This window comes from Leucopleurus acutus (genome assembly GCF_964270905.1).
Source record: "Leucopleurus acutus genome assembly, chromosome: 20".
Taxonomy (NCBI): domain Eukaryota; kingdom Metazoa; phylum Chordata; class Mammalia; order Artiodactyla; family Delphinidae; genus Leucopleurus; species Leucopleurus acutus.
The window spans coordinates 53,733,348-53,798,602 of NC_139162.1; the positions used below are offsets into that span (position 1 = coordinate 53,733,348).

A 65,255-nucleotide genomic window follows, 5' to 3' on the forward strand; every position below is an offset into this window, starting at 1 on the left:
TGGTTGAGAGTCTGCCTGCCAATGCAGGGGATACGGGTTCGTGCCCCGGTCCGGGAAGATCCCACATGCCGCGGAGCGGCTGGACCCTTGAGGCATGGCCGCTGAGCCTGCGCGTCTGGAGCCTGTGCTCCGCAATGGGAGAGGCCACAGCAGTGAGAGGTCCGCATACCGCAAAAAAAAAAAAGATATATTTACACCGGTTTTGCTGAGCAGGTTTTTTTTTTGTAAGCAACTTGATTTTTATCTGCATTTTGAGTGCAAAGTTTCTTGCAATGTTATTCTTTTCAAATATACTTTTATTGATGTAAAAATTCACAAAATATAAAATTAACCATTTCAAAGTATACAATTCTGTGACCACTTACTCTATTGACAATGTTATGCAACCACCACCTCTATCTAGTTTCAAAACATTTTCATTATTCTAAAAGAAAACTACATATCCATTAATCATTCAGTCTCAATTTTTCCTTCCCCCCAGGTCCTGGTAACCACCAATTTGCTTTATGTCTCTATAGATTTACCTATTCTGCACACTTCATATAAATAGAAATACAATATGTGATCTCTTGTGTCTGGCTTCTTTCACTCAGTGTACTGTTTTTGAGGCTTATTCATGTTATAATGTATATCGATACTTCACTTGTATAGGTGATTAATATTCCATTATACATATATGTGTATGTATAGGTACATGTATATACACATACCACATTTTGTTTTTCCAGTAACCCACTGCCGGGCATCTGAGTTGTTTCCACCTTCTGGCTATTGTGAATAGTGCTGCTATGAATAACGTTATGCAAGTATTTAAGTACCTGTTTTCAATTTCATTGGGTATATACCCAAGAGTGGAATTCCTGGGTCATATAGTAATTCTATATTTAACTTTTTAGAGAGACCACCAACTTTTTTTTCCATAGCAATGGAACCATTTTATATGCCAGCAATGTGCAAGAGTTCCAATTTCTGCAATTATTCTTAATATTAGAATAATACCAGGCATTTTAGGAAATGCTAAGAGGAAAGGAAATGTTTGTAGTGCCCAAGGACATGTTATAATAATGATTCCAAAGTTCCTGTTTGACACAGCAGTGGAAATACAATGCACTTGAACTCACCACACATAACCCTGTCTTCTTCCCTCCTTCAGTCTCATGTGCTGCTTGTTTTTTAGTATTTTATGTACATCTTTTATCATCTTTGGATATTTCAAAAATAAGGCTCTAGAAAAATGTAGGCTTTAAGAAGTGATGTATCATCACAGTTGGCAGAAATACTAAAAAAGACAGTAAAAATAAGGACAACAAACTTATGTGATGTAATTCTTTAGACTTATTAATGAGTCAAATTACATATTAAATTTTGATTTATAAGGAAATAGAACATTTCTATTTATATTAGATTATATTACTCAACATTCTATGCCTATGCTGGAAATTTATTAAACTCTAAAAATTACATTCTTCATGTAATTCCAAAAATAAAAATAAAATTAAATACATAAAGCCCATTTTATGTAGTATATAGTCTACAACATAAATCTTACAAACCTTGGTTGAAATCCAACTGATCCTTATGTTCTGTTTTTTTTCTATATTCAAACAGCATTGTATTTGCAGTGAAAATACCTAATATTTGCAGTAGAATATTCTCTGGAATCCTTTCTAAAACAATTATATTAAACCCTTAGAAAATTATTTCATTCTATAGTTTCCAGATTTTACTTAATTACTCAAATCTAGAATGCCACCAAATGTAGAAAAGCCCTAACAATGAAATGATGACATTCCATCAACTATAACATGCATCACAGTTTAAGATACAGTCAGATGTGAAGAAATAAAACCATGAAATGCAAAAATAAAATATAATTTATCACTGATGCTTTTGCCACATTCATAAAGTCTCTGTGTGGAGCAAATTGTTTCTGTTTTCAAGAGCTCATGGTGCTTAATGATAGCCAATCCTCCATAGGAAGCATTTTCAGTGACTATAATCACAGTTTTTCTGTAATGTATGAGTTTACTGAAGTAGAAGTTTACTGGAGTAGTATAGAAATATCATTCCTTAAGGATTTTATAACTTCATTGAATCTAGAAATTATCCCCCTGAGAATGGAGTCTTTCTGCTATATGAGTTAGTGGGCAATTAAGGAGCTCTGAATTGTAAATAAAGCATTTTGACAATCACTGCAATTCACACCCTTTTGTGGCGAAAGGCAGACTTTAACTATATCCACTGGACTCTCTCCTGAATTAAGTAACTGGTGTTTAATATGTCACTTTCAAAAGCTTTCCACATTCCTTGTTTCAAAAAGATTTATCTCTTATATGAATCTGTGGATGATTAGCGAGCTTTGACATCTATATGAAGGATGTACTACATTAACAAGGCTTTCCTCCTATCTGGGTTTGTTGATGTAAGGAAGACATGCATTATCGGAAGATATGCATTAAGACTACCACATTCACTGCACCTATAGGATCTCTCTCCTGTACAAGATGTTCAAAGAGTTTTGAGTTTCTAGGGAATACTGTCATTACCACAACATTCCTGAAATTTCTATTTTTATGTACAATGAGATGTAATTTTTCTTAGCTTGGCTGCATTCACTGCAACTGTAGGGTCCCTCTCCTGAATGAATACCATAATGTCTAACAAATATGACTTGAAAAAGAATAATTTCCCACTTTCCCTGCATCCATAGGTTTTTACCTCCTAAATGCATAGGCTGTCACTTTCAAATAAAGTCTTTTGACAATTGCTGCCTTTATAATGTTTCATTTTTGGTGAGATTCCCTATGGTATAATGAGATGTCTTCAGGTGGAAGATGTACAACTTTCATTCCATATATAAGGTTTTTTTCCTACAGGAGTTCCAAAAGGGTCTATATAATCAGAGTGTTCATAGGCATTTCTATTTTGTATGAGTTCTCTGAGTAGATAAGATTAATCAAGAGATTTCTCACATTCCCACAGTCATTGCATAGAGGATTTTCCTCAATGCTGAGTTTGCTGATGATTAGCCAGGGCTGATTTCCGAAAGAAGGCTTTCTGACATTCATTGCACCTATAGGGTCTCTCTCCTGTGTGAGTTCTCCGGTGACCAATGAGAGTTGACAAAGTAGCAAACGTTTTCTTACAATTGCAACATTCATATGGTCTCTCTCCTGTATGAATTCTCTGATGTACAGTAAGATAGGATTTAGCTGCGAAAGCTTTGTCACATACACTACATTTGAACGGTTTCTCACCTGTATGGGTTCTCTGATGTATAATGAGAGTTGACTTACAGGACAGAACCTTCCCACATTCACTGCATCCATACGACTTTACCCCAGAATGACAATTTTGTAGATGGTTAGTGAGACCTGACTTCTGGATGAAAGCTTGTTGACATTCATTACATCCATAAGGCCTCTCTCCTGTGTGAATTTGCTGATGAATCATGAGATGTGCCTTAGTGGAGAAGGCTTTCTCACAATTTAAGCATTCATACGGTCTCTCTCCTGTATGAATTCTCTCATGTACAATGAGATGTGCCTTTGATGTGAAGGCTTTATCACATGCACTGCATTTGAAGGGTTTCTCACCTGTATGACTTCTCTGATGTATAATGAGAGTTGACTTAGAGGACAAAACCTTCCCACATTCACTGCATTCATGGGATTTCCCTACTGCATGATGAGTTTTCTTATGATTACTGAGATCTGACTTCTGGATGAAGGCTTGTGGACATTCACTGCATCCATATGGTCTCTCTCCTGTGTGAATTCGCTGATGAATCAGGAGCTGAGCCTTTTTTGAGAAGGCTTTCTCACAATCTGAACATTCATATGGTTTCTCTCCTGTGTGAGTTCTCTGATGTACAGTGAGATGTGTCCTAACCATGAAGGCTTTATCACATACTCTGCATCTGAAAGGTCTCTCTCCTGAATGAGTCCTCTGATGTAAAATGAGTTTTGACCTCCAAGGAAAAGCTTTCCCACATTTGTTGCATCCATAGGATTTCCCTTCTCTGTGATGGGTTTTCTGATGATAGATTAGTGCTGACTTTGGAATGAAGGATTTCTGACATTGACTACATCCAAATGGTCTCTCTCCTGTGTGAATTCGCTGATGAATCAGGAGCTGAGCCTTTTTTGAGAAGGCTTTCTCACAATCTGAGCATTCATATGGTTTCTCTCCTGTGTGAGTTCTCTGATGTACAGTGAGATATGTCTTAACCATGAAGGCTTTATCACATACTCTGCATCTGAAAGGTCTCTCTCCTGAATGAGTCCTCTGATGTAAAGTGAGTTGTTTTGACTTCCAAGGGAAAGTTTTCCCACATTTGCTGCATCCATAGGATTTCCCTTCTCTGTGATGGGTCTTCTGATGATAGGTGAGCACTGACTTTGTAATGAAGACTTTCTGACGTTGATTGCATCCATATGTTTTCTCTTCTGTGTGAGTTTCCGGATGAGTGATTAGCTTTAACTTACTGGGAAAGGCTCTTTTACAATCACAGCATTCATGGGGTTTCTTTCCTGCATGAGTTCTCCAAGGCATGGTCATGAGTGGTTTACAAGTATTCACTGCACTTTTGTTGCATCCATATAGTTTCTTGCCTAAAGAAGTTGAGTCATAATTAGCAAGCTCTGACGTCTAGATTAAAGCCAGAGTACCCATAGAAGAATGAGCAAGACAGCAAAAGAAGGTTTTTTTTTATCATTTACTATAAAAAATATTAGTGAGACAATCAGTAGAATCTGAATAAACTCTGTAGATTGGATAATAGTTCTGTAACAATATTAATATTCTGATTTTGATAACTGTATTGTTTATGTTTTTAAAATGACCTTGTTTCTAGGAAATACACACTTAGGTATTTAGGGGTAAAGAGTTCAGGAAAACAATATGTACCTCTGTGTGTGTGTGTGTGTGTATGTGTGTAATGACAGATAGATAGACTATGATAAAGCAAATGTGGTTAAATTACCACTTAAGAATATCTGCAAAAACAATGTGCATAAAATTTGTGTATAATCTTGGGATTTCACATTAAGTCTAAACCATTTAGAAATAAATATTTTCAAAAAAAAATAAAGGAAGACATTTACTTAAAACTATATAGAAGGGTTACTCATAAAGGCCTGAATGCAGAATGAATAAATTATTTTATATTCACACAATGGCATCCGCCACAGTACTCTGGTATTCTTGATCTAAATGCTCATTATACAGTGTGCTGATTGTAAAAATTAACTATGTTATACTTCAAATATTTTTATACAAAGAAGTAAACAAAAATATAGTCAGTAGTCAGGAAATGCTCACGTATAGGAGGACCCTGGAAGGAATTTGGATATTATACTAATAGTAACAGGATGCCATTCAAGGTAATAGTAGGAGACAGATGTACTAGTTTTCACTTTAAAAATGTCATCCTGGACTTCCTTGGTGGTGCAGTGGTTAAGAATCTACCTGCCAATGCAGGGGACACGGGTTCGATCACTGATCCAGGAAGATCCCACATGTGGTGAGCAACTAAGCCTGTGAGCCACAACTACTGAAGCCTGCACACCTAGAGCCTGTGTTCCACAACAAGAGAAGCCACAACAATGAGAAGCCCATAGGCCTCGCTCACCGTAACTAGAGAAAGCCTGTGCACAGCAACAAAGAACCAATGCAGCCAAAATAAATAAATAAATAAAATTAAAATTCACCTTTTAAAAAAAATGTCATCCTTGGGCTTCCATGGTGGCGCAGTGGTTGAGAGTCCACCTGCTGATGCAGGGGACACGGGTTCGTGCCCTGGTCCGGGAAGATCCCACATGCTGCGGAGTGGCTGGACCCCTGAGCCATGGCCGCTGAGCCTGCGCGTCCGGAGCCTGTGCTCCTTAACGGGAGAGGCCACAACAGTGAGAGGCCCGTGTACCGCAAAAAAAAAAAAAAAAAAAAAAAGTCATCCTTTGCGTATCTGTATCACAAGGTTTTAAATCTTGTGACATAAATACTTTTTTAGGTTTGTGGACTGTGGTTGTGAAAATTGGTAATGATCTGCTATGTCATATAGCATTTTTCTTAGATTATACGTTAGATATTTCTCTCTACCCTTCCACTTGAAGACTGTTCTTTCTGTATGATGGTTTATCTTCCCATACCCCTTTTTTTCTTTCCAAGTAACTGTCAAAACCTTATGTCTTTAAAAATCCAGATGTTTCTGAAGTTTATGTTCACGACCTTTGGGGGAGAGTAGCCCAAAACACTGACTTTCCTTACTTACTATTTATAAATAAATAAAAATAGTAAAATTTAAAAAATCATCTGGTTATTACGTGGAGAATAGAGAGAAATAAGATTAAAGAAGTGAGAGTATCTTCAAGTAAACTATAAAAATTTTGGCAAAAAATACTGGATATTGAGGCTTGAGTGAGAACAATAGTTACAGGAAAGAGTGGAGGCCCTCAGGATATAATAAGGAGACAGGAAGGTCAGACTTGGTAATGGATTAAATTTGTGGTGTGAGTGAAAAGAGGAACAAAAAGTGACATGAATTTGAGATAGATATTAGGTATCCAAGTGCAGAAAGGAAGTATCCAGGTGACTATATGAGGATAAGGGAAGATTTGGCCTGTAGACAGAAATTTTGGGGTCATCAGCATATAAATAGTATTGTTAAGGCCATGAAATTTAATGAAATTACACTGCTAACAAATAATAGAAATAGACAAAGATGAGGCTTTATGCTTTCCAACTCTGAAGACTTTAGAAGATGCCCAGAGCATGGAGAAAGTCCATCCATCAGACACAACCAATGACTACAAAGGAAAGATGCCAACTAAAGTCTTGAAAAAATATCTGGGGGAAGCAGGTTAAAATAAAGGACCCTCAGCTTCTCACCTCAAGTGTAGTTATCCTATCCTACTGATTCTTTCTTCTCTAATTAATTCTGAAAGCAATAGCCAATGAACCTTCCCAAAGATTCAATATCATACTTAGAGACCACCACTGTGGTCAACATTCCCACCTTCTAGCTTGCTCTGATACATTCTCACATGGCCCACAGAAAGCCACCTGCACAGTGGACCAAATCTCCTTACCCCAGGATAAAAGGTGTTGCTGTATTAACTGGAAGAATTGTTACATTTGACCAGGTAAAAGAAGTGAAAACAAGAGATGTGGAGAAAACAGGAACTGACATTGCCAAAGAGGAAGCAGAAGAAAAGGAGGAAGTCTGGATGCTGCAAAGAAAATAATGTTCTACTGAACACTGAAACAAACCAAAAGAGAGAAAAAGAGGCACATCTTCCTTGAAACAGCAAGCAAGAGAGCCTTGCCAATGATTTAGGTATTTGTAATGACCTTCAGAGTTTTAGCCTTGTTAAACACATATGGAAGGGTCAACACTTCATGGCTAAGCACTTTACTTTCAAGGTCTCCCATATTGCTGCTCTCTCAGTTGCTCACTCACTTGAAAAGTACTGACACTGCATTTCATCTTCTACTCTCCATGGCTCTTTTCCAGGTTTGAAATTAAGGATTATATCTGCTTTGGTAGCCTGATAGCCTGTTCATGGGAAATGACAAAGACTTGGACACTTACAATTGGACTTGGTGGGGGACGTCTAGGAAGAGTACAGAATGTTTCAGGAATGGACACACTTTGACCTTGGCATATTAAAAATCTAATGAAGGTGAAAACACGTTAATTTCCACCTGGGAACAGAAGAGGGTCTGAGAATCTATTGTCTATAAACTCAAATTCAGTATCTTGAGGCCCTTTGAAAGCTAGGCCAACTGAAAAAGGAAGGGCTATTATTGGCTGTGTGCTCCAAATGATAGGGCAATCATCTTTAACTAGTGTCACAGGTTACTAGAATTCTCCAACAACACATCCTGGTACAGGTTCTTCTGAGCAGAACCTAGTGGCTATCACTCCTCCCAGGTAAAGTCCACAGAAATATACTCAAATGATATTAATTCCTGTAGTTATTACACATTCTTCTTCCAATGTGTGGTGACAATTACTGATGAGAAAAAGACCTACAGGTATATGTTCTGGCTGTTTTCACCGTAAGTTACAAAGGCTATATCTCTGTGTCATAGTTCTCACCAGTCATTATGGAAAGAAGTAAAATGCCATTTTATCTATCTTGCAATTGAACACTTAATTATCAACTAATCCAGTAAATCAGAAGTTTTTGAAAGGCATATTCACTATATCCTGCAGGTAAAATATCCCTAAAACAGTAATCTCTGTAAAATATTTTTAACATATATTTAAAAGGTGGAGAAGAACTAAGTGCTCATATAAACACAGCAAAAATCTGTCCTCAAGGAGCTTTTATCCTGAACACTTTTCAACAGATAGAACAATAGAATCAGGTATGAAATGACTAGACATGCAGGAATTATCAGCTCAGAATATTATGAATATTTATTTATTTATTTAGCGGTACACGGGCCTCCCACTGTTGTGGCCTCTCCTGCTGCGGAGCACAGGCTCCGGACGCACAGGTTCAGCGGCCATGGCTCACGGGCCCAGCCATTCCGCGGCACGTGGGATCCTCCCAGACTGGGGCACAAACCCGTGTCCCCTGCATCAGCAGGCAGACTCTCAACCACTGCGCCACCAGGGAAGCCCATGAATGTTTAATATAAAGCTTTAATATATTGAGAAATAAGATATCTAAAATATGGGGAAGGAATAAGATATTATTAAAATGACCATTTAGATATATATAAACCAGCAGAAAAATTTAAAAATAAAATACAGTTGATCCTCATTATTCGTGGATTTATTGTGAATTCACCTACCTGCTAAAATTTCTTTCTGACTCAAAATCAATAATCACGGCACTTTCATGAACATTTGCAGACATGCATAGAATAGTTTGAGCAATGAATAATTTGAGTTGTCCAATGTGTATGTTCCCATTTAAGTCTGAACAAAATGATGTTCTGCCTTCTTATTTCAGCTCTGCTATTGTAAACAAGTGTCCTTTTCGATGTCTACTTAGTGTCACGTTTTTCACATTTTTAAACTTTTTTTTTTGGTAATTTTGTTGTTTAAAATGGCCCCCAAGCACAGTGCTCAAGTACTGTCTAGTGTTTTTAAGTGCAAGAAGGCAGTGATGCACCAGTCAGAATGGCCATCATCAAAAAATCTAGAAACAATAAATGCTGGAGAGGGTGTGGAGAAAAGGGAACCCTCTTACACTGTTGGTGGGAATGTAAATTGATACAGCCACTGTGGAGAACAGTATGGAGGTTCCTTAAAAAGCTACAAATAGAACTACCATATGACCCAGCAATCCCACTACTGGGCATATACCCTGAGAAAACCATAATTCAAAAAGAGTCATGTACCAAAATGTTCATTGCAGCTCTATTTACAATAGCCCAGAGATGGAAACAACCTAAGTGTCCATCATCGGATGAATGGATAAAGAAGATGTGGCACATATATACAATGGAATATTACTCAGCCATAAAAAGAGACGAAATTGAGCTATTTGTAATGAGGTGGATAGACCTAGAGTCTGTCATACAGAGTGAAGTAAGTCAGAAAGAGAGAGACAAATACCGTATGCTAACACATATATATGGAATTTAAAAAAAAATGTCATGAAAAACCTAGGGGTGAAACAGGAATAAAGACACAGACTTACTAGAGAATGGACTTGAGGCTATGGGGAGGGGGAAGGGTAAACGGTGACAAAGCGATAAAGAGGCATGGACATATATACACTACCAAACGTAAGGTAGATAGCTAGTGGGAAGCAGCCGCATAGCACAGGGAGATCAGCTCGGTGCTTTGTGACCGCCTGGAGGGGTGGGATAGGGAGGGTGGGAGGGAGGGAGACGCAAGCGGGAAGAGATATGGGAATATATGTATATATATATAACTGATTCATTTTGTTGTGAAGCTGAAACTAACATACCATTGTAAAGCAATTATACTCCAATAAAGATGTTAAAAAAAAAAAAAGATAAGGAAAGACTAAGGAATTGTCACAGATTGGAAGATACTAAGGAAATGTGACAACTAAATGCAATGTATGATCCTTGATTGGATCTTGGAATAGAAAAAAAAAAAAGGACATTTGTGGAAAAATGGATGCAATCCAAATTTTGTGTTTCAGTTAATAGTAACTGAATTAAGGTTACTAAGCATTAATCTTAGTTTTGGTAATTGTTCTATGGTTATGTAAGCTGTTAACAAATAGAAGCTGGTAAAGGGTATACGGGATCTCACTGAGCTATTTCTGCAACTCATCTTTAAGTCTAAACTGATCTCAAAATATAGAAGTTTTTAAAATGTGATGAGCACATCTTGGAATTCCTAGGATAGGAGGACTGGAACACTATAAAATCAGCACACACTCATTTGTCATTGGGAAAAGAGTTTCCAAAAGTTCAGAGAAAAGACAGACATGATCTCACATCCAGAGATCCTGAAGGGAAAGTGATTCAAGAGAAAAAGTGTATTCTAATAAAAACATTAAAACATAAAAAAAAAAAAAAAAAAAAGAAGGCAGTGATGTACCCTATTGAGCAAATATATGTGTTAGATAAGCTTTGTTCAGGCAAGAGTTATAGTGAGTTTAATGTTAATAAATGAATGATACATATTAAATAAGGTGTCTTTAAGCAGAAACACACATAAAACAAGGTTATCCATTGATTGACTGACACAAATGTAACCAGCGGCTTGCAGAAACCTAGTCCATAATCCCCCTAGGAGCAATGTTCAATATTTGCTAATTCAGTGTTCACAGTGATTTTATAGAATGTAAGTACAGTGAATAACAAGAATCAACTGGATACGGTAACTAAAATTAGAGACCAATTGACAAACTAATAGCCATATAGATACGGCTGAAGAATTAGTATACTCGAATAAAGAATGCAAAGAGATAAAGTATATGAAAGAGAGGGTGAGAAATAATGGAGGTGAGTTCTAAAATTTAAATGGATGTACAAAAGACTTGAATAGCCAGGGCAACCTTGAAGAAGAAAAAAACTGGAGGGCATAACACTACCAGATTTCAGGGACTTATTTCAATAAAAACCTACTGTAATTAGACAGTATTGTATTATTAGTACAAGGATAGTAAATACAAGAATGGAACAAAATACAAAGATCCTGGAAAAAGATTCAGTATACACTACCATCTAGTTTATGACACAATGCCAACGTAATTCAGTGGGAATAAAGAACAGTCTTCAATAAACTGTAGTAGTTCAACTGGATAACAATATGGAGAGAAAAAGAAGGAACTTTCATCCCATGCCTCACACACAGGGAAAAATAAATTCAAAATGGATCACAGATCTAAATATAAATAGTAAAATATTTAAATTTCTAGGGGAAAATTTACATGACTATCATGAGATATGCAAAGATTTCATAAACAAGATGCAAAAAACACTAGGCAGGGAAATATTGACAATATTGGGTTATTAGCGGGCAAGACAGATCTTTACCAATTCTTGCAACCATGGTCCACTTTAAAAACATCATTCTGTGTGTGCTTGTCAGTTATACTGGTAAGATCTTATGTAACATAAATGTAGCCTACCACTGGCTGTAGGCAAAGTTTATCACTTTAATTGCTTGTATTAGAAAAAAGGGAAAGGTGTAAAATCAATAATCTAATTCTCACTTTACAAGGCTGGGGGAAAAAAAACAGCTTGAACCTTAAGTAGAATAAAAAAACGTAAACTGCTATATAAGGTTACTAAATTTGGTACATCCATAGCAAGACTGATTAAGAAAAAAGAGAGAAGACAAATTAAAACAAAGTGATGAAAAACTAATCAACACTACAATTCCTAAAGGCATTACAAGGACAACTTGGTTTCTATTTTTTAATGACAAAGCATATTTACACACATCATAGTGAAATTGCTGAAAACCAAAGACAAAAAGTAAATCTTGAAAACAGCTAGAGAAAAAAAAGACACATTAGATACAAGGAAAGAGTAATATGAATGATTGTTGACTTCTAACCAGAAACAATTCTGGGAGGCCAGAAGATACTAGATTCACACTTTTTAAATGATAGAGAAGCATTGTCAATTTAGAATTCTATCTCCAGGGAAAATATTATCTAAAAATGATTGTGAAATAAAGACATTTTAAAATAAAATCTGAGAGAATTCACTACCAAAAGACCTGCAGAATCCCAGTGAATTATAATTTCTATAATCCACTTGATGCAACCTTCTTGAGCATATGTAATATTTATAATAGCTGTTTTAACATCATTTTCTGCTAATTCTATCACCAGTGTCATTTCTGGGTCTCATTTGTTTCTTATTTATACTTTATTCCTCTTTTTAAATTTTTTTTATTTTTTCATTTTTTATTGGTTTTAAATTTTTTGGTTTTTTTCTTTAAATTTTTTTCCTTTTTCTGGGTCTCCTTCTATCAACTTTCCTTCAGGTTTGTGGGTGCTATTTTCCTGCTTCTTGGCATACCAGGGTAGGTTCTAATTAGATTTCAGACTTTCTGAATTTTACATTACTGGTTGATGGACTGCTTCCTATTCCTTTTGAATACTATTGGGCTTTGTCCTGAGAAGCAGTAAATTACTTAGAAACAGTTTATTTTTTTAGTGGTTTGCATTATGCTTTGGTAAGAGAGTTCAGAGGAGCCTTTACTCTAGATCCAATTTGAGCCACCCACTGAGACAATGCTCTTCTGAAGTTCCACTGTGAGTCTCCAAATGTTAAGGAGGTGTTTCCATTCCAGTTGGTGGAAACACAAATTATTCCCAACTTTGTGCAATCTCCAAGGATGGTTCGGCCTGTTCATTTCCAGTGGTTCTTTCTCCAGCCTAGAGAGTTTCTTCACATATATGTGCCAATTACAACTTAAAAACTTGTGGAGGAACTCTAGAATTCTGACCTAGAAATTGCCCTCCTACTGCCCCTCCCCTGAGCTACTCAAACAAATAACCTAAAAACAATACTCACCATAGCCATGCTTCTAATCTCATTATTGGCAATTAGCCTGGCCTATGAACGAACACAAAAAGGACTAGAACGAGGGCTTCCCTGATGGTGCAGTGGTTGAGAGTCCGCCTGCCGATGCAGGGGACATGGGCTTGTGCCCCAGTCTGGGAAGATCCCACATGCCATGGAGCGGCTGGGCCCGTGAGCCATAGCTGCTGAGCCTGCGCGTCCGGAGCCTGTGGTCCACAACGGGAGAGTCCACAACAGTAAGAGGCCCGTGTACCACAAAAAAAAAAAAAAAAAAAAAAAAGACTAGAATGAACTGAATATGGTATTTAGTTTAAAACAAATGATTTTGACTCATTAGACTATGACTAAATTCATAATTACCAAGTGCCTTTCACATATATAATTATTATAGCTTTCACAGTATCTCTTGTAGGACTGCTAGAACTCTGGAACTCTCTCAATCTCTGGGCACAGCTCTCTCCTCTCCTGTCATCTGCCCCATGGATTAATTTCGGCCACACTGAATTCCACTAACTCTAAACTCTGTCTCAATTCAAGGAGACTGAGATCTTTTGGGGCTCCTCCTCCCTATGCTGTAGAATGGAAACTCTCTCCAGGCAGTAGGCTGGGGGGCAATCATAAGGCTTACTTCATTTGTTTTCTTTCTCTCAGAGATAGCTGTTCTGAGCTCGCTATTATCCAATATCTGAAGAAGTCCATTCACGTATTTTGTCTTTTCTTGTTATTTAAGGTGGGACGATATATACATCATACTGTTGAAGAAAAAGGTGGTGTTGGAGTTGGCTGTGAAAAATACTGGTCAGGATTTAGGTTCACTATGATATATGTGGATATATTAATTTGTGCAATTTCAGAATAGATACAAACGTATGTTTGGTAGTATTTCTAGCAGCATAAATCTCATATTCCTTTAGGACATTTAAGAGTTCTTTTCCAGTGCTGAGAATTTGATTTATACATTTCAAGAGCATTCCATGGTGTTCACATGAACAGTGTAAGATTCTCTGATTAAAGAAAAAATGTTAATGTACTTAGATCATAATTACTTTAGATAATTATTTCTCTGGAAACATGTTTTTCCAAATTTACTTAAGGGCTAGGCAGGAATTTATCAAAGTGTAAATTCTCTGAAATCTAATGTTTTTGTGGTAGGCAAAATAATGGCAAATCCCAAAGGTGTTCATGTCCTAATTCCTAGAAACTGTAAATATGTTACATTGCATGGTAAAGGGGAATTAAGGTAGAAGATGGAATTAAGTTATTTTAGGACCATATAAATTGTTTCTAGAGTTTTAAAAGTTCACAGAGAGAAACCTCAGAATGGATTGTACCCAGAGCCTATCAACACTAGATTTAGAAGATGAAATTTGGCACTCCTGAGCTGATCAGTTTTAGGTTAGGTTTTGGATTCTGGGTTGGCCCTGTAATGGGCTGAGACATCTGGAGATGCTGGGATAGGATGAATCCATTTGCATGCAGGATAGACACGAATCACTGGGCGCCAAAGGGTGGCCTCTGGTAGGTAGAATGATGGCCTCCCAAAGATGTCTACATTCTTATGTCTAGGACCTGTGAACATGTTATATTATAAGGCAAAGGGGACACAAGGTAGTAGATGGAGATAAAGCTGCCAATTAGCTGACTTTAAGATAGGAGATTATCCTGGATTATCTGGGTGGGCCCAGTGTAATCACAAGCATCCTTAAACGTGGAAGGAGGAGACAGAAGAATGAGTGTTGGAGGGATGAAAGAGTTGACCAGCCATTGCTGGCTCTGAGGAAGGAAAGGGGCCGCAAGCCATGGAATTTGGGCAGCTTCTAGAAGCTGGAAAAGCAAAGAAACAGATTCTCCTCTAGAGCCTCCAAGAAGAAATGCAACCCTGTGAACAACCTTGCTTTTGGCCCAGAGATGAATTCTGGACTTCAGAGCTCCAGGATAATAAATTGTGCTATTATGAGATGCTGAGTTTGTGACAACTGGTTACAGCAGCCATAAGAAACTAATATAGCTGTCCTTCTACATTCATTATATTCTTAGGTTTTCACCGCACAATGCAATTCCTGGTGTCCAAGAAGATTTCCTTTATTTACAAAAGTCTTTCCCACTTTCCAAGGTAAAACTGTGATACATGACTTAGTTTGGTGATAGAATTTCCATTTTTTATTGCCTTTGGGGGATTTTTCTTCTCTATGAGTGCTCCCACATTTTACTAAACATGTCTTCCACCTTCAGTGCCTCTAGAGTTGTCTTTCTATGCTCCTCTGACAAGTGATAAGGTACAATTTATCATAAAAAACCATCACACTCTAAGGTTTTGGTCCTGTGGGAATTCTTTGATATCAACTGCAATATCACCTCTAGGAAAAGACTTCCCCACAAGAGCTGCATTTCTGCCCAATGTGATCTCACTGATATTTACTAAGCCTAACTTCTCACAGAGGTGTTCTCCACAACCACCCCATCCACAGCATTTCTGTCCTAAGCAAGCTCTGACACATAATGAATGTGGGGAGGATTCTTGCTCAAGACTTTTTCCCATCTCAGGTATCTGAGGATTTTTTTTTTCCTACACAATATCTGTAACATATAAGACATAATTTATTACTGAAGGGGTTGTCGCATTCACTGTATTTGCAAGGCTTAATCCCTGTGTAAATTCCCGATTTTCTACTGAGGCTTGACTTCTTGGAAAAGGCTGGTCCACAATCACTACATTTCTGTCCCCTAGGAACTCGCTGATGTTTAATAAGGGCTGGGTTCCCGTAAAAGACATTTCCACAGGCACTGCATTCATAGGGTTTTGTTCCTGTATGAGTTCACTCATGAATAAAGAGCTATGACTCACTGAGGAAGATTTCTCCAGCTTTGGGGAATCCACAGCTTTCTCTCTTTTATGAGTTTTCTTATGTTTGGTGAGGACTGACATGTGGGCAAAGGCTTTGCCACATTCACTGCAGGCATATGGTCTCTCTCCGGTGTGAGTCCGCTGGTGCTGAATGAGCTCTGACTTGCTTCTGAAGGCTTTTCCACAATCACTGCATTCATATGGTTTCTCTCCTGTATGAATTCTCTGATGCTTGGTAAGGTCTGACTTAAAAAAGAACGTTTTTCCACATTCCCTGCATTCGTAAGGCCTCTCTCCTGTGTGAAGTCTCTGATGTGCAACAGCGTATGACTTCTGGGAAAAGGCTTTCCCACACGCACTGCAACCATATAATTTCTCTCCAGTATGAGAGCGCTGATGTCTGTTGAGCCGGCACTTCCGGCTGAAGGCTTTTCCACATTCACTGCATCCGTAGGGTTTCTCTCCTGTATGAGTTCGCTGATGGACCATGAGCTGTGACTTCCTGGAAAAGGCTTTCTCACATTCATTACATTCATGGGGTTTCTCTCCTGTATGAGTTCTCTGATGTTCAGTGAGCTGAATCTTCCTCAAGAATTTTTTCCCACATTCATTGCATCCATGGGGTTTCTCTCCTCTTTCAGTTCTCTGATGTCTAACGAGCTCTGCCTTCCTGGAGAAGGCTTTCCCGCACTCACTGCATGTATGTGGTTTCTTTCCTGGATAAATTTTTTGATGGTCATCGAGCTGTGACTTAGTGCTACTGGGTTTCACACAGCCATGGTATTTAATTCTGGTAAGAGTTCTATTATGCTGGAGGTAGAGAGATGATTTCCCATATCCACTGAACTCATCAGAATCCTTTCCTGCATATCTTCTATTCTCAATAACAAAACCTAAAGGTGATTTCAAACTTTTACAATGTGGGCCAAAATTATTGTATCTTTGTGTTAAAGGAACAAGACTTTTGCATAAATCGAAATTATTTCCAAGTGCATAACTTTGCTGACATCTTTCCAAAGTTTTAATCCCGTTTTGGTTTTCTGTGTGCCATTGCATAGGGTGAATCTCCCATATTTCTTCTAGGAAAAAGAACAATGAAAACATCCATGATAATTTTAGGGGGTAAAAAAAGGTACAAAAATGCCATGGTTTGGGCTAGCTCTGATTAGATCCCAGTCTAAGAGAAATGTCCACTATGGAAATGTATCCTATGCTCTGTGAAAAATGACAATATTGCATGCTGCAACTAAGGAGCTGGTGAGCTGCAACTAAGGAACCCGCCTGTTGCATCTAAGATCTGGCGTAACTAACTAACTAAATAAACATATATATATATATATACACACATATATATATATATATTGTGTGTGTGTGTGTGTGTGTGTGTGTGTGTGTGTGTGTGTGTGTGGTCTGCGGGCCTCTCACTGTTGTGGGCTCTCCCGTTGTGGAACACAGGCTCTGGATGCACAGGCTCAGTGGCCATGGCTCACGGGCCCAGCCGCTCCACAGCATGTGGGATCTTCCTGGACCAGAGCATGAACCTGTGTCCCCTGCATCGGCAGGTGGACTCTCAACCACTGTGCCACCAGGGAAGCCCATAAATAAATACTTTTTAAAAAGAGACAATATTATAAAACAGTAAAAGGAAAAACAGCTATTTTAGAAACAAAGTTGGGCAGTCTACAATGAATAAATATAATGTGGGCTGCTTTCCAAATAGAACCTCGCAAAATGGGGACAGAAGTAGAAATAGAACCACACTGTGACTGGAATACAAAAAAAGAAGATGGAAGGGATGGATCCATCCATCCAACAAACACTGAATGGGTTGGTGTTTGGGAATATACTAGAATATTAGAATAATATATTAGAATATTAGAATTAGTATGTTACTACAGTTTGACTAATATATTCTGTCTCCATGGAGCTGTCATTCTAGTAACAAAAGAGAAAGAGAGCAAGAATCATGAGGTAATCAAAGTAGTAAGAAAATTATAGAACATGAAAAATGGTATGAAGGAGGTGACAGAGTAGTGGAAGGTCAATCTTAGACAAAGTAGTCATCCTCGAGAGAAAAAAAAGTTAAGCTGACATCACAGGACTAGAATGAGCAATGTTATGCAAATAACTACATGAAGACTATTCCAAGAGGAAACAGGCAATGCAAAAACCCAAAGGCAAAAAAAAACTTAGGCATGATAGAGAAACATAAGGGACGCTGGCATACTTGGACTATCCTGAGCTTGAGGGAAGTAGAAATAGATAAGTTTGGAAAGGTCTGTAGAATTGAGAGTGTATAGATCTTGTAAACTGTTAAAAATTGGATTTTATGCTAAGAACAATAGCAGGAAGCAACCAAAAAATTTTTGACAGAAGTACAACAGGTTTTGAATTGATATTTCCAAAAGGTCACATGACTCATAGGAAGAATGAATTGGAGAAATAAAATTGTTGAGAAAACACACAGGAGGCTATGGTAGAGTTCCAGCAAGAGATAACAGTAGCCTCAGCATGGATGACTACCAAGGAGATGAAAAAATGTACAAAAACAAATTATGCATGATGGAAGAGGAAAAGATAAGTATAGAGGAAGGAAAGCTAAGACTCACCATCACAATGAACCCTGGAGGTAGAAAAGGGAAGAATCAAGGACAGGGCCTCAAGATGCAGCTGAACCATCTGTTTAGGAGCTGGTGCCATTTAATAAGATGAGGAAGAATAAAGACATAGGTTAGGCATCTGTGGGATATCAAGTGCTCCATTTTGAGGTACACATCAGGTTTGAGATGACTAATACTCAAGAGAAAATATGATGTACTTGGCTGGATCTATGAGTGTGTAGAAAGTTTTAGACTTAAGATAAGAATTTTAAGTCATGAGTATACAAATATTATTTAAATATCTGGACTGCATGAAACTAAATGAGATAATTTAAGAAGAACGAGTAGAGAAAGGGGAGGGCCCAGGACAAGGGCATTCCTAGTTTTAGAGTTTGGGGAGAGGAATAGGCAGAGAACATGAAAAATCCATCCAGAGACATCAAACCGTATCTATGCTGATCAAACAAATAAGCAACATGGGTTTTAGTAACAAAGGGTTACAACTGGAAAATCAGAATGTAGGGCCTACAGAGTGTGATTCCAAGAGTACTGAGGTAAAATATTCAATAATCGCCTTGTTACTAAATCGTTCCCCTCTCATTCTGACTGCACACCAAAATGAAACTTTTCTAAGACACCAATCACTTATTTAATAGGAATATTGTAGATAATACTCCAATTTTCTATTAGGTATGATACAACCTCACATGATCTAATATATCCAGACACACATATAACCATCTGAAATTTAAAAATAAGTCCTTGGGCCATCTACCCACATCCCATGTACTGACTGGTGGAAATACCACCTTCTTCAATCATAATGTAACTGTATATAGAGCTGCCCCATAAAAATTTCTGCAGTGATGGAAATATTCTGTATCTGTGTTTTCCAATATGGTAGCCACTAGCCATGTATGGCTGTTGAGCACTTGAATGTGGCTAGAGTTGACTACAGAAATAAATTTGTAATTTTACTGAATGTTAATTAAATTTAATTAAATGTTAAATTTAAGTAGCCCACATGTGGCCAGTGCCCAACACACTGGACAGCACAGGTATAGACCATCATATCCTATATTTGCCATTATAATATGTTTAATATACTCATCTCCAAATTTTCTACTTTCCACTAATGCCAGATTCTTCCTTCATCTCTGTTCCTACATCATCTCTGACACCCGCCAATGAAGAGATTCTGAAGAATCATTCCCATCCAGGATGAAGAAAATATTCATCGTCCTTACCTTCCACTCATCCTAGAACTCCAAGCTGTATTTTCCCATTGTTACAATTTTACCACCCAGCTATCAAGAAAGACTCTCTAGAACTAGCCAAAAAAGACAAGACAAAACCAAAATCACACTTTCTAAGCCAAATATTAACATAAAACCCAGAGTAATCAGCCATTTCTTTGCAGACAGTCTCCTATAGGCCAATCTATTAAGAATCTCCCACACTGCTTTCCTCATTTTCATCTCCAAAGTCTTCTTTTTACATTATTACTGACCGACAAAGCCTTCTGTCAACATTTTTACTTAAAACCCAGCTCTCTTTCTTGCAGAAATTATTTTATTATGCTTTCAAAAAGAAGGACACTTTATCCTCTCAACAACACTTTATCAAAGCTCAGTTTTCTCTGATTTTGTAAATCAATCCTTGTCTATACCTCATAATAAAATGCTAAAAATTTTATGCACCTACATCAACCCTTTCCAACAGATTTTTACACTTGTCTTTTATTTCATCTGCATCTCCCTCAGAGCACATTAGAATTGTGGTTCTTCAATGACAGGGATCAAAGCAGAATTGCCTGGCAAGCCTTTCAAATACCTCATAGGCTCTGGTCACTCCCCACACCTAGCAAACCAGAAGCCGAATCTCAAGAGACAGAGCCTGTAGTTGGAAAAGGCTCCCACATAGTTCACACACACCCCTGATGAAAAGCAAAATTAAAACCAAAATGCAACAAAACCAAACCTGTTTTGGGGATTCCCTGGTGGTCCAGTGGTTAGGACTCCACGCTTTCACTGCCCAGGGTGCAGGTTCAACCCTTGGTTGGGGACCTAAGATCCGGCAAGCCATGCACCCAGGGGCAGGGTGGGGGACCACCAAACCTGCTTTCATGAAAGATGTGATAAATGGATGCAAGTGATACTGTCAGTGAATTATTCTGTGGTTACGCTAAGTAAGGAAGAATAAGATACAGACCCTTTCCTCTATATGGAAAAAGCCTCATACCAACCAGTAAAACAATACAATAAAATATACGATCAGGACTGAGTTAGTGCGGTGTAGATATGAAAACATATAGGAAGTCAGGAAAGAGGGAGTTTTGAGTGTGCACTTGAACTTCACGGACAGAAAAAGAGAACTCAGAGTGAAAGAAGGCGGCATCTGGATGTAAAAATGCAATATAATCAAATGCGTAGATGCCAGTCTTCGGGTTATTTGACATAATCTGTGGCATTCAGTAAAATAGATCACTTCCTCCTCTTTGGAGTAATTTTGTCACTTGTTTCCAGGACATCTTCTGACCCTGTTTCTACCACAGCCCAATGCTTTTCTTTTTATTTGGCTGGGTTTTTATCTTCTCAACTTTAAAAAATAAATGTGGACCTCTTGTTTTCTCAACCAACTCTCACTCTTCGTGTTTTCTCATCAAGTCCCACTGCTTTCATGCCCCCTATCCACAGAGAAATACAACCAGAACCTCAAAGGGAGCTAAAAGAAAAACTGAAGTCAACCTATATATGTAGGAATTGGAACAAAGCAAGTCTATATCATCATGGCCATCAGGGGACCTGAGAGGGTGGAATTTCCAAAATGCATTTTGAAAACAAAATTCAATAGGAACAGCAGAGACCTTCAGAAACATAGAGCAGAGTAAATAGGAAAGACTCAAGGCAACTCAAAGGTGACCGGGCACCAGGGTGTAGAGCAGTACGGGAGAACCTAAATAAAATGCACATGGAGGAAAAGGATTCACCAGGAGGAAAAATGATCTCATTCCTGAAGGTGAAGGAAAAAGGATTTCACAGGACGGATATCTTGGGTGCAGGCAAAATATAGAATGAGAAGGAAGATCAGACTATAGAAAGAGAGGTGGGAATACCTGTTAGAGTGCAGAGAGGTTAAACCTTCCGTATATACGAATACACACTCTGATGGTGAAGACATTATCTGGGAGAAAGGAGGGTTCTGGTTTCACATACAGGAAGTAGGACATCATAGGGCAGAGGCCCTGGTGCCTGGCAACACACAGATGATTAGAGTGCAGGTCATATATTAGCAGGAGTCAATGTGGGACTCTCCAGCAGAGAACAGAAATCTTAGGCCTTAAGAATGAATTAAACTTTTAACAGAAGATTAAAAAAAAACTAAAAAAAACAGAATCTGAAAACTTGGGAAGCAGAGGGTGAATTAGTAGACAGAGGTGCCCTGGGATACGAGGGGTGTGTGGTTTTCAGATGAATGAAGCTGAGGTGGATTGTCACGGAAGGATATTAATCAGCCTTTTCAAAAGGGATGGGGATATTGCAGAGGTAGGGAGCAGCGCTAAGTGCAAAGCAATGTGAACAGGTAGTGAGATGTATCTCATAGCAGGCAAGGTGAAGAACAGGAAGTGAGGCCCCTGCAGACAAAGAAAAGGAGGCGGCATGAGGGGGCATGCTGGGAGGAATGGAATCAGGTTAAGACCTCAAGGTCCTGGATGAGACAAACTGCAGTCAGATCCAGAAAGCTGAAAAAAAAGAAGACATCATCCTTTAGTGGCAGGCAAAGAAGAACAGCCCTGACAAAGAACATGCAGGACTTCCCTGGCGTTCCAGTGGTTGAGACCCCAAGCTTCCACTGCAGGGGGCACGGGCTAGAACCCTGGGAGGGGAACTAAGATCCCACATGCTGCGCAGCATGGCCAAATAAAAAAAAAACATGCAGAAAGGTGTTAGGCTTATGGGCCACCAACTGGTGTAAGGAAAGTTCTCTAGACAGCACTTCAGAAGTATCAACCCTTCACTGACCAACTGGAATTTCCATGTCGTTTCTCCCCATCTTCTTGCTTGCCACTCACTCACCTGGACAAGTTTGACTCTGGCCTGCTCCCTCTACCGTCCATGGGGGTTCTCCTTGTTCCAACTGGAAGAGTGAATCTGGTTTGGGAGTCTGATATCCTGTAAATAGGAAATCACGGAACGCTTGGCACCGAGCATTTGAGCCTGGGGAAACTAGAAAACTGGAGACAGTTCTATTTCAAGGACCGCACCCTTCATACTTTGGTAAAGTAAAAACCTTTAACTTGGAAAGGGAAAGAATACACTCTAGAACATATGATGCTTTAGTCCAAACCATGAAATATTCCAGGAACCCTACAGATTTCACTAAATGAGAAAGAAAAGGCAACTATGATGCTGCCTGTTGGGCTGCACCCTGCAGGCCTACAAGACCGTACTTGCCCAGCTTCAAAACTGAAGAAAGAGCCTGGAGTCAGTGACAGAGACATCAATGGTTTCATGGATGGGGGAGCTTATGTGTCTGAAGCAAGGTCCTGGAGTGACACCCCACCGTGTGCGGTAGATGGCGGGCAGGACGTGGCGGCAGTCTTCGCTGGGGGTGGGGGGTGGGGGGGTGTTACCAGTTATAGGGGAAATTGACTTCAGGTTGGCTCATTGGTTACCAGGGAAACCAGCAGAAGGGCAGGTTCCTCACCACCCCTATGATAGTCTATCAGAGTAGAGATGTTCTGATCTAAAGCTAGAGAGATCAGTAGCTGGGGCCTGGAGCAAGGATGCATGAAGGTCAGTCACGTGAGTTCAGGAGAAGCAGGCACTGGTCAAGCAGGGGATGGACAGAGAACAAGAGAACAGCCATCTTGGGCAGCCTGACCATACACTGCCCTTACCTACTGACACTAGGTTGCAGTAGTTCTCCCACATGACATTTCTGTACAGGTCCTTCTGAGGTGGGTCCAGTAACTGCCACTCTTCCCAGGTGAAATGCACAGCCACGTCCTCAAATGACAAAGATGCCTGTAATAACAAATTCCAGTGCAATCCGAGGTGGAATAATATGATGTGGAAAATAGGGACAGGAACACGTTCTGCTCATCTTCCCCATGATAAATTATGTGCACTGTGACTGTGACTATTTCACATACCATAGACCATGTGTCTTAGTCTGCCTGAGCTGCTATAACAAAATACCACAGACTGGGTAGCTTATAAAAACAAACTTATTGGGACTTCCCTGGTAGTCCAGTGGTTGAGACTCCACGCTCCCAATGCAGGGGGCCTGGGTTTGATTCATGGTCAGGGAACTAGATCCCGCATGCCTCAACTAAGAGCCCACATGCCACACCTAAAGATCCCACATGCTGCAACTACAACTCCCGCAGGCCGCACTGAAGATCCTGCACATGGCAACGAGGATCCCACATGCCGCAACTAAGACCTGGCTCAGCCAAATAAATAATAAATAAATATTAAAATATATATATTTTTCACAGTTATGGAGGCTGGGAAGTTCTAGATCAAGGTGAATGCATGGCTGCATTCTGGTGAGGGCCTGCTTCCTGGTTTATAGTGGACACCTTCTCACTGTGTTCTCACATGGAAGGGCGAGGGATCTCTGTGCATTCTCTCTTATAAGGACACTAATCCCATTCGTGAAGGCCTCACCCTCATAACCTACACACCTCCCAAAGGTGCCACCTCCTAATACCATCATCTTTGGGGGTTTAAGATTTCAACATATGATTTTGGGGGGAACACAAACATTCAAACCACTGCCCCATGGAATTCTACAAGTTAGTCCTTTCCAGCCTAAAAAAGTACAAAATAATATTTTCATAGAAATAAAAAACACTGTGCAGTAAGAATGTCTTTGTTTATAAGTATGAAAAATCTAAAAAAAAAAAAAAAAGAAAAATCTATCAATAATTTAGATATCCATCAGACGCAGACAGGGTACGCTATACCTCCATGCTATGAAATACTATGCAAACATTAAAATCAATGAGGTAGACTTATTTTTCATTTTTATTTTTTAATTTATTTATTCAATTTATTCATTTTTGGCTTGTTGTGCCTTCGTTGCTGCACGCAGGCTTTCTCTAGTTGTGGTGAGTGGGGGTTACTCTTCGCTGTGGTGCACGTGCTTCACATTGCAGTTGCTTCTCTTGTTGTGGAGCACGGGCTGTAGGCATGCAGGCTTCAGTAGTTGTGGCACACGGGCTTAGCTGCTCTGCAGCATGTGGGATCTTCCCGGACCAGGGATCGAACCCGTCTCCCCTCCACTGGCAGGTGGATTCTTAACCACTGTGCCACCAGGTAAGTCCTCAATGAGGTAGTTTTAAATATACTGGTATCAATGACCTTCAATGAAAAAAATCAAGTCCCCAAATAGTATATACAGTATGATCCCAGACATGTGAATAATCTTAATAATATATTCAGCTATATATGTATAAGGACACATTTCAGGCTGCTGCCAGAAATGATGATCTCCCAAACCTGGAACCTTCTTCTATTACTGAAATGTTCCTTCTTCTTCTTCTATTAATGTAAATGTAAATATAGATATATTTTACCACACATCAATTATAGAAAGACACTGGTGGGAGACCCAAACTATTAATATTTGTTAACCTTTGGGTTGGGAGTTTGGCAAGAAAAGGTAAAACGGGATATTCTCTTTTGGTGCAGATACCTCTGTGTGCTTGAATCTCTTGCATGCAAATGTAGCCATGTATCATTTGAATAATTAAAATACAAAGACCAAACCAAGAATAATTGACTCTGACTTCATTTTTTGAACCTAGGGTTAAGAAGAAATAAAGGGAGAATTTTCGTCAATATCTGTTACACCAAGCTGCTCGCAAAGAATGGAACTGTCAGCTGTCTCCTGCCAAATCAATTACAAAAATCTGGTTGAGAGAATTCTTCTTCATGGAGGACAACTCAAAGGTCAAGCAGCCCATTAATTCTATTGGATAATCCAGGCTTTATTCCTGGGTAAAGTCAGACTACTAGAAGGCTCTATTGTCAAGGCACATTGCTTTAGAAGAATTTTGTCCAATTCATTTCTGCTCTGGCATGCCTAGTCCGAGGAGCACGATTAAGAAAAAGCCAGAGGAAACATCTTAGGCCTTTATTACAAAACTGATAATGAGAATTCTGTCTATCACAAAACGTCTCTGAAGAGCTAGCAAAAGAAATTTCTTAAGATTGAAGAGCGGACTTCGCTGGTGGTGCAGTGGTTAAGAATCCGTCTGTCAATGCAGGGGACACAGGTTTTATCCCTGGTCCGGGAAGATCCCACATGCCATGGAGCAAATAAGCCTGTGCATCACAACTACTGAGCCTGCGCTCTATAGCACGTGAGCCACAACTACTGAGCCCACATGCCACAACTACTGAAACCCACACACCTAGAGCCCGTGCTCTGCAACAAGAGAAGCCACCACAATGAGAAGCCCACGCACCACAATGAAGAGTAGACCCCGCTCGCTGCAACTGGAGAAAGCCTGTGTGTAGCAACAAAAACCCAATGCAGCCAAAAATAAATAAATAAATAAATTTATTTATTAAAAAAAAAAAGATTGAAGAGTGGTGAAATGTGTACTTCCCCTAAAGAACTGGTGTGCCTTCTCCTCACAGACAATGCAAATCATGTAACGTTTCACATTTTTCCTGTTATAATGGCTGCCAAGAAAAGTAAACTCAAGTTCAAAACTAAGGCAACCTGAGGGTCTTACACAGTCACCTACCTATGCTCCAACATTAAGGACTTTGTACGAACCTAGAGCCCTCATATCTTGCTTCTGAACTTGCCTTGATTTTAAGATTACAGGCTAAATTTATTTTCCAACAGATCCTGATTTTTATCAACATATACTGTTACTCATTTCACCAGACTTTTTTAGAAGCATCCACAAGTCCACCGGGAAACAAAGGATAAAAATCAATAAAACAAACCTCACCTGGGCATTGATCATCTTCTCCAGTTCTTAAGAAAGGGTGTGTCGGGAATTCCCTGGCAGTCCAGGGGTTAGGACTCTTGCGCTTTCACTGCCGAGGGTGTGAGTTCAATCCCTTTTCGGGGAACTAAGATCCCACAAGCCGAGCGGCTCGGCCAAAAAAAAAAAAAAAAAAAAAGGCATGTAACTCTAGGGTGTGTTCTGGTGTTCTGTCTTCTGTCTCTGTGGGCCTGCCTGGAAGTTGTGGTCAGAGATCTCAGGTCAGGCTGCTGCCAGAAATGATGATCTCCCAAAACTGGAACCTTCTTCTTCTTCTATTAGTGAAATATTCCTTCTTCTTCTTCTATTACTAGAACCTGTGAACTCAAGAGCAAATTCAATGATTGAGCCTGGGACCACAGCTCTCTCTCCCTTGCTATGTGGACTCACACTAAGAGAAGGCCCCAATATTTCATGTCTCTTTAATCCTCTGAAAGCTTTTACATCATGGGGTTGTGCCTCACAGGAAGATATGGAATGGGCGAGAGGAATGCCTTTTATTTTCGTAAAGTTGGAAGAGAGTGAATGTGGAAGAGGAGATGGGAAACAAAAACCAGCTCATGGTCTTGTCACATAGGTCCATTTCAGAAAAGATAAAGTACAAAAATGGTGGCTCTATAAACAACAAGGTCCTACTGTATAGCACAGGGAACTATATTCAATATCCTACGATAAACCATACTGGAAAAGAATACAAAAAAAATGGAATGTATATATATGTATGGCTGGATCACTTTGCTGTACAGCCGAAATTAACACAATATTGTAAAACAACTATACTTCAAAAAAAATTTTTTTAAAAGGTGGCTCTGGAAACTGACTTAAAACCACCTGAGCCCACATACATCTAAATTTTCTGTTTACTGTACTGAGGCAATTATCCCAGTTTAAAGATCAATGTACTTAACAGATCACAAGCCGTATCTTATGTAATCCTCAACACTGTTCTGTAAGGTCTTCATTATTATCTCCAATTTTAAACACCAGTAAGTTGAAACTTGGTCAGGTGAAGCGTGTTGCCCAAGTTAACACCCTTCCTCAGGAGCAATGTGGGAATCTGCATTCATATCTGCGCCTCTCCATTATGACACTTCCCTCTTCCAACAGCCTCACAATACAAACTTGTTCTCTTTCTCAGGCACTTTAAGAACTAAACTTCCCTGGTGTATCATACTGTGAGGGGGCCATACAGTCACAGTTGCAAAAACAGGGCCTTTGGAATCAGCTCTTGTCATATTCCCTGTGCACATCCAGACAGCTCCCTCCACACAAGGAATGCAAAGGAAGCCCCATCCGTGTCTCTGGTTCAATCCCTGGTTGGGGAACTAAGTCCCACATGCAGGAAAAAAAAAAAAGAAAGAAAGAAAACAAAAGAAACTCACACTCTGAGGACACGAACACCATAAGGTCAACTTGAATTTTGCTCCCATCCCATGAGGCAGCAAATTATTCTTAAAGACTCTCTTGAGCTCTCCTGAATCCTCCACATCCAGAGAGCACGTCTCTGCCCATTCTCTGACCAATTACTGGTAAACATACTGGTGAACATGCACACCACCCCCATCTCCAATCCTGAGACCACTCTGTCCCAGCCCCAGCCCTTCAGTCTAGTGTCCCTGCAGTGCAGCCCAAAAAGAGATGGTATACATCTCAAGTGCAGAACTCCTTATGGACAGGAGAGATGTAGGAAGAGGTGGTTAGGCTGGAATGGGTTGGAACTGAGATCTCTACTGTGGGAGGATGAAGGACCCAACGATTCCCAGAAGCTCCTTGCCTGACTTTCCCTCACACCCAGCAGATCAGAGCTGCACCAAATGCTCATGCCTGGAACACATCAGTGAAACTGAGAATAGCAATGGAACTACCCCCATTGGTAAGACTAATCTGCATTTCCTACCAAACTGAGGTTAAGGTCAAGTTCCCAGGTGGATGGTTACTGAAATAAAATAGGCATTTTCTTAACAAAGGGGGCAGGGATGTCAGGTTGGCAGCCAAGAGTAGCCAATAAATAATACGTTAGGGGGAAGAAGTCTAAATGGTATTGAAAAAACAGTTCATTAAATTTGGTACTGCTTTTGCTACAAACCCATAATAGGCTTGGAACGGAGTGGCTACTTTCCTTAGACTCGCTGGGGTCCAATAGATAGCCTGGGGAAATAGATAGCCGGCCTTTGTCCTGGGTTCCTGGCACACAGCTCCTAAAACCCTTGGAATCTCTGCAGTGACAAGAGTATCTTTTGTATGCTAATGAGATTATAGTGGCTGGCGCCCAGAACGACCAAGGCATGATTAAAGGGTTGAAACATTGAGCCCCACCACTGGCCCTCTGGGGAAGGGAGAGGGACTGGAGATCGAGCCTAACCATCAATGGCCAATGATTTAATCAAGCACGCCTATGTAATGGAACCTCCATTAAAATTCTTATACCACAGGGTTTGGAGAGCTTCTGAGGTGCTGAACATTCTGAGGTGCCTGGAGGGTGCTCAACCCAAGTCCATGGAGCCAGAAGCTCCTATGATCAGGACTCATCTGGATCTTGCCCTGTGTACCTCTTCATCTGGCTGTTCTTCTGTATCCTTTATCTGGTAATATCCTTAACTGGTAATAGTAAAGTGTCTTCCTGAGTTCTGTGAGCTGTTCTGGTAAATTACTGAACTTGAGCGGGCGGCATGGAAACCTCCAACTTATAGCCAGCTGGCCAGAATTACTGGTGGCACCCTGGGACTTGCAACTGACATCTGAAGTGGGGGCGGTCGTGTGGGACTGAGCCCTTAACCTGTGGCGGAGGAGGTCTCTGCTGAATCCTGGTAGTGCCAGAACTGAGGTGAACTGTAGGACACCCAGTAGGACATCCAGGGAGTTGGAGAACTGGCCGGTGTGGGGGAAAAGTCATGCACATTTGGTGTCAGTAACACTGCGAAAAAAAAAAACCAACTCACTGATAAAAAAAACAATAATGAACAAAATCTCTGGTAAAAGGATATATAAAGTATAACATAACTTATATAAACTTGTAAAACACAAAAATATTATGTATTGTTTGTAGATACACACACAGACACACACTTAAAAGTCCAAAAATAATCATAATGTAAAATTCCAAGTTAGTGGTTACATCTAGGGAGGAAGAGGAAGGAATGGAGTTGGGACCTGTAGTTGACATTTTAATTGTACACGTAACGCTTTATTTCTTTCCAAACTTAAAGAAGAAAAAAGGAAAAAGATTTAAAGCAAAACAAAAACAAAGGGAACATTAAACACTTTATATGCCCAACTGAGAGCCAGTGACACTTTGTAAGCATTCCTCAGAGGGGGTGCAAGAATCACTGTTTTCATTCATCACTGGTCCGACCATGCTTCCAAATGCAATTAGAAAAAAGAATCAAATAGCAATTGTTAATAGTAGAAAAAAAGAGTTAAATAACCTTCTGCACAATATTACTATAGACCCAGAAAACCCAAGTAATTGAAATGGACAGTAATAAAAAATAAGAGTTTAGTTAGTGCTTGAAACTGACATGAAAAATGATAACACTCCTTTAGATAAATACTGTAAGTATTATATGATAGAATATTACTGGGGGATATTCTCACATTATGTACTGAACATTTTCAAAATAAAATCGCTTCTGATCCAACATTCAGTTTTGGGGAATTTATGCAAAGAAAACAGTGGCAAAGTGAGCAAACATATATGTAAGGTTCGCAAAACATATGTAAGGTCCACTGAGAGACGATTAATTGAATGAATAGTTACAATCCATCTAATGGAAAACTCTGTAATAATTTAAAATTTTAACATACTTCCTGAAATTAAAAATGTCCATAATATACAGCTCAGTGAACAAAGCACATTTCTACCCATTATGTATCATATGATTCTGTATTTCACAAAAGGAAATATAACAATGTTAAAATTATTATGGTAGGGGCTGCCCTGGTGGCTCAGTGGTTAAGAATCCACCTGCCAATGCAGGGGACATGGGTTTGATCCCTGGTCCGGGAAGATCCCACATGCCACGGAGCAACTAAGCCCGTGTGCCACAACTACTGAGCCTGTGCTCTAGAGCCCGCATGCTATGACTACTGAGCCCATGCACCACAACTTCTCTAGAGCCCGCATGCTACGACTACTGAGCCCATGCACCACAACATCTGAAGCCCACAAGCCTAGAGCCCATGCTCCACAACAAGAGAAGCCATCAAACAAGAAGCCTGCGCACCGCAATGAAGAGTAGCTCCCGTTCGCCGCAACTAGAGAAAGCCCGCGCGCAGCCACAAAGACCCAATGCAGTCAAAAATAAATAAATAAAATTTTAAAAATTATATAAAAAATTATTATGGTTGGTCCAATAGATTAGGATGTGAATTTTACATCTTTTTCAATGAGCACAAAATATTTTAAATTAAAATAAAAAATTTAAATTTTAAAATTTTAAATTAAAAACATCCCCACTTGAAATAAAAGTAAAGATGTTGCCAAGTCATTATAAATCAATAACCATATATGCTTTGGAAGGAATGGAGGGAAGGCAGAAGGGAACAAGTTATTTATCCCATAGGATATACTACCTTCTGGATTTGGCTGATTGCTTCCTTATCCTTCCTCACCTCCCCTACTCTCAATTTTTCCTATAAACTGGGTAGTTAAATTAGAGGTTTGATTATTTCTATATTTAACTTTTTAGGCAAGAATCCTTCATTAATGATGCTGTATGCTTCTTAGCACAACATATTGAGACATGAGGACAAAATAAAAAATGGAAGAGGGACTGTTATAGAATAAAAGGGATCTAATGGATAAACAACAAGCTCCTACTGTATAGCACAGGGAACTGTATTCAATATCCTGTAATAAAACATAATGGAAAGGAACATGAAAAAGAATATATATACATATAACTGAATCACTTTGCTAGACAGCAAAAATTAACACAACTTTGTAAATCAACTATACTTCAATAAAGTAAGTTTAAAATAAAATAAGATAAAATAAAAGGGACCTAAGAGATATAAGAAGCAAATGTAACGCACGTACATTACTTGGATCATGATGCAAACAATCCAATGTTAAATGACAACGTTGAGATGATCATAAAAACACTGAATATGGACTGGATGTTGGATGAAATAAAAGAATTGTTATTAACTTTGATACATTTGAAAACAACCTTCTGGTTATAAAATTTTTAAATGACCTTACAAGTTAGAGTTGCATACTGGAAGATTTACAAGTTTAAGGACATGAAACCTTGGATTTGCTATGAAACGCTCCAAAGGAAAAACAAAAGTGGTGGCGGCACAGATGAGCATGATTGGCCACGCTGAAGCCGAGTGATGGGTACATATTATACTATTCTCTCTACTGTGAGTTTCCATGAAAAAAAGAAGAAAAAAGTCATTAGGGCTTTATGAGTTCTACCTAATCTGTACAGTACAGATGATGCCAATATTATGTAAACTCTCACACATCACAGAAAAGATGAAAAGTTTCTCAACTAATTGTATGAAGCAGGCATTTCAAAATACTAATTGATAGATTAGAAGGAAGAGACCTATAGAGATAGATGTTTATTCATTGATTTTCATCCTTCCTTCTTTTCTAACATATGTATTTGAGGCTATAAATTCCCTCCACTGACTCCTTTAGTTGAATTCAACAAGAACTGACATGTAGGATTATTATTAAAATGCAATTCACTCAACTATATCTCAATTTTAAAAATGCAATTTCAGACATTTCCACTGTAATTATTTTTGATTCATGGATGATTTAGATGGGTTATGGCATACTTGCCAAACAAATGGGGAAATTCTAGGTGTTGTTTTGGTATTGCTTTAGAGCTTAATTCCACTGCAGTTAAAGAAAATATTCTGTATGATTTCAATCCTTTGAAATTTGTTTAGACTTGCTTTATGGCCCACCATACAGTAACTTTTTAGAAATGTTCTATGTGCGTTTGAGAAAAATTGTTGAGTGGAGAGTTTTATATTGGTCAGTGTTTTAATCATGTTATTCTAATCTTTTAGGGGTCAGCACTGGTGGGCTGGTGACCTGTTTTTGTAAATAATGTTTTCTTAGAACAGAGGCACACCCATTTTTTTATTTATTCTCAAAAGCTCCTTTCATGTTACGGTGGCAGAGTTGCATAGGTACAGACAGAGATCACTGGGCTTGTAGAGCTTAAAATATTTACTATCTTACAGAAAAAGTTTGCTGGCCCATTAATCTATAGCCTTCTGGATTTTTGTCTCCTTGGTCTCTGTTACTGAGACAGGTATATTAACATGTACCTGTTACGACTGAGCATTTGTCATTTCTCCTTGTATCTAGCATACCTTATACTTCAGGAATTCTACTAAGTATATATCCAACAGCACCAAAATACATGTACAAAAATGTTCACATAAGCATTATTCATAATAGCCACGAGCCAGTAACAAGCCAAATGTCTATGAATAGCAGAATGGATAAATAAACTGGGGTATAGTCATAGAACAGAATACTATACAGCAATAGAAAGAAACAATCTACTGCTATGTGCAATAACTTAGATGAATTTCACAACAAAATACTGAACAAAGGAAGCCAGACACAAAAGAACATGTACTGTATGATTCTACTCATATAAAGTTAACAATCAGGCATATTTAATATGATGTTTTTACTATAATAATTGCCTCTGGAGAGGAGGGAGGAGATAAGGATGAGGTGGGGGCTTCTAAGGTGCTGTAATATTCTATTCTTTAATTTTTCGTGTTATACTTGAAAAAAACTTTTAAAGGAAAGTACAGATCAGTTTCACCTATAAATTTTCACAAAATTTTTTTTAAATTTCAAGCAAAAGATGGAACAGTATAATTAAACGTCATGTACAAAAAAAAAAACCCAACAAAGAACAGTATAATCAAACTCCACACATCCATCATGTGACTTCAATAATTATCAACTCAAATCTAATTCTTTTTATCTACACCACCACTCACTTCCCCACAACCACTGGATTATTATTTCCCACCACACACATTATTTTTGAAGCAAATCCAAAACATCTTTTTATTTCTAGATGCAAAAATATTAAATAAAATATTAACCAATAGAATCCAGCCCCATGTTAAAAAAACAAATCATTATGAACAAGTATGGTTTCTTCTAGGAATATAAGATATTGGGAAATCTAGCAACATAAATCAAAGAAAATTTTAAAGAGAAAGAAATTATGAATGAAAATAAAATTAAAAAGCCTTTGAGGGGAATCTAATATACAGCATAGTGATTACAGTTAATAATACTGTATTATATACTTGAAAGTTGTTTTTTAAAAAAGTAGATCTTTAATGTTCTCACCACAAAAAAGAAATGCTAATTATGTGACATGATGCAGATGTTAGCTAACTTATGGTGGTTTGTTTTGCAATATATAAGTGTATCAAATCAACACGTTGTACACCTTTAAACTTATAGAATGTTTTATGTCAATTACATCTCAATAAAGCTGGGGGTGGGGAAGCCTTGGAGAAAGAATAATAACTTGATAAAGTGCAGGTACCATTTATCCAGACTATACCATGTGCCAGGCACTACACTTTGTACTTAAAGAACTTTTGCTCATTTAATCTTTCTAACAGCTATGAAGTGGGAGCCATGACAACTTTCTTCACAACAGATGAAGCTTAACTCAGTGATTAACCTACCCAGGTCAGAGGCAGAAGCAGGTTCTTCTTACTCCAGTCCCATCACTTTCTACCTGGCCAACATTATTTGCAGATGACAAAAATGCTCAACTAGAAAAGATGAAGTAATCAATTTGAAGGTATCAGTAATAACATGAGTGGAATGAGGCGACAAAATCAGCATATCTTTTTAATTTTTGCTCTTGTGCATTACATAAAAGAAACAAAAAAGAGGGAGCGGGGTCATATGGGGAAAAAATGACACCATTTACAGTTACAACAAAAGTGTAAACTACTTACAAATAAACATAATAAAACATGTCCAAGACACATACAAAAAAAATCACAGCTGGTCAAAGAAAAAACAAAAAAACTTGAGTTAGAGGAAATCCATCACGTGTTCCTGAAAGTGTAGTACCTAGATCTACATCAGTTCTACCTCAATCAAAACACCCAGGTGATGGAACATAACTGGAACAGTTTTTGTTTTTGTTTTTGCGGTACGTGGGCCTCTCACTGTTGTGGCCTCTCCCGTTGCGGAGCACAAGCTCCGGACGCGCAGGCTCAGCGGCCATGGCTCACGGGCCCAGCCGCTCGTGAGCACGTGGGATCCTCCCGGACCGGGGCACGAACCCGTGTCCCCTGCATCGGCAGGCGGACTCTCAACCACTGCGCCACAGGGAAGCCCTGGAACAGTTTTTTCAAAAGAAAAGAAAGAAGAAAACTTCCAAAGAGTTTGTAATATGGAAATGGTTATGACAGGAAGTTAGATAAAAATATATAAAATTATACCAATACCTACACACCTGATCCCAACGCTAAAAATGAGATATACTAAATTTAAACAAGAGTTGTTTTCTGGAGGCGTATTTAGGAGGATGAGAATGTCATTACTTGGGTCGGGATGAACCCGAAAACCTATTTTCAATAGGAATGTACAGTAAACATGGACGCAAGAAGACCAGAAACCCCATTTCTAAATTAAATATGCTATAAGCTCCCCAAACGCTGTCTCCAACGCGGATACGACTCCCAATCCCCCCAACCTCAGCCACCCCAAACGCTACTCTCCAAAGAACCTCCTAAGTTCTCGTCCCAACACGGAACCCCGTGACCTCCCTTTCCATGGGGAACTCTCAGCACGGATTCCCCGACTGATCCGCTAACACACAACACCCCAGCGAGGATCACCACTCGCTTCCCCCCAACACCGACCTCTACGTCGTTTGGAACAAAAACAGCAAAACACCCCAACGCGCTCTCCCTGGCCCCGAGACACGCCCAGAACCGGACACTGACCTGATGGATGAACCCCGTCTTCACCGTTGGAGGCAAATCACGATACCGCTGTTCTAAACACTTTGCCTCAACGTCTGCAGCCCGGCGACCAACCCACGCGGCGGACACGACCCTCAGAAGCTGAAAGGATGGTGGCCGACGAGGTCCAAAAACCGCAGTTCCAGAGACCCCCCCCCCCCCCGGAATCTGGTTCCTCCTGGTCCTTCTATGACGCAATATTTCCGCGCCGGTTTCGAGGGTCTTTACCGGGAGCCGCCATTTTCTCACGTACTGCCGAACGACGGGGGAGGTCTTCCTTTTCCTGCATTCCGCGGGAAGGTCAAAAACGGTGAGAAGCAGTTGAAAACGACCTATTTCACCCCCTTTCCAGGTCACTTGATCCGTTGGGCCCCGACTTTGCAGCATTCGCCAGGGGCGCTGCACAAAAGCTTAGCTTCTCAGAAAGTCAAGCCTGCCCGGATCTCTGCAGGGAGCGCAGAGATGGTCGCGGACATGAAGGCACTTTGATTTAAAGGATAAAGAGAAGCTAACAAGCGCAACCATCTCAAAGAAATTTAGGGGCGGGGGGAGGGACCCAAGCCAAGCCTAGCAACAATTGAAGGAGAAACGGCTAGTGGAATGCTGGGTGGAGGGGGTGTTGGAGGAAGCTGCATTTAAGGCCATTGTAGGGTTTAGAGAACCGCTGAGGAGGGCATTGGTCTGAGAGTGGGCAAAACGCAGGATTATACAGCTCTTGTTCTGACTGGTGTGGAGGGAAATGGGGAACACGGCATCAGGGGCTGGCAAAAGGGGCTGAGGCTGCGAAGAAGCGTGGTTCCTCCAACCACGGTGGGAAGAGCCAGGGCTTCCACAAAGATGGGAAATACTTTAAAGCAAAAGCTCTGAGAAAGGGACTTCCCTGGTGGCGCAGTGGTTAAGAATCCACCTGCCAATGCAGGGGACACCGGTTCGAGCCCTGGTCCAGGAAGAACCCACATGCCGCAGAGCAGCTAAGCCAGTGTGCCATAACTACTGAGCCTGCGCCCAGTAGCCACAACTGCTGAGCCCGTGTGGCACAACTACTGAAGCCTGGGCACCTAGAGCCCGTGCTTTGCAGCAAGAGAAGCCCCCGCACCGCAACGAATAGTACCCCCCCACACCGCAATTAGAAAAAACCTGCGCGCAGCAACGAAGATCCAATGCAGCCAAAAATAAAATTAAATAAATAAATTTATTTTTTTTAAAAAATGCTCTGACAAAGGGAAGTGATTCTGTTAAGTATTGCAGCCCAACTGATTAAACCCCACTCCCTATAATTGTACAACCTGGCTTAGAGAACCTTCGAAGTAAAGAGGTTAATCATTCATTTATTGACCCAGCAGATGTTTATAAAATGCGTACTGTGTGGCAAACAGAGGTCTGGGTGCTGGAAATATGAAAGGTATAAAAGCAGACAAAAATAACACTTTTTTTTCGTGGAGCTGTACATTGTACTGTTACAGACCAGAGTTCTTGGACTCTTTAATCAATAGAAATTGGTAACAGACCAGATAAGAAACTCAGGCAAGGCTTTATTGTGACTGGTGCTGCAGCAGGAGGGAGAGAAAACAAGTAACAGTTTCCCTTTCTTGCTGGGGGTAGGGGGGTGGGGAGTTGGTCCCTTAAATGGGGTGAGGGTAGGGCGCAGGTCTAGGGGTAGGGCAGGAGGGTGGTTTAGGTGGTCTGCCCATCCCCTGTAGGGCTGTGTGCAGGGATTAAGCACAGGACCCTGGCTTTTGCTCTCAGTACCTCAGAAGTGGCAGTTGGATTTTGGTCTTGTATCTTGTTCATAATTGGCCCCAACTGTGCATGCACAGCAGTTATTTTCAGTCCCTTCTATTGTAGTTTCATTGTATTCTGTTGTGGGAGGAGACCTTTGTCCAGGTGCAAGCACTGCAGCAAAGTGTCCCAGATTCCAGCCTGTCTCACTACTGGTGTGCAGCATGGAAAAGTAAAGTTACTTGGTTTTATTTCCTCATTGTAGCGAGTGTTATGATTCCCACCTACAACTGTGACCTAAAATTCCTGGAGGGTAGAGCATTGAACAAAAGACTTTAGTCTGAAGCCTTAAGATCTAATGGAATTTTTTTCTCTAGGTTTTGGATTTGCGTGGGACATGTCACCCCTTTTTTCCTTACTATTTATCTCTCTTAGAATGGGAATATCTATCCCACCTCTGTCCCACCATTGTATTTTGGAAGCACATAACTTACCTGTTTTCAGGGGTCCAAAGCTGGAGAGGAGTTTTGCCTCACGGTGAATTGTACCTCAAGTCTTACACATATCTGACTTAGATGAGACTTCGGATATAGACTTTTTTTTTTTTTAACATTGTATTTTATTTTATTTTGGCTGCATTGGGTTTTCGTTGCTGTGTGGGCTTTCTCTAGTTGCGGTGACTGGGGGCTACTCTTTGTTGCAGTGCGTGGGTTTCTCATTGCTGTGGTTTCTCTTGTTGCAGAGCATGGGCTCTAGGCGCACGGCTTCAGTAGTTGCGCTGATGGGCTTAGTTGCTCCACGGCATGTGGGATCTTCCCGTCCCAGGGATCGAACCCATGTCCCCTGCACTGGCAGGCAGATTTCCACCACTACGCCACCAGAGAAGGCCTGGATATAGATTTTAGAGTTAACGTTGGAATGAGTTAAGACTTTTGGGGCTGTTGGGATGGAATGTATGTATTTTGCATGCAAGAGGGACATGAAATGGAGGGGACAGGGCCAGTGGAGGAATATTTTGGACTGAATGTTTGTGTCTCCTCAGATTCACATATTGAAGCCCTAAGACCCAGTGTGGCTTTAATCAGAGATGGGGCTCCTAAGGTAAGTAATTAAGGTTAAATGAGGTTTTAAGTGTGGGGCTCCAGGAAGTTTAGTGTCCTTATTTATAAGAAGAGAAACCAGAAAGCAGTGTCTCACCAGAAACTATATCTGCTGGAACCTAGATCTTGGACTTCTAGCCTCTGGAACTATGAGAAAATTAATTTCTGTTGTTTAAGCCACCTACTCTGGTATTTTGTTATGGCAACAAGAGCAGTCTAATACAGTGGTGAATTACATTGTTTATAAAATTAGACAACTTTTAACCGACTTTGCATTCTTTGGATAAACCCAATGTAGTCATGAAGTATTTATCTTTTTAAAATGTTGCTTAATGTATTCAGTAGAAACCTGGGAAACATTTGTGGGGTCATGGTGGAAGGAATATGATTTTGGATCAAGCAAATTTAATATGGGCTTACTATGAATTCATTCTGGTTTTTATGTGTGAGCTCAGTGGGAATGGCTCTAACAGTTTGCTTGGTTGGTTGACTGAAACTTGACTTGAAGGTGAACTACATTAAAGTTTAAATGCCAGAAATTCCTTGTTCCATATTCTGTAAAGTATCCAAAAGTATATGGAGTTAGGAATGCTAATGTAGATTTATCATGTAAAACCAGCTTACCCATCCCCTAAATACATAACCCAGGAACATCCAGAAGACAGTCTCTTCAATGAAGCTAATCTGGCTACAGAAAATGGAAGTATACTATTATAAGATTCTGTCACTATACACGAAGAGGTATATATAATAATACTTATACTGACAAGTTAATGATACATGCTGTAAACTAAAGGAACCACTTAAATAACAAAATTATGGGGAATTCCCTGGTGGTCTAGCAGTTAGACTCCGTGCTTCCACTGCTTGGGGCCCAGGGTTCAATCTCTGGTCAGGGAACTAAGATCCCACAAGCCATGCATGGTGCAGCCATAAATAAATAAATAGATAAATAAATAAATAAATAAATAAAATAAGCCAACAAAGAAGATAAATAATCATAAGACATACTCAGTTACTCCAAAAGATGGTAGGAAAAGGGGAGCAAAGAATAGATGGGGGCTTCCCTGGTAGCAGAGTGGTTAAGAATCTGCCTGCCAATGCAGGGTACACAGGTTCGAGCCCTGGCCCAGGAAGATCCCACATGCTGCGGAGCAACTAAGCCCGTGCACCACAGCTACTGAGCCTGCGTTTCACAACTACTGAGGCCTGTGTGCCAGGAGCCTGTGCTCTGCAACAGGAGAGGCCACCATAATGAGAAGCCCGTGCACCACAACAAAGAGTAGCCCCCGCTTGCTGCAACTAGAGGAAGCCCACACACAGCAACGAAGACCCAGCACAAGCCAAAAATATAAATTTAAAATAAATAGGTGGGATGAATAGCAAATTGTACATTTTTAATCTCAACCTAACTACATTCTCACATTAAACATAAATGATTTAAACACCCCAATAAAAAGACATATTGTCAACTCGATAAAAAAGCAAGGCCTAACTATATGTTACCTTCTAGAAAACCACTTTAAATATTAAGTGACGAATAGGTTAAAAGTAAACCATGTTAAATAGAGATGTGAAAGATATAAAAAGAAAGTCCCAAGTCAAATTTCTAGAGATTAAAAACTACAATTTGAAAGAAAACATACACTGATGGAATTAATGGCAATTAGACATGGCATAAGAAAAGATTAGTTAACTTGAAGACACAGCAATAGAAACTATCCAAAATGATACAAGGGGCTGTGCTGGGGGGGTCTTAAAAAGCATGAGCAGTTTTTTAACCTATTAGGGTATGCAAAAGAAAAGACCAGTGAAATTGATGACAAGGCAAAAACTCACGTACAAAGAGAACAAAAGCTAATAAAAGCTTTTATTAAAAAGAGAAAAGACTTGAGTTCTCAGCCAATGGGGTAAGAGGTATCATTGTGAGGAACACCAGGTGGAAATCTCTCAAACTGCCCTCCACTCTCTTCTCAAGATAGTGAATGAAGAAACAATATTATGGGAGGGCTTATAAAATATGAACATGTAACATAAAATATTTTTTAAACCCCATTACACATTGTTATAATTAACATGTTAATCACTTCTCTGCCTTTTTGATCCAATGGAATACAGTTATAACTTTTTATACAGTTATCATACTGTCCTTGTTTGCTCAATCTAGCATTGCCAGTTTCTGGTCACTTCTGATTGGTTTTTCTCAATATTGGTCACACTTTCTGGCTTTTATGCATGCGTGGTAATTTTTGGTTGGATGACAAACATTGTTAATTAATGTGTTTGCACTCCTATAAATATTCTTGAGGTTTGTTTTGAGATACATTAAAGTTACTTGGAAACAGGTTGGTCCTTTCTGATCCTACTTTAGATCTCAGTTGAGCAAGACCAGATTGCTTATTGGATGAGACTCAGCCAATTAACAATGAGTGCCTACTCTGTCAGGCATTCTAGACATCTGGTAATATAGGGGTTAACAGAAGGTCCCTAAACAGTAGAAGTACTTGTTACTTCTTCATGAAGCTTACAGTCTAAATTTTACAGACTATAACTTACATTCAAGACCTTATATTTGAGCACAAACTCAGGAAGATGATATTTGATATTTGTTATATTTCTGCTTTGTATTGAAACTGATATAGCAATGTTTATACATGATCTAAGATCCTCATATATTCCACATTAAAATCCTTAAGAAAACAATTGAGATGTTCTCTTCAAGTAATTCTAAGTTTTTACATCATGTGTTTTTTAAAAATCATTTACAATGCCATTAAGATACCTCATCTACTTACATGCCTCCACTCCTAGCTTCTCCCTAAGGGACCTGACCTCATGCTCTTCCTCAAATCCCAGTTTTCCAGCAGTAGACTTGGTCTGAACCTTAATGCTACATCAGTTTTATGCCAGTCCCTACTGACATTACTCCTGGCTACAGCTCAGTAATTATAGAGATTCTGAAAATATTTGCCAGATTGGTTAAAGGCCTATAGTATTCCAGTCTAGAACCAGATTGAGCCCACACTTCCAGAGCCCCTTGACCTATTCCCAATCTGATTCAGTCGATCCAGCTCTGTGAAGTATGATACCAGGCCACAGTTGATTCTATTATGATCTACTTTTCTCTTCCTCATGTGACACTCAAACATGTAAGACTCGAGAGTCCCTTAGTTGAGAGGAAATGGAACCACCCCAACATTCTTCCTGACATCTATATCCATTCCATCAATGAGGCAAAGGGAAGGGTTGGGCAGGGAGCCATCTCCAGAGGGAAGAATGCAGCTGAATAGTTATCCAGTTTAGATTTTCATATTCCCAGGATTCTGAGAATAATTTGGATAATCAGAGAAGAGAGAGCTAGGATGGAAGCAAGAAGAGTCATCTTAATTTGTGTTCAAATTGCCCATTTTATTTTCACGTTTTCAGGAAAAAAACTACCAAGAGTTATGTTGGAATGTATTTTGTTAGTTAATTTATAGGTTTAAATTACTAATTGTCCTTGGGCTTTCAGTTCATTTTGCAAACCTGATTTCACTACCTTTTCAAGTCTAGAAAATTTAAAAAATCACATTTATAGTGACCTTTATGGTATAATGCTTAGTCTTATTTATAAATTGAACTTAAGCTCATTCAAGGACATTAAGTTATATTTATGAATTTAATATTCATTTCTGTTGTGAGGGAATTCAGTTGTCTGAAATAATATTTAAATAAATTTAGAGCCTAAGAAATGCAGCAGCTAATCATATATTGGGTGGGCATTGAAGATAATTTTTTTTTAAAAAAAGAAAAAGAATCCACAATTAGGAGAAATGAGTATAACATGATAACCTTAACCAGTGATGTGGGGTAGACTGTCTTTCTCCTTAAAATTATGGAATCATAAGCATAGTAACTAGGAATATTGTTCAAGGTTTCCTGTCCAAAAATATACATCAGGTATATTGTGTAATGTATTATGAAGTGGGAATTGGTACATAAATCTCTCGAATGTTTCTCATTTTCACAGGCTTTGCTTCACAAGAACTTTAGTAAGATATTCCACAATTAGTGTGTTCACAGTGTTTTATTTGTATATGATTTCATCAGCTAATGGATGGGGCAGAAAAACCTGCCACATTCACTGCCTTCCAAATTTCTCTCCAGTATGTAATGACACCTATTGAGGGAAGGACTTTACCACTCTCATATTTTTACACACTATAAGCTCACTGATGACCTTGGTAATCACTGATAATAGGATCTATCTTCCAAAACACAGCTTTCCTAACCTCTGCCTTCATAGGTTTGCTTTTTATACATAACCATATAATCAGCTATACATTATTGCTCAAGGCTTTTCCAAATAGAATGTACCAGTTTTTTCCTATGTGTTTTTTGTGACATAAAATAAGATATAATTGACCACTGAAGGCATAACCACATTCATTGCATTCATGAAGTTTCTCTCCTGCACAAACTCTCTGTTATCTCCTGAGGGTGCACCTCTGGCCTCTGGCTGTTCCATAAGGGCTACATTCCTATCTGCTAGGAGCCCACTGATGTTTAATGATGTCTGAGGGGTTGCAGAAGGCATCTGCACAGTCACCATATTAACAGTGTTTTCCCCCTGCATGAGTTCACTAGTATCTAATAAGCTGTGACCCTTTGTGGAAGGAAATTCCACCTTCACTGAATCTACTTGTTTCTCTCTTGTGTGTGTCCTCTTATGTTTAACCAAGCATGACATGTGGGAGAAAGCTTTCCCACACTCATTGCATCCATAGGGCCTCTCTCCCGTGTGAGTTCTTTGATGGACAATGAGCATTGTCTTTGTAGTGAAGGCTTTCCCACAGTCACTGCATGCATAGGGTTTCTCTCCTGTGTGAATTCTCTGATGTTTAATGAGTCCTGATTTCTGTGAACAAGATTTTCCACAGTCAGTACATACAAAGGGAGTCTTTCCTGTATGAAATCGCTGATGTGCTATGAGGCATGCCTTCTGGCTGAAGGCCTTACCACATTCAGTGCATCCATAGGGTTTCTCTCCAGTGTGAGTTCGTTGATGTATAATAAGATTGCCCTTCTGTATGAAACCTTTTCCACATTCACTGCATATATAAGATTTCTCTCCTGTATGAATTTTCTGGTGCAGAATGAGCTGTGATTTTCTGGAGAAACCTTTCCCACACTCATTGCATACATGGGGTTTTTCTCCTCTTTTGTTTCTCTGATGTATAACGAGCTCTGCGTTCCTAAAGAAGGCTTTGCCACATTCAGGACATTCATAGGGTTTCTCTCCTGTATGAGTTCTCTGGTGTTCAGTTAGCTTGAACTTTCTGTAGAATGCTTTCGCACATACACTGCATACATGGGGTTTATTTCCTGTATGAGTCTTCTGATGTTCAGTAAGCTGAAATTTCCTGAGGAAGGCTTTTCCACATTCACGGCACTCATGGGGTTTCTCTCCTTTGTGAGTTCGCTGATGTTCAGTGAGCTTGAACTTCTTGGAGAAGGTTTTCCCACAGACACTACATCTGTGGGGTTTCTTTCCTGTATGAATTCTCTTATGTTCATTGAGCCGAGACTTCTTGAGGAAGGCTTTCCCACATTCAGTACATTCGTGGGTGTTCTCTATTTTGTGTATGTCCTGATGTTTAATTTCAGTATGAGTTTGCTCATGATCAGCATGGAGAAAGGATCTCCCATCTCCATTAAACTCAGCAGACTCCATTTTTTTGCAGCTTGTACTCAGGTTGATTACATCTAAATATAATTTCATAGTTTTCCCATGTAAATCAAATACATCATGATTTGGCCTCAAAGGAAAACAACTTTTGCTCTGATAAATAATATTCTCAAATGCATTCTGTTCATAACGCTGTTCCAACATCTTCAGTATACTTTGGTTTTGCAAGTGTGGCTGCATATGATCATCCACTTTATCAATTTCTAGGAAAGAGAACAATTAACCCTTCCATGAGTATCATATGGAATAAAACTGCTTCAAAAATACCTTGGGGGACTTCCCTGGTGGTCCAGTGGTTAAGACTTCACCTTCCAATGCAGAGGGTGCAGGTTCGGTGCCTTGTTGGGGAGCTGGGATCCCGCATGCCTCATGGCCATAAAACCAAAACATAAAACAGAAGCAATATTGCAACAAATTCAATAAACACTTAAAAAAAATAACTTGGAGTGAGCTGGCTCTTTAATGGAAAACCTATGATATCAAATATAAAAGAAATTCCAAGCATAAAAGTACCTTATCTTTTTTTAAAAAAAAAACAATTGTTAAATATATATAAGATAAATTTTACCATTTTTAAGTGTATATTTATGTGGCATTAAGTACAATCACATTGTTGTACAACCATCATGACCATTCATCTCTAGTTCTTTTTCATCTTCCCCAACTGAAAAACTCTGTATCCATTAAACACTAACTCCTGTCTCTTGGAAACTGTTAAAGACACAGTAATATAAAACACCAAACAACCCAAAAGATAACAGCCGTCAGGGTAAAAATTGTTTACTTTCACTGAAGCCATATTCTATGGGTGGAAAGGGAAACAATAAACAAATAAGATAAGGAATAAAGTAGGCAGTTCCAAGTGTGACAGTGGTTTGAAGAAGCAAAGGAAATAAGAAGTGGAAGATATCAGGATTTATTTGGAAGGAAGGATAAACAAGACTCACTAATGGATTTGATGTGAGAAGAGGTAACAAAAGAGGGAATCAAAGTGCACGCCTGAGTATTTGGCTTGACCCATTGGGTAGTTGGGTAGTGCCTTTTAACAAGATGAGGAATATTGCCGAACTTCAGAATGTGAGGGAAACCAAGTTCAGAATGTGAGGGAAACCAAGTACATTTTGAAACATATCATTTTTGAGATAATATCCAAGCACAGACACGGAAAAGCCAGTTAGATGATAAGACTTGAGTAAGGTCTTGACTGAAAATAGCAATGTGGAAACATCAGTATGTAAATATTATTTAAGGGGACTTCCCTGGCAGTCCAGTGATCAGGACTTGGCATTTTCACTGCCATGGGCCCAGGTTCAATCCTGGTTGGAGAATTAAGATCCCGCAAGCTGCACGGTGCAGCCAAAAAAAAAAAAAAAAAAACCCAAAACAAAGAAGTATATATTATTTAAGGTCAGAGTATTGTATGAGATCACTTTATGAGAAACATGAAGACTGAAAAAAGATGAAGGCACAGACGAAAGCTTTAGTCAGTCAACATAGAGTTTTGGGATTCCTAGAGCCCTCTGAAGAGACCCTAACATAACCACGCTGGTAGAGAAAGAAGACGTGGGTGTTAGAACATACATCAAAGAGGCAACTCAGAATGTTGGATATACAGGTCATGATTTCAAGAAAATTCTAACAGACTCTTGGGTGCTCATCCTGTTGATAAAACTTGCCATTCTTCTTCATTAGGTAGACCATCATCAAATTTACTTTCCCAAAGCACCAATCTCACATTCTAACCTTGCATGGAGCTGTGACACATTCTCATACATTCCCACAGAAAGGGACATGATGATCCTGATGGACTTTCACAACAGGCTAATGGGGCACAGTCTTTTTTAGAAGCAGATCTGCTGCACCAGACATGGGAATGCTCACCTTCTTCACTATTCTGTACCTGTATGGATGTCATGGTGGAATTTTTCCCATTTCATTGTCCCTGATATACTAATCTCTCAACTTGCCAACAATAGCGTCTTCTTCCTTAATCATACAGTAATGTCTCTGCTGGCATTAATTAAAGGGTCTTATAGGACCACCTTCCTCCTGAATCAAGATGTGACAATTTTATCTTTAGTTTTCCTTAGAACATCTAGCTATACCTTATTATTTCTATAATGCTGCCACCGAGGTTAAAAATAAGACTATCTAGAGTTAGAATATACAAAACCTAACCTCCACCATGCCTCCTTTATTATTAACACATAAAAGTCACAACAGTAAGCCTGGTGATAAAAGTTTACATTACCGTGATGTACCCAGTTTATCTAAGTTTCCACTCCACTAGCTCCCCAACAAATACTTTCAAACATTGGTCTCCACATGGCTGGTTTCAGGCCAATCTTTTGACAGGCCCCACATGGCCTTGCACTTTTCCAGTTTCTTGCCATGTTTCCTTGTCATCTTAATTCAAAACTGAGCTATTTCTCTCACCTAAGATACTTTATGATACTATCACTCTTCATTCTCTCTATACCACTTTAGGCTACTTTTCTTCTAAATTTCTGAAATAGTCTCTATATTTACGATTTACTTGAATTTTGTACAGCCTTCAATGATAGCAGAAACATTTCACACCTTAAAAAGCTTAATTTGTAAATATTACATGAAGATTTGTTCTAGCTTTGTTCATAAAATCTTTGCTCTGAAAGACATTTCTTTGTTTCCCGCTAAATTTAGTCTCTTCTATCAAAGATACTTAGCATCATCTTCTGTCTTTTTCCCCTCTCACACTCCATATTGTGGGTTGAATATGTCCCCCAAAGACATGTTTAAACCCTAACCCCTAGTAGCTATGAATGTGACCCTATTTGGAATCAGGGTCTTTGCATATGTAATCAAGTTAAGACCAGGTCAAAATGGATTGGAGTGAACCCTAATCCAATGACTGGGGTCCTTCTAAGGAGACAGAGATTTGGCTACAGACACAGAGACATACAGGGAGAAGGTCATGTAATAACAGAGGCAAAGACTGGAATGACGTGTCTACAATCTAAGGAACATCAAAGATTTCTGGCCAGTACCAGAAGCGAGGAATAGACAAGAAAGGATTCATTCCTAGATCTTTGAAAGGGAGCATGGCTCTACCAATACCTTGATTTTCAAATTCTAGCATCTAAAACTGTGAGAATACATTTCTGTTGTTTCAAGTCACACAGTTTGTGGTAATTTGTTACCTAGGAAACAAACATATCCCATATCTACTTAAGTGGCAAATTCAGTCTTTATTGTTCCAGAATCTTCTCATACCATCCTCAAGCTGGGTTGAAGTCACCAACAACCAGGTCTCACATCTGGTTTTCTGCTTCAACACCTGCCTATTCCAGTCTATTTTCTACTGATAGCCAAGGTGATACCTCTAAAACATAAATTATATCCCGTCACTGCTATACCCTAATCCTTCTAAAGGTTTTCTCATTAGGAGGAAAATCAAGTGTTTGAAATGGATGACAAGGCCCTATGTGACCAAATGACCTATTGCAAACCCCCAGTTATGACCCCATTGACCTTATCTCTAGTCATTTTCCATGCTGATGGTTTGGTGTTTACAGTCGTTTTCACCACCAGACATAGTATCTGTGTATTTTTTCCCATTTACTTTTATTGTGATAAATTACACATAACACAAAATTTACCATCTTAATCATTTCTGAGTGTACAGTTCAGTGTATTAAAATGCATTCACAATGGTGTATAACCATCACCACTATCTCTCTCCATTAACTCTTTTCATCTTATAAAACTGAAACTCTATTTTTGTTAAATTTCTGCCTCCTCTTTGAGAGTGGGGACTTAGGTGTTTGATAGAAGAGAAATTTCTATGTCATAGTAATATGGTCAACTGGAACTTAATGCCATCAGACTATGAGGAGGAAAAAGATAGCTTTAGGGAAAAGAATCCAACAACAAAATCTAAAGTTTAACTAAGAGAATGATTAATTAACAAATATAAAAAGGAACTACAGTAAGGTGGGCATGAGGTTTTATGATTTCGTTTAGGCTAGGAAATGAGAATGAGAAATTTTAGAAACGTCTTTCCTAATTACACAAAGAACAGGAACAGCAGAGGCATTAAATACGGGAGCCCAGAGGGTAGAGAAGATTCAAGGTAATGCCAGGATTTAAGATGTACAGAAGTACAAGAGAATCTCAGTTTTAAAAAGGATGTTGGAAAGGGATTTTCTGGGAGGGAAGATGGTTCTAGTTTCTCACACAAAAAGAGTGAACTCATTGGGAATTGCCATGGAGACAGGTTAAAATATATGGTACCAGCAGGTATATTAGACAGTGTTAAGGGACATGTCAATTGCAAGTCTCCACAAAGAGCTTAACACATTTGAATAAAATAAGGTTTTATAGCCTATGAGACAGAGCAGAGGGATGACAACAGAACCTTTGAAGAATCTCAGAGGGGGTAAAAAGAAAAGTCAAGTAAGCAGATGAATACACATTAAGAGACCACATTACTACAAGAGTAAGGCACCTGAGGTGCAGTTGGATGTCGTAAAGGGAAATAAATATTTCACAATGGAGCAGGAAGGTGTATGAGTCAGAAGACAATGATGAATTCAAAGTTCTGTCTTAGAAGAGAGACACGGAAGGAGGAATTTCATACCAAGAGATGTGAAAGGAACATAAAATCATACTCTAAAAAGTGAAGAATGGGAGGATTTGAAAAACCAAGCAAGAATAATCCTAGGAGGGGGAAAGTTGACATCTAAGAAGAAATAAACAGGGATTCATTCCAAGATGAGATAAAGTGGTATACTTTCCTCTAAGTTCTTGCACAGAAAAAGAGCTCTCATATGAGGAAAGGGATACATGGAGGCTGTTTCTGTATCCTCAGACACCCTCACCACTGGGATGCCTTCTCTAAAGGACTAGAAAGTGATTTCCACAGCCTTCCCTCTCTTGCTGTTCTCTCTCACTTACCTGGATGGGGGTGACTGTGAACTTCATCTTCTAAGGTCCATGATGGTTCTCCTTGTTCCAACGTGGAGAGTATATCAGGTTTGTTAACTTGATACCCTGTTCGTGGGAAATAACAGAAGACTTAGGCTCATCAAATGGCACTAGGGATCTGTGATGCTATAAGAATGGTACTCTTTAGGGACTGCACGATCTGCATGTTTGGAAATTAAAGGCTTGTCTCTAAAACGCGGAGAGATTATACCTTCTCATCTGGGGCCGGGGGGAGGAGACTGAAAATCTTCCACTTCAGAGCACCACAGACACAACAACTCTTTCAGAAGCTGAAGAAAGAAAAGTCACCGTCCAAGGGACACAGGGGAGCCGTCCTCACCTACGGACACCAGGTTGCTATAGTTCTCCAGCATCACGTCCCTGTACAGGTCCTTCTGATCAGGGTCCAGGAGCTGCCACTCCTCCCATGTGAAGTCCACGGCCACATCCTTCAGTGTCAGCGATCCCTGTAACAACATAGTCCATGTGCCCTGTAACAACACAGTCCATGTGATAAGAGTGTTTCTCTCATTATTGAAATGGAAGGTGTGAAATAATAGAAAATATATATAATGTTCTCTGTCCCTGGTTGCCGGCTTAGCGCTCCTAAAACCCTTGTAGTCTCCTAAGTGATAAAAGCACTAGGAGCATATTTTGTCCTAACATTTGGTCTTTGAATTCAATCCTAATCTGACACTAACAACTCAGAGTTACCATCAGGCTCCACAGGCTAAAGAGCTCAGTCCCACAAGACTGCCTTCACTTCAGCCACCAGTCCAAAGTCCCAGATTCCAGGTTCCCTGCACTTGTGTCCAACTTAGCTACAAATTCGGGGGTTCTCATAAATTCCCAGCTAAGGTTTGATAATTTGTTAGAACCACTCACAGAACTCAGGAAATTATTATGCTTACTCTTATAGTTTATTATGAAGGACACAAATGAATGGTCACATGAAGAGGCTCATAGAGCCAAATCTAACATGGTCCTGAGTGCAAGGGCCTCTGTCCCTGTTGAGTTGGGGTGAGTCACCATCCCAGAAAGTAGACTGTTTGCCTACTTGGAAGCTCTCTGAACCCTGTTGGGGTTTTTATGGATGTTCCATTACATAGGCATTACTGATTAAACCACTGCCTACAAGTGATAGAGCTCAATCTCCAGCCCCTCTCCTGTCTACTGAGATCAGAGGTAGAGCCAGAAGTTCCAATCAAGGCTTGGTCTTTCTGGGGATCAGCTCCCACCCTGAAGCTCTCTAGGGGCCCATCCTGAGTCACCTAATTAGCACACATATGGCTCAAAGGGGCTTGTTATGGATAAAAAAAGACACTCCTATCTCTGAGGAAATTCCAAAGGTTTTAGGAACTCTGTGCCAGGAACCAGAGACAAAGACTATATATATATATATATATATATATATAAAATTATACCACAACTAGTCATTTGTTTAATTAAAATAAAGGCAATTAAATAAATAAAGGCAATAAGGAGGTGGGAGGTAACAACTAGATTATTGGGGTATTCTCTTTCATTTATCAAAATTTTATAAGCAATTGAACTTTTTCTGGTTAAATTTTCCTTATTACTTGATCAATTATTTCATTTTTAATAGCTCTATCAACTTGGGAATTTAAATTTAGTGTCAATACATAATAACCGTCATCACACACAAAAATACTGGTACCTCGTTGAATGGCACAGTAGCAGTACCACGATTAGATGTAATTGCTTTAAACTGACCAAACATCAATTTGATGATTATTATTTTGCTAGTTTCAATATTTAGATGAGTTCTTCTTTTCAATATAGCTCACTAATTTTATTCCAATTAAATATAACAACATCTAGCTCTTTCCTATCTACACAAAATATTTAACTTTTTGGGGCATGAAAAGTACAGTAATAACTAGATTTTGAACACATGGAAGGGCTCTGTATTTTCTGAGATAAGGTAAAGTTCTAAAGCAAACTGTGGAGCTCAAAAACCCAAGCCATTACCAAACAAGAATTTATAACTCCCTGTGGCCAAATCTGTACTGAAACACCCATTCTACAACCTGTTCACAGATGTCCTTTGATAACTGTGCAAACCTTACATTTTCCTGGGCACTTTAGGTTTTATTCAAGGATAAAACCAGCCCAAAACAAGTGTGGGTATATAAGTCACCAAGCTGTGGTCTTTTGAAAAACTGTGTGCACTGAATTCTACTTGGTCTAGTCCAGCAGAGGACTCAGAACAATCATATAAGAAACAGCCATACACAACCTGCTTGTATATGTATCAATATTAGAAGAATGCTGTGAACACAATGAATGTTATCACCTCTAGAAAGAAACCATCAAAGAAATTTCCCAAGACTTAAGTACCATGAAATAGTGACATCTCCTGAGGAAATTATCTGCCTTCTCCTCAGATTCAATGCATATCAAATAACTTATCATGATTCTCTGGTTGCAGTGGCTGACAGATTACATGCAAGTTGATGGTTTATGTAACCAGGAGGGACCTACAGAGTCATACATTATATACCAACATTGGTCATGTAGTACGAAATCTACGAACAATATATACCTGATTCTACTTCATCATGATTTTGAAGGTAGTTTATTTCTCCCCAGAGCCCATTTTTTCCCAATTTATACTTTTCATTTAATTGGACTGCTTTTTTTTTCCAGCCTTCTGGAAATCCATGAGGTAATCAAGAATAAAACAAACCAAAAGTCACCTGAGCCTTCATCATTTTCTTGTTTTGGGAAATGCCAAGTAACTAGGATGTTGTTTTTAGTCTCTTCTGGATCTGCCCTAAGTTTCTGTTCCAAAATCTCAGTCTCAGGTAACAGATGTCCCACGAAATGACCATATGCAACTCCAGGAACCTCCTCCTCATCCTTTACTTGATTTCTCTTGCTCCTCGAAGCCAGGACCTGTGGAGTGAAGAGTAAGTTCATTTGTGAATTTGATTTTTGTGAATTTGTGAATTCATTTGTGAATTTCATTTGGGTGATATATTCCGTCTGGGCCCAGATGCTGTCACTGCTGTTGTTCACCCACCTTAAGTCAAGGCCAGTGCTTCTAACTGTCCCTTTATTTGATGCCCCTGAGGCAGTAAAACATAACAATCTAAATGGAGAGAGGTATGCCTTCTGTGAAGTATAAGTAGCATGAATGAGAAAGGGAATATGGGAAAGGAAAACCAGCACAGCACAAAGCCTGGCAGAAGAATGGCAGAAGACTTCTCACACAGATCAGTTTTGGGAAAGAAGACATATAGAAGTGAGGCTCTGGACATTTTTTCCCCTTAAAATCACGTGTCCACATACTCCTTTGTAGTGGTTTGAATGGTGCCACCCCCCCCCCCCAAAGATATGTTCACATCGTAACCCCATGAACATGTGAATGTGATCTGATTTGGTAAAAAGGTCTTTGCAGATGTAATTATAGGGATCTCAAGATGAGAACATCCAGGATTATCCAGGTAGGCCCTAAAATCCAATGAGTGTCCTTATACCAGACACACTGAGAAGAAACACACAGGGAAGATGAGACCATGTGAAGACAGAGGCAGACATCAGTTATGCTGCCACAAGCCAAGGAATGTCTGGAGAATCTGGCAGAAAAGGAGAAGGAAGTGAATGGACGTTTGGCAGGTGTGCTGGAGGTCCCTAAGATGACGCCCAGATTCCGTGATTCCTTAGGACTCCCAAGATTTAGCACATAACTGATTTATTACCATGAAAGTATACAAGGCAAAATCAACAAAGGGAAAAGGTGTGGCAAAGTCTGGGGGAAAACGAGGCACAAGCTTCCAAGAGTCCTGTCTCCATGAAGTCACAGAGGATATGCTCACTTCCCCAGCAAAAAGTTGTAATAACTCATGTGAAATGTGTTAGCCTATTAGAGACTCAGTGCCCATGGCTTTTATGGGGGGCTATTCCTAGTATATACCAAAATTCCAGAATCCCAGAGGAAAACACGTGTTCAAGACAAACCATATTGTTTGAAAGAAGAGTCTTGGCACAGTAAGCCACTCTCGATAGGGAAGAGTGGGAACCCTCCCAAAATCTAAGTTCCCAGATGCCAGGGGAAGGCATCTTGTCAGCAGGCCTTTCCAAGGAGAACAGTCTCAGGTCAGCTACGTCAACTCTGCACAGCAAGGAACCAAGGGTGTCTGCTACAATATATTAATAGATTAGAAATGTCACATGATTGCCAAAATCGATGCTGAGAAAAATATTTCATAAAAATCCAACATCTAGGGCTTCCCTGGTGGCGCAGTGCTTGAGAGTCCACCTGCCAATGCAGGGGACATGGGTTCGTGCCCCGGTCTGGGAGGATCCCACAGGCCATGGAACGGCTAGGTCCATGAGCCATGGCCGCTGAGCCTGTGTGTCCAGAGCCTGTGCTCCACAACGGGAGAGACCACAAGAGTGAGAGGCCCGTGTACAGCAAAAAAAAAAAAAAAAAAAAAATCCAACATCTATTTCAAATATGAGCCCTGGGTATGTCAGGAATTCATTACTGCCTTAGCATGAAAAAACAAAACACGACCTATAAGTTTTTTTAAAAATATATACTACCATCTCCATCTGTGTCTAAAACACAAAACAAGAGTATGTGTTGTTTGTGGATACATACACATCTAGTAAAAGTATGAAAATATGCATAATATATAACAAGATAGCAGTTATCCATGGGAAAAGAAGGGGAGAAATAGAGGATGATATGACTTAAGTTGTATCTGTATATCTTTCAAAAAGAAAAAGAACCATAATAAAAAAACAAAACTGAATAAATCCCACATATGTCCAGCTGAAAGCCAGAGATAAAAGCACTCATTAAAAAGACGGGTGGGTTTGTGTGTGTGTGTGTGTGTGCGTGTGTTTGCGCATGCATGCACGTGCTAGTGACACTGACATTAGCAAAAATGGTGGAGTAGATACCTCCAGGGGATTCCTCAGGAGCACTAAAAAAACTGACAAAAACTGTCAGAATCAACCTTACTGGAACTCTGGAAGACAGTCAATGGTTTACAGAAATAAAGTGAACACCTGACCAGGAGTAAGGTCTCTAAAACAGGAGACTTTTTATGGCATTCTAAATTAGCCTTGTCCCCAGTATTCGTGGTGTGGATGGATACCTGGACCTGTAGGGAGCAAAGTAAATCTTGTCCCCAAGGAATTGTTTGTTTTGACCTATTTGTGGGTTGCCTAAAGGACTGACACAAGAGGCCTGCATACAATAGACACACGGAGAAGAACATGAGCTTTCACCTCTGTCTGGTACTGAGGCTCAGCAGAAGCAGGAAAAGAAGCCTAAGGCACTGTTATAAATGGCCTGGCTAAGTTTGAAGGATTGCCCCAAACGAGCCAATATGCAAAGAACTTAAAATCACTTTCTTTTCTTTTTTAAACTCAAAGAGTTCTACAGTGAGACACATAAAGTTCAAACTATCAAAAGCCAAAGATAGAGAATCTTCAAAGCAGCAAGAACCAACTGTCATATGCAATAGATATGAAATAAGATGAACAGCTGATTTCTATCAGAAACCACAGAGATAAGAAGGCAGTGCGTTCCTGGGACTTCCCTGGTGGTGCAGTGGTTAAGAATCCACTTGTCAATGCAGAGGACACAGGTTTGAGCCCTGGTCCGGGAAGATCCCACATGCCACAGAGCAACTAAGCCCACGCACCACAACTACTGAGGCTGCCGTCTAGAGCCCACATGCCACAACTACTGAGCCTGCATGCCACAACTACTGAAGCCCGTGCACCTAGAGCCTGTGTTCCACAACAAAAGAAGCCACTGCAATGAGAAGCCCACACACTGAAATGAAGAGTAGCCTCCTCTCGCCCCAACTAGAGAAAGCCAAAAATAAATAAATAAATTGATAAAAAGAAAAGAAAGAAAAAAAAAAGGCAGCGCCTTCTTAAGTCAAAGTGCCAAAAGAAAAATGTAGGAGGTAAAACTATTAAACTCTTAGATGAAAACCTAGGCATAAATCGACCTGACCTCAAATTTGGGCAACAGAGCCTTAGATATGACACCAAAAAATACAAAGAACAAAACAAAATAAGACTTCGTCAAAAAATCTTTTTAAATTTATTTTATTTATTTATTTTTGGCTGCATTGGGTCTTCGTTGCTGCGTGTGGGCTTTCTCTAGTTGTGGCGAGTGGGGGATACTCTTCGTTTTGGTGCACAGGCTTCTCACTGCAGTGGCTTCTCTTGTTGGGGAGCACGGGCTCTAGGTGCGCAGGCTTCAGTAGTTGTGGCTCGCAGCCTTAGAGCGCAGGCTCAGTAGTTGTGGCACACGGGCTTAGTTGCTCTGCGGCATATGGGATCTTCCTGGACCAGGGCTGAAACCCATGTCCCCTGCATTGGCAGGCGGATTCTTAACCACTGCACCACCAGGGAAGCGCCTAGACTTCATCAAAATTTAAAAGTAGTCTGTATAAGATGCTACCAAGAGAGTGAAAAGGAAACCCACAGAATGGGAGAAAATATTTGCAAATAATATAACTGATTAAGGGTCTAGTGAGCAGAATATATAAAGAACAATTACAATTCAATAACAAAAAGACAATTTAAACAGTGGACAAAGAGACTTGAATAGACATTTCTCCAAAGAACGTATAAAGATGGCACATCATTTGTCATTAGGGAAATAGAAATCAAAACCACAATGAGATACCACTTTATCACTTCATAACCAACAGCATGGCCATAAAAATAAATAAAATAATAAGTGTTAGCAAGGATGTGGAGAATTAGATTCCTCATACATTGCTGGAGGCAATGTAAAGTGGTGCAGCCTCTGTGGAGTACGCTTTGGCGGTTACCCAAAAAGTTAAATACAGAATTACTAGCAATTCTGCTCTTAGGTATATGCCCAGTAGAACTGAAGACAGGTATTAAAACTTGTACTCAAATTTCGGAGCTGCTCTACTCATGATAACCAAAAGGTGGAAACAACCCAAATGTCTATCAACAGATGAATGAATAAAAAAAATGGGGTGTCTATTGACAGATGAATGAATAAACAAAATCCATAAAGTGAAATATTAGCCATAAAAAGGAATAAAGTACTCAAAGGAGCTACAACATGAACCTTGAAAACAGTATGTTACATGAAAGAAGTCAGAAGTAACAGGCGACATATTATATGATTCCATTAATATGAAATGTCCAGAATAGGCAAATCTATAGAGACAAAAAGGCATTTAGTGCTTGCCAGGAACTGGCGGGGGAGACAGGAATGGGAAGTGAGTACTTAATGGATGCATAGTTTCCATCTGGGATGATAAAACAGTTCTACAACTAGATAGTGATGATGTTTGTACAATGTTGTGACTGTACTTAATGTCACTGAATTATACACTTTAAAATGGTTAAAATGATAAATCTTATGTTAAGTGTGTTTTACCACAAAAAGAAATTGATAGAATTATATAAAAGAAAATTGATGTCTGTTACATGGCGGAACATTTTAGTGGAATATTTTAACACTGTATACTGAAAATTTCAAAATAGTTATCATTGGTAATGAAAACTTTTACTTCTAGAAATTTCTGCAAAGGAAATAATGGCATAAGCATGCAAAGATACATATTCCTATAAATTGTGTATATATATATACATAAATGTATACATAATATATTTATATTTATATATTTATACATAAATGTATGCATAAAGTATTATATAGATGCAGTGATAGAGGATTAACTGATTAGTATAAACTTTCAATGGAATACTGTGCAGCTATTTAAAACATTCTATATGTAGTGAAAAAATATGTAACTCAAAGTTATATGTAGCATAAATGTTTTTCTGCCATAATACAAAATGTGTAAAACATGTCTGAAGAAAAATGCACAACCTAAAAGTTGAGAGTTATGTGTTATTCAAAGACCTTACGGGGACTACAGCCTGGGAGGCAACCTCTCAGTAGCTGAGGAACTGCTGAGGTAAGGTAAGGAGGACCCAGGACATATACATAAGTTTTTGCTGAAAAAGAAATATGTAGTTGAATGTGAAAAGATAACTGCTAATCACAAAAAAACCGTATCTCAAGTTAATGATTTTAGTGGTTTTCTATGTATGGGAAGATGCAAGAGTCTGGGCTCGTTGAAATTATTCCTTAGATATGCATCTTAACAATCTAGGGCCAGTATCCTGTTTTTCCCCATCCTGAATTCCCCTCTGGGTGCACCATGGTTGGGGTGGGGGCGTGCTGATGCAGTGGCTGATGGCGGGCAACATTCCTTGTTTACTGGAATGGCAGGTGACATTTTTGTGTGCATATATTTATACAGACATATCAAAAAAATACCGATACCAAAAAGTTAATGTGATTATACCTAGATATTATTAGATAGGTCATTTTATTTTCTTAATTATCTTTTCACAAGTATGTAAAATATGTGTAATAGAATATAAAATTATTGTTGCCTAATTATTACTGTAAGTTTATCGTCTTTTAAGTTTTCATTACAAAAAAAATGAGTAAATGACATGAGTAATAAATTTTACAAAGTATGAAAGTACAAACACAGAAAAAGAGCAGCTGTTTATTTCTACCATGTATGTGCCACTAACCGTCACAATTTTATATATTTTAATTCCCTTAATTCTCAGCAAACTTGAGAGAGGGACTAAACTTTTATTTGCACAAATGAAGAACAAGACTCAGGTTCAGTAACTAAATAAGTGTTCTGGACCTGATTCCAAATTGTGGTGGAGGGAAGGGGGTCCCCCCCATACAACGAAGCAATTCTCCTGACACCAGCTGGGCATCCCACTTCAGTTCAGTTCTGACACTATCTGCCCAGAGACAGCATCAGATCCCACAGGTTAAGGGTTCAGTCACACAAGACTGCCCTCCCACCCCCCCTTCACCCACCCACCATCACATAAGATGCCATTCTCAAGTCCAGATTATTACCTGTACTTCTGACCAACTGGCTATAAATCACAGGTTCCCAAGATCTTCTCCTCAGGTTCAATTAATTTTCTAGAGTGGCTCAAGAACTCAAATATTTTACATACTAGATTGCCGGTTTATTATAAAAGAATATAACTCAGGAACAACAGGATGGAAGAGATGCAGTGGGGAAGGCATGAGGAAAGGGTATGGAGTTTCCATGCCCTCTCCAGGAAAGCCACTCTCCCAGTACCCCCACAAGTTACCAACCGGAAGCTCTCTGAATCCCTTCCTTTTAGGTTTTTAAAGAGGCTTCATTATATAGGCATGATTGAGTAACTGGCTGGCCATTGGTGGTTGATTCAATCTCCAGCCGTTTCTCCTCCCAAGAGGTCAGGGAGTGGGACTGAAAGTTCCGACCCTCTAATCACATGGTTGGCAGTACAGACAACTAGCCCCATCCTTAGGTGCATTCCAAAAGTCACTCCATTAACATAACAAGAGACACCAAAATCACTCTCAAAACTTTGAAAAGTCCAAAGGTTTTAGGAGCTCTGTGCCAGAAACGGGACCAAGACGAAATATTTCTTATTGAAAAATCACACTATCACAGTTATTCACCCAAGTCATCAGTAAGAGCAAGAATCCAGATTTTTAAAAGCCAGATTCATTTCATTCGCAAATCCATACATTTGTCACTGGGACAATATTATTTGGAAATGCTCAGATCATCATTCACTTGGAAAATATAAAGGAATTAATTAAGCTATTGGAAGAACTGTAGTTGATAGAAATGCTTAAGTATTTAGGGGAAAGTATACTGATGTCTGCAGTTTACTTTGAAATGCACCAAAATTTTTTTTAAAAAAGAAAGAGGGACTTCCCTGGTGGTCCAGTGGGGAAGACTTCGAGCTTCCACTGAAGGGGGCACAGGTTCCATCCCTGGTCCGGGAACTAAGATCCCACATGCCGCCCGGCGAGGCCAGAAAAATAAATAAATAAAAGTAATTTAAAAAAAAGAAAAACAAGATGAATTAATGAATGGAGGGATGGATAGATAACTGACAGAGCAAATATAGTAAAATGTTAATGGTACAATCTAAGTGGTGGGTATAGTACAGGTGCACTGTAAAATTCATTCAACTTTTCTATGTTTGGAATTTTTCATAATAAAATGTTAAGTTCTTAATTTCATAATGAACTGTTGAGTTGGAAAAAGCTATTAGTAATCATAAAATTTCAGTGTAGTAACCAAAAAAGAAAGTATTTAATAATATATTTTTAAATTGTTTTACTATGTTAAAGAAATTGAAAGGAGATAAAAATTAGAAGAAAAAAAAAAGACCCTAATTTCAATTGCAACAAAGGCAAAAAACCAAGAAGGAGATGTGGGTCAGGGAAACAAACCCTCGAGTAAATACCAAATCCTAATGTAATCCTAAAAGTAATAACTAAGAGAATTTGTATTATGGAAATGTTTAAAATATGAAATTAACTTTTTAAAAAGAGGCAAATTACACCTGTTTCCATAGTTTATCTGAATTATGAAAATTAAGAGAAAATAACAAGACAAAAATTGAAATATACTAACATTTGAATAAAAGTTGGGAAACAGAATTTGACGGACCAGAAGTGTTATTTTACTGGTGTCAAAAAGAATCTGAAGGGCTTCCCTGGTGGCGCAGTGGTTGAGGGTCCACCTGCCGATGCAGGGGACACGGGTTCGTGCCCCGGTCCGGGAAGATCCCACATGCCGCGGAGCGGCTGGGCCCGTGAGCCATGGCCACTGGGCCTGTGCTCCGCAACGGGAAAGGCCACAGCAGTGAGGGGCCCGCGTACCGCAAAAAAAAAAAAAAAAAAAGAATCTGAAAAGAAATATCCAAGTAAACTCTCAGTAAGGAGGAAAGAAACCTCATCTTAGAAAGTTTACCACTTTAGATTTGCTTAATGCTTGATCTCCCTAAATTTCGTATCCGGGGGGACGAAAGGAGAAGGTGATGTAGCACCCTAAGGAGACTTCCAAAGCAGTCCTTGGAGAGGAAAATGGGCTTCAAGGACTGAAGGGAATTGTAGCGTTCATCTGGTCTATCTCACCCCTGGCTACTCCGTCACTGAGCGCCAAATTAATTCAAACACCACTTACATTGACAAATACCAACCCCCCTCCCGTTCCCAATGACTGAGCCTTACTAACAAAGTGAACTGCAAAGACCCCAAACTCTGACCTCAGGACTCTGAGTCCTTGATTTCTATGGACCTTTAATGCACGACCACGAGAGCTCCCCCATGCCCGACAGCAAAGGCATCCCAACTTCAGACCCATGGTGCCAGACCACCAGCTCTCCCCGCGGACTCTGCGGCTCCTATCTACACGGACGCCCACAGATCCTCTCTCACCCCTTAACCTATCCCACGGAGAGAGTCACACACTGACCTGATTTCCTCTTGATCCCACTCCGATCTCCTAGCGGCTACACTTGTGAATCCTCTCATTTCGGGTTCTCTAAAGCCAGTTTCGGCACCGGACTACGGCGGCCGATGAGGGACTGAAACTTTTCTACGCAGCACGGACAATTGGACTTCCGGCTTCTTCTTAGAGGGTAATGTGTCTGCGCCCTCTGCGCCTCGCCTCCCCGGGGGCAGCCATCTTTGAGTATTTATCATTCAGAACAGAGATAGCTGTTTCTGCGCCACTAATCCGGATGGCTCGAGACCAGTAAAAGGCCCCTGAACTGTTCCCTCACCCGATACTTCATTCCCTGTGTGGCGAGGCTGGAAGAGTTGCGAACAACACTGCACAAGGTACATAGTTTCAAAGGCTCGAGCTTATACAAGGCAAACATGGCGCGGGCGCCGCCCACTTCAGCGGCCAAGAAAGAAACGCCCAATGAGCGCGGCCATGCCAGAGGAATTGCAGGTGTCCGTACAGCGGAGAACACTCCCCCTCTGCCCCCAAAGTGAACAGGAGGATGGCCCGCCAAGCTTGGGTAATAGAAGGGCCCATGACAAGTCCCTGCATCTCAGCTTGTGAGGTTAGACTTAGCAGGTGAGTGCGGGTCAAAGTGTGAATTCATTGTCGAGGTTGTCTTTTGTTTCAGGCCAGTTCGGAAAACACCAAGTGTTGAAATTTGAAATTGTGGTCTATGAATTAAGTGGATACAAAAGCTACTGTGATGCTGTCAGAGCATCAGCAATGCAGTGCCAATATTTTTTGAAGAAATTGCTGTTGAACACAAATTCGTGTGCTAAGCAAACCCAAATGTTGGACTTTGGAGCAGAGAGAGGTTTATTGCAGGGCCAAGAACGGAGAATACGTGGCTCCTGCTTAAAAAACCCGAGCTCCCTGATGGTTTTGGGGGAAGGGTTTTTAAAGGTAAAATTTGGGGTGAGGGCTGCAGGATATGTGACTTTCTTTTGATTGGTGGTGAGGTAATAGGGCGGTGTCCAGGAATCTTTTGCTCAGCCTGAAGTTACCATCCTCTGCTTGGGTGGGGGCCTTAGTTGCTACAGAACTCAAAGGTATATTGTTATGTGTATCCCTTGAGGAGGAACCAGGACCCTGCTTTACCGCGGCACTATTGTTTCTTGACTGCTTTTCCTTTGTTACTGCGTTCCTTACTTCCCTAATTAGAAGCTATTTGAATCTGCCCTTTGGAACTCATGGAATGTCTAGGAGGCTGAAGACTTCTTCCTACGAACAAGAAAGGGGGGACACAGAAAGGCTTTTATACCCGGGAGGACCCACAGGGTTCTGCTAGGTTTCAAAATTACACACAACCATTCTTTCTGGGACTGTGTCATCAAGGTCTTAGCACCTCTGCTTGTATCTGAGATTATTGGGAGACGATTCTGGAGCATCTGTGGTCTGCTTTGTCACTTTTTTATGTCCAGCCCCTTCTCTCTGTTCACCCCTTACGCTATCTCTGCATCTTAGTCCAAGCTCCTTCCAGCTATAGCAGCAGTGAGCTATTGTTGCAGGAGAAGGAGGGAGCAAGAGAATGGTCACATCCCAGGTCTCAAGAGACTCCTTGGCTTCTTGCAGGAAAGAATTCAAGAGCGAGCAATAATAAAGTGAAAGCTAGCTTATACGGAGAAGTACACATTACATAGGCAGAAGGTGAGAGCTGCCCGAGTAATTTCATAGGCTAGCAAGTGGGAGGATTATTCCAGCTGTTTGGGGGAAAGGGCAGGAATTTTCAGGAATTGGGCCACCACCCACATTTTGGTCCTTCTTGTTCAGGCTTGGAACTGTCATGGCACTGGTGGGTGTGTCATTTAGCATGTTAATGTATTACAGTGAGTGTATAATGAGGTTCAAGGTCTGTGGGAAGTCAAATCTTGGGCCTAGCAAGTTCTAACCAGTTTATATCATATCCTCAATGGCTGTGTCATTCTTTCAATGGCTGTGCCCTGCCCCCTTCCTGTTTCACTAAGGCAGAGACAAATCAAGTATTCCTTACAAACTTTTAAGACATATAAGTCGGTCAACCGTAACTTTACAGATATGTCCCCCAAAGCTATTAAAACTATCCTATCAGGTAAGACTTGCTATAATTTTTTTTAAGTTGAAAGAAATAAAATCTGAGAACTGGCCCTCCACAAATTGGCCTGCTTCCAGTTAAAAGTGAAGTTTAGTGTCTTTTCCTGTTAATTGGCTATTCAGAATCACCTCTTCCATGGATATTTGCCTATTGGTTTTTACTCTGTTGTCATTTTCTTATTGATTTACTGACTTAAAGACACACAACATAAGAGTTGTGAGTTGTAAGTTTTATTCAGGTTCTTGCTGAGGATCATAGCCCGGGAGGCAGCCACTCAGTTAGTATAAGCATATAGGTTAGGGGGTCCTTGGAGACAGAGAACCAGGAATGTCTTTCTTGACATGAGAGGACCCATTTTGGCCTAAGCCGTTTTGTCATCTAAGCCTAGCCATAATTCTCGCCCTTGAACAGGTCTCAATAATCAATGATCTTAAGGGAACAAAGGAATGCTGGAACAGAGGAAAGGCAGTCAAACAATAGTGCAGTGATAAAGCAGAGTTCTAGTTCCTCCTCAAGGGATATACATAATGTATCTTTGAGTTGCACAGGAACTAAGGCCCTCACTTAGGTAGAGGAGAGAATGATGATATTGACTCTCCTGACTTCAGTCAACTAAAGTTTGGACACTGTCAACCTTTGCCCCAGTTTTATGCTGAATTCTCCTCTGCTCAAGCCCCTTCTTGAATATGCATGTACCCTTAGCTTAGAACTTCCCCAGTTTTGCTGTTCTGGGGAGACACTGCTTTGGAAAAGATCCATGGTGTTCTTCTTACTTACTACAAGTAATAAATCCTTCCTTCTCCCCATCTTTGGCTTGGTTGTGCCTGTTGGCTCGGCAGTCACCAAGAGATGAACCCAGTTTTGTGGTGACATTAGCTCTGAGGAAATCGCTCTGAAGAGGTAGGGGAGAAGCCCTTCTATATATGAGTTTTGGCTAGGAACTACATGCAGTCAGGCATACATCTTGGTAAAAGATTTATTGCTAATCATAAAGAAAAACATGTCTCAAGTTAATCTTTTCAGGGCTTATCTCTGTATGGGAAGATGTGAGAATCCACTGGCATTAAAATTCTTCCTGAAATATTCATCTAACTACCTATGGGGCTTGCCTATTCATGTACATTCTAAGCCCAGAGTGCCTCATTCTGTTTTCTATTTAAATTCCTCTCAGAGTGCACTGTTGATCAGCAACTGCAGTGGATTACAACTTAACCCTTGTCAAACTGGATGTTGAGACTTTGTCTTAGTGATCCTAATTCTTCTGCATCCCCAGATTCATAAGAGCTCTTTTTACAGTCTAAGTTTTTGTCTTTTTCAGTTAAGTGTTGCGATATATGCTTCCAGTCTGCAGCTTGTTCTTACTGTTGTTGATGTCTGTGTTTTATTTTAAAGTAAAATGTTATGCTTGAAAAGGAAACCAAATCTTGTAAAGTTAAAGTCAAGCTCATTGTAACTTGAGTTTAATCCCCATTTCAGAAAAGAATTTGAGACTTTGCAGTTACATTCTAGAAAGGGATTAATAAAAACATATCTAAAGTTTGGCTTATGCTCTTTCAAAAGGAAGTACATCTTGTGCAATATGGGGGAAATAGGAGACCATTTTATTTGACCATAGGAACAAAACACATTATCCAATCAAGCAATACCAGGACTCAAGCTAATATTTAATTTTATCTTCTGATACCGGGGACTTTCGCTCAAACTGTTTAGAACTCAAATGGGGTATAAAACCTATGAACAGTCATCATCTTCAAACCCTAAATATGTGGCTGGTTTAGAAGAAAGAAAATTATAAAGATGTTGACTTCTACTGTATTTCATCCAATCTAAGATAACTTCGGTTGTATGATACACTACTATTTTATGTACCAAGTTCTCCATTTAAATATGTCAAGCCCATGTATATACTGATGTGTATAAAATTGATGACTAATAAGAACCTGCAGTATAAAATAACAAACAAAAAAGAAAAACAACTAATACTAAACTTTCTTTGGGTTATTTGTGTGGAAATATGTTAATATAAATGTTTCAGACATTACATGAAATTTCTAAAAATCTTATATGTTCTGGTATAATGTTATAAGTCACAATTCTAGTTATTACTTTAAAATGTATATCTCAGAAATAACTAAATTTCCTTGTCAGTTGCATTATTATGAACTTTCATCAAATCTTTTTTTTTTGGTGGTACGCGGGCCTCTCACTGTTGTGGCCTCTCCCATTGTGGAGGACGCGCAGGCTCAGTGGCCATGGCTCACGGGCCCAGCCGCTCCGCGGCATGTGGGATCTTCCCGGACTGGGGCACGAACCCGCGTCCCCTGCATCAGCAGGCGGACTCTCAACCACTGCGCCACCAGGGAAGCCCTTCATCAAATCTTTAACCGTGGTTATTTTTAAGTCTTTTGTCATTTACAAACAGTTCTGGGTGTACTCTGATGCTTTCACAAAAATGTTCCTATAAAGGAGTTTCATCTTCAAGGAATTCATGGAAAAGACTCTGACAAGTACAGGTTTCTGGTAACTGACTATACTGCTGAACTGAATGAATAAGCATTTTCAGAACTCTAATGGAAAACTGATGAATTCATAAAAATGCTAACAAAAGATCAAGATGAAAAATAATTAATTACATGGGACTGAGTGAACTGATGAAGGTGATTATAATTTTTGTGACTTTCTGTTTGAATAAAAAAAAAATCCCACAAGGACTCAGAGGGAAAAAATATACAAATCAATTTTCACTGCAAAGTAGAGGGGCTGTTACAGTGGAGGATTACTGGACTGAATGTCAATATTATGACATAGTATGAGTGTGTTTCGTGTTTGGTAATTACAATCATTGTTGCTTTTG

General features: G+C 39.6%; 1 protein-coding gene across 2 annotated transcripts; it reads right to left on the reverse strand.

Moving 5' to 3' along the window:
* Window positions 1-42,370: 42,370 nt before the first annotated feature.
* On the reverse strand, window positions 42,371-60,380 carry LOC309976482 (uncharacterized protein). 2 transcript variants are annotated; one of them, XM_082862091.1, is made up of 5 exons: window positions 60,295-60,380; window positions 51,664-51,862; window positions 49,284-49,410; window positions 48,914-49,009; window positions 42,371-44,181 (listed from the first exon to the last, which is right to left on the reverse strand). In XM_082862091.1, exons 2-5 carry the CDS (start codon window positions 51,676-51,678, stop codon window positions 42,617-42,619), a joined length of 1,803 nt encoding a protein of 600 aa, XP_082718217.1. In that variant the 5' UTR covers window positions 51,679-51,862; window positions 60,295-60,380; the 3' UTR covers window positions 42,371-42,616. The 2 variants fall into 2 exon arrangements, with proteins under 2 accessions (XP_082718217.1, XP_082718216.1); XM_082862090.1 differs by having other exon boundaries at window positions 49,284-49,434.
* Window positions 60,381-65,255: the final 4,875 nt, after the last annotated feature.

Coding starts and splice junctions, on each gene's coding strand:
- LOC309976482 (XM_082862090.1), bottom strand. Junction 49,010..49,283: donor TAGCAACCTGGTGTCCGTAG/GTGAGGACGGCT, acceptor TCCCACGAACAG/GGTATCAAGTTAACAAACCT. Junction 44,182..48,913: donor TCACAGTCACCCCCATCCAG/GTAAGTGAGAGA, acceptor TCTCTTTCCTAG/AAATTGATAAAGTGGATGAT.